The sequence below is a fragment of the Saccostrea cucullata genome, unplaced genomic scaffold, assembly GCF_032062105.1.
Source record: "Saccostrea cucullata isolate Sc308-1 unplaced genomic scaffold, CSIRO_AGI_Scuc_v1 ctg32, whole genome shotgun sequence".
NCBI classification, from domain to species: Eukaryota; Metazoa; Mollusca; class Bivalvia; order Ostreida; family Ostreidae; genus Saccostrea; species Saccostrea cuccullata.
The window spans coordinates 174,022-234,969 of NW_026931074.1; the positions used below are offsets into that span (position 1 = coordinate 174,022).

The window sequence follows — 60,948 nt, forward strand, 5'->3', positions numbered from 1 at the left end:
TATAGGCTGTAAGATTACATCGATGCAGCATAAAACTTTTTATTAGTGTATTAAATTTTAAGCCAAGAATAAGTCGATCAATAAGCCGTTGAACTACATGTACATGTAATATTGTTTGTCTGTGTTGTGACATAGTTATCATAATATCGTGATAACATGATAAATTCCAGTAAATTCCACGTCTCAGCAAGGGTATCTGAGGTTTCGTTCAATATTTTGAAATTTCTTTAATAATTCTGTAATATTTAAACATCTACCATTAGTAATTTTTATTCTACTGACTTTAAAATGTCAAGGATGTTCCAGATATTCGCCATATATATAATTTAGTTATTTAATATCATAATTATTTCTTTTTTTATTACTTTCTCCCACAGGCCTTTAGATCGCTAAGAAAAAAAAAATGAGGTGTTAATTTTTTTTTTACACACAATTTTTTTTTAAAGCGATCCAAAGGCCCAATGAACTGAAAATTCAAGAATATGTCTTAAAGGGACACGGACACAATTTCTACTGTTTATTTTCAAAGACAATTTTAATAGTTCCTGATTGAGGCTTTTCAAATGATCAGCCAAAAAAACTGAACATCATTTGTTGATTTACAAAGGAGATCCAGAAATTAAAAATCTACATAATGTAATGTAAACAAGGATCGTGCCTTGTTTTTGTGTACATATAGAAAATATCATATAACAAAACCATATTCAGCAAATCATTAGTAACTGTCTAATCGTATCTATAATTAATACTTTATTGAAAAAAAAATCAATATGGTCAATATTAACGCACATTGAAAAGAAATTAATACTTCAAAGTGCGTTGATTTGGTCCCAAGTTTTCGAAGTGCGTTGTAACAGTGCCTTGCAATTTTTAAATATACAGTGTACGAACTTGTATACAGAATCAAATTTATTTTATTTTAAAAAGATCATTTTGAATAACCATTTTTTTCTCTCTCTTGGAATATGTTCTAGTTGGAAGCCAAAACGTAATCTTTAATTCAATCATATGCTAGCGAAGTCCATCACTATACGCGGTTTATAACTTAAGTTTCTAATCTTCCAGGAGAATGTTCCCTTACCTCTACATTTCCGTATCCGGCCTGAAGTCGGACGGGATATACGACATTTTACTGGACGTCCTTCCGGCAGACAAACGGAGGTTTAAGTTCTTTAACGACGCCTGGGTCCCGGTGGGCGTGGCGGAACCCCAGCAGGAGAACTCCTCGTATGTACACCCCGACTCCCCCAGTCCGGGGGCGCTGTGGATGACCAGAAAAATATCGTTCGCTAGAGTGAAACTGACCAACAGCTTAGAATCCTCTCCAGAGAACGTAAGTAGACAGTGGTTGTTTGGCGGAATTAGTCAATGAATTGGTGTAAGTAGATAAGGGTTTGTTTGGCGGAATTCGACAGTGGATTGGTGTAAGTAGACACAGTAGCCTGGGTTTAGTCGACAGTGGCTTGCAAGTAGTCTGGATTGGTGTAAGTAGACAGGGTTTGTTTGGCGGAATTAGAAAATTGATTGGTGTAAGTAGACCAGGGTTTGAGGTACGTAGACAACGGCTCGGTGTAAGTAAAGTAGACAATGATTTGAAGTTAGGAAAGTAGACAATGACTTACTTTAAGCAAAGTAGACAATGGCTTTCTCAAAGCAAATTAGACAATGACTTGAACAGTGGCTTGTTCTAAGCAATGCAGGCTAATGGCTTGGTGTAAGCAAAGTAAATATTGACTTGATGTAAGCAAAGTAGACAATGACTTGTACAATGGCTTGTTCTAAGCAATGCAGGCTAATGGCTTGGTGTAAGCAAAGTAAATATTGACTTGATGTAAGCAAAGTAGACAATGACTTGATGAAAGCAATGTAGACAATAGCCTTAGCTCAGTGTAAGTATGGTTAATTGCCTCTCCAGAAAATATAATCAGACAAGGTTTTTTTTCACCCGATAATGTATTTTGACAACGACCTTGTTTCATCTGAGAATGTAATGAATGGACTTGTTTTGCCAAAGGATACAATTATTGGACAGTGGGCTGATTTTTCTACAAGGAAGGATTTATCCTCTACCAGGCAGTATAAAATAAATGTGAACAACGTAAAGAAGTAATTTCGATTCTTGTTATGATTTTGATATTTAAATTTGCATACTCATATACAGTAAAATGTTAAGCCTTTATTCTTTCTGTCTCTCCGAAGACTAACTTGACAAATATGAATTATGTCCTACTTTTATAGATATATTAACATTAGATTGTTGTACTTTAAACATGTGATTGGTTTGTACATTTCTAAACCTTATGATACTTTAGCATAAACACCTGAAACCTAGGTGCTTAATTTATAATAAATAAACTAAAATGACGTTGTTTTGGGACTTGCGGTTTGGAACAAAACTGACATCCATTGCATTCTATAATTTACCTGCATATGCCTTTTGGTAGTTGTTTCTTGTTTCTTTGCTCTGTGTTTGTTTAAGTTTTAATATTACTCCAACATTCTACGTTAAAACTTTACTTGTCAAAGGTCTATGTATTAACCATCTTCCAAGGAACGATTGCAGACGTATATATATCTACTGCTTGGGATGTACTCATAGAACGTGCTAACAGCTAGCATTTAACACCTTACATATAAATAAACCTTAACATGCCGTCAGCATTAAAGCAATACGCAATTATCTGACATGATAATTAGGGTAAAATGTAGGTGTAAAATGGCCAAAGATGATGAAAATGTACGCAGCACTGTTATTGATCCAAAAAGGAGACGGATCCTGGTTTTTAAGGGAAATGCTTGACATTACACAAAAACATAAACGTAGGTGAAATACGGCGTTCACAGTTTATTATTTTCCCATATTTGGGTCTTAGCTCCACGTTTTCATTCAACTGAATTGAGTGATACTTCCTTGTTTTAATAAAAAGTTGTTAATTTTTACGCTACAAAGCGGACACATTTTATAATTGTGTTTTAAAAAATTCTTTAATTCTAAAACGCCTGGAAATCCAACTTTTTTTTTAAATTTCCCTAGCCATACTGGATTTCTAAATTTCTTGAAATTCGTTTTAATAAAAGATATATTGTCGATCCGGTATATATATTATCTACCAAGTCCCCATCAACTGTTCCGTCTACATGACCAATATCAGGGTTCATGGCGGATGTGACCGGTCGGAAGGGGATGTTTTCTTTTCCATAGCATTTGATCCCGTTCCAAAAGCCCGTGTTTTATGCTCTGTGACATATTTATATTGTTTCTGATTTTCTGTAAAGATCAATTTTTGTTCTTTATACCTTTTTTTTCATTGTAGATTTTTCTTCATTCTATGCATAAATATGTCATCAAGATTACGATACTGAAGCGACAAACCACAACGGAGGTGAAGAAATGTGTGTCGTTTTTGCTGCAAGAGACAAATTTCATCGCAGTGACGGCCTATCAAAACAGCAAGATCACTCATCTTAAAATCCTTAACAATCCTTTCGCCAAAGCCTTCCGAGGAGACAAAGCAAGGTCGGTTAATTCTGCGCAGTGGGGATGAAGGCGATTTCAAGGTCTTTGAATTCTGAGCAGTAGGGTGACTTTTCGATGTCGTTTGATTTTTTTCGCAGTGTTATTTTATACCATAGCGATCTTTAGATCAATCGCCCGCGAAACGCAGTGGTTAGAGCGTTTGCCAACGAAGCGCAGTGGTTAGAGCGTTTGCTCTAGAGTAAGAGGTTGATCCTTAATCCTTAACCCGTTTCGGGTTAGAATCCCACTGCCGGTAGTGGAGACCGGTCCGTTTAACCGAGGTCCCATGCTGCAATACTTGCTGGCACGAAAAAGATCACTCACTGCCAAGGCCAAAGGTGTCTAAATCCCTCTACCGGCAAGTGATGGCGTCTCAATATGAGTTAAATATTCTCGAAGGTACTTGAACAACAAAGAAGCATTTCAGGTCTTTTTTAACTCTGCACTCCGGGATAAATTCGCATCATTCTCATTTCAGGGTCATTTATATCTTTGCAATAGGGATAAATTACATCATAATCATTTCAAGGTCGTTGAATTCTGAGTAAAAGGGATGACATTTTTAATGACGATCAATTCTGCCCTGTATTATTTCATACCCATAATCATTTCTTGGTCTGTTAATTTGCTCTCTGGATAAGAATTGCTTTCAGCATATATATACGGAATTCGGAATAAAATTTGGCAGTAATATAGATTACTGAGTATTCACAGAAATATTTTCTCTCTTGAGTGTGTAAATAAACGTGTTGACTTCCGAGTTCATAATAATCTCGGTGGAAATTCGGCTGGGCTAGATATTTGGGCCTCAGATCAAATATCAAGCCCAGCCGAATCTCCACCGAGATTAAGTTCATATATGATTGATTGATTGATTGATTGATTGATTGATTGATTGATTGAATATATTGTTTTACGTTCCATTCGAGATATTTTCAGTGCGACAAACACCAGACATCATTATATACAGCTGAAGGCGAGCTAATCTACTACTATGCAATATGTTACTGTGACAATATGTTTTTGTATAAGAATAAAATTAGCGTACTCTATGCCAGCCCCCCTTTTTTCCCCAACATTACCTTTACTATTGAAAATGTTCATTGAAAGGCTGGTCCCCCCCCCCTCACTTCTTACCACAGTAAAGTGATATCAAGGAAATGTAGTATTGTATGGAAAAAAAATTGGAAGTGACAGAAAGTTGGCATTGAAAAAAGTTGGCCCCCCCCTTTGAAATAGGATTTTCGACTTTGGGCAATCCCCCCCTTTTTTTTTTTGCTTGTCAACTTTTACAGGTAAGTAAAAAAATTCTCTGGTTGCCCCCCCCCCCCCACTTTCAAAAACGATGCTACGTGCCTGGACTTAGGTCTATCACAGTCGTGGTTCGTACACACGATCTTCCTATAACGGAGCAAACGCTCTACTGCATGACTCAGTCACGGTCATTGATTCATATTATCTAAAAATAATGTGCATAACTTTCGTTACGCAAGCTACCCACCGTTATCTACCCACAAACCAACATTTTTGACCTTGACCTTTCCTTTGACTTTGACCTCACTTTTCCTAAATCAGTGTCAAACTTCATATGCTGATATATACATACTGATGTAAGGAATTCAACTGCATCAACATTTTTGACCTTAACCTCACTTTTATCAAATTGTGTTTAAGTCAGTTTTGATTAAAGAAATCATTCTAGATATTTTATCAAACTTCATGTGTTGATACATATTGATTAGAGATATGCAACTGCATCAACATTTTTGACCTTGACCTTTGCTTTGACATTGACCTCACTTTTCCTAAATTAGTGTCAAACTTCATAAGCTGATACATACTGATGTAAGCAATTCAATTGCATCACTATTCAAGATATTCTGATCAAATTTCTTACACTAATACAAATTTTCATGTTGCATTACTAATATACCCTCGGCGGGGCATTCATGTCCTATGGACATATTTCTAGTTTCTTTTTAAATCTGGGGTCGACACACCTCTTTCCCTATTTTGGTAGTCTAATAAGCATTACTTGATATCGACAATGTAACCGAGGCGCACACTTAACTATATATGCACTATTTATATACTACTCGCTCCTATGATTTTTCCCCCGTTTTTGCGCTCGCTCAGATTTGCTCGCTGTCGCTCTTGCAATATAAAACTTAGGGAGCGAATTGCTCTAGATGGAATGTTCTGTCTTTGAAATTATATGTTTCATGGATCTGTGGTGATGACTCTCTTGACATTATCCTAATCAGAGTGCTATCATTACGTTCAAGCAATAAAATTTAGCTAATATACATCTAGTTCCTTGTCATCATTCGACTTTTTTCAGATACAAACGACCCAGAAGAAAGTCTTCGGAGAAAGACGGGAAAGCAGACGACTCGCACGGACAAGGCAAGTGTAAACAGGATTACGAAATGAGTAAACTTTAAATGTTAATCTGTTAAGGTGAAAAGATTTTTTTTTCCTTTTTTATAGAGGGAGATGAGGTCAGTGAAGAGAAATGCAGACGATTGGCGGAATCCCGCGCCATCTTCCCATGGACCAATCAGAACACTGGCTCTGGCAAAGATAGCGGTAAATCTAACACTAACTCCAGCAAAAAATATAAACCTAACTCTAGCAAAGATAGCGGTAAATCTAACACTAACTCCAGTAAAAGTAGCTGTAATCTTAAAATAAATTAAGCAAGGATTGCGGTAAATCTTATGCTAGCTCTAGCAAAAATAGCTCAAGCAAAGATAGCAGTAAATCTAATACTAGCTCTAGCAAAGATAGAGGTAAATCTAACATCAACTCTAGCAAGGATAGCGATAAATTTTGCACAAACTCTATCAAAATAGCGATAAATATAAATGTAATTCTAGCAAAGATAGCGGTAAATCAAACACTAACTCTAGCAAATATAGCTGTAATCTAAAAATAGCTCAAGCAAAGATAGCGGTAAATCTAATACTAGCTCTAGCAAAGATAGAGGTAAATCTAACATCAACTTTAGCAAAGATAGCAGTAAATCTTACTCTAGCATAGACAGAGGTAAATCTAACAATACCTCTAGCAAATCTGACACTCTGGCAAAATAGCTGTAATCTAAAAATAGCTCAAGCAAAGATAGCTGTAAATCTTTTACTAGCTCTAGCAAAATAGCGGTGAATATAACAATAGCTCTAGCAAAGATAGCGGTAAATCTTACTCTAGTATAGACAGGGGTAATCTAATACTACCTCTAGCAAATCTGACACTCTGGCAAAATAGCTGTAATCTAAAAATAGCTCAAGCAAAGATAGCGGTAAATATTTCAATAATATTATTAATTTATCTTTCAGAAGAACTTAGTTGTGACCTGGCTTTCTCGTCGGGATCGACCTCTAAGAACGTCTTGATGTCTCCATACATTCTGAATGCCTACCGTTATAACGTCGGGATCTACGCCAGTATCATGGCCTATCACGCTCGCCTGGCGGAACTTAATGGGGTTTCCAGCGACTAGTGCTCGGACATTTAGTCCCTTCTCACTGACCACAGCATGATGGTGCTCAAACAGCGAAAAATTAAATATGACTTTCAAAAGACAGTTTAAAAGTGATTTTTTGTATTTGTTTAATATACAGACAGTCGATCACACTTGATAATTTTACATTAAATGTCAAACTTGTAAATTTGGTGCCACTCCGTACCTGCTATGGTTTTCTTTAATTCTCTTTCGAATGTTTTGAAAGTGCTTCACATTCAAAGTGAGAACAATTGACTCCCCTATGTCTACCAGACAGTTCAGTGTTACCATTTCACGTTTGTCTTTTGGGGGTTTATATGAGTCTGTTAGTAGAGATCAGGTCCTAAACTAAATTAAAAATATTTAGCTACTGATGTACATTATTATTCTTTATTTATTTATTATTTTTTAATTACATTAAATTATTATTTTTGTGTACTGTAATCAAAGATTCGGGGTACATTGTTTTAACCTTTTAGTTTGTTTGTCCGCCAAAACTTTAATCTTGCCCATTTCTACTGATGGGCTGGAGCTTTGGCTTTCATTTCACAAGTTTATTCAACAAACTTTTGACCTTGACCTCGGAATTAGACTTGCACAAACAGCTGCCATACGGGTATTTTACAAACACAGTTACTAGTATATCACAATAACGAATAAAACTAGAGGCACTGTGAGCAACGAGCTCCCTAAATGATACCCACGCTTCCCATATGATTATAATGGCAAAGTCCATGTTTTGCTCTTGGAGACCCCAAATAAGCGTCCGATCAAAAAATAAAATAGGAGGTGCACAATGACATCATGTAATAAAGAATCTATGAAAGTATCATTAAATTCTATTTTGTGGTATAGGAGGAGTTATGGATAAGAGATGGGTACCCTTCAATATTATGGAAAAAAAGGCAGTGTTTGCTCTGGAAAACCCAAAATATGTGTTCGATCAAAAAAGTAAAATAGGAGGTGCACAATGGCAATATACATGTATAACAAAGATTCTGTGAAAGTCTCATCAAATTTCATTCAGTGGTAAAGGAGGAGTTGCGGATAAGAGATAGGTACCCCAAAGCGTAACAGACAGATGGACAGAAAGATGGAATACGGTGATGGCAATTCTTTCAATTTTATATTGCTTGTTAACTTAAACTGTTAATGTGGACGTACGTAAAGGTGAGAACTTATCACCTGTCCTGTTTTCAATGTTTCTGAGTGACCTTGTCGATTTATTACTAGGACAAGTTATTGTTTAACATGTACATTTGTTTTTTCAATTAGTACAAAAGAGGTAAACAAATATTAATATTTGAAACGATACATATTACTATAATCTATATACCGATGCCATGGTATATACATGTAGTAATTTTGACCATAGGCGCTCCCTATGATTTTGACAGAATCAGCGCCTCAGTTACAAGTTGCTTTATAAAAGGCAATGCTCTTGATGTACACTTGGAATTTATATATAGTTGATGTGTTTAAAGCAAAGGTTGTTGTCTTTATAAAACCTAAAACTGACAATAACAATAGTATGATGATAACTTTAATTATATGTTGTATATGAATTTGTTTACTTATCTTAAAATGTTAGTTAATATGAGCTATATATGTTCAGTTTACTTAAAAAAGTAAATTGTAAAGATTGGCTTATCAGCTGAATTTTGACAATATGATTATACCCATATTACAATATAAGTTTCATTTTATACGCCCCCGAAATCAAGGATTCGGGGATATGTAGTTTTTGCCCTGTCCGTATATCTATCTGTCTATCCATGCCCATAAATTTATATTGATTGGAGCAATGCTTTCATATTTCACATGTAAAAAGGCCTGGGGGTGGGGGATGGGGGTTATGAACTATTTGACCTTAAGAGTTTGACCCACTTGTGCAAAAAAAAATCAAACTTTAATCTTGGCCATAACTTCTGAACAGTTGGTGCTGGGACTTTCATACTTTTCACATTAGTATTTTCTGTAAGAAGACTACATGTAAATGTTTTTGACGTTGACCTTTGAATTTTACCCACTTTAAGAAAATTAACCTTCAATGGCTCTGATTTTTGAACAGTTAATACTATTAGGGCTTTCATATTTACGACCTTCCCCTGGGTACTATTAATTTGACCTTGACATTGGCGTTTGATCCATATTTCAAAAAAAAAATTAATATTGCAAAAAAGTTTGAATCGTTGGTGCTTGGGCTTTTATATTTTCACAGGTATATTTATTAGCTCACCTGAGCTGAAAGCTCAAGTGAGCTTTTCTGATCACATTTTGTCTGTAGTCCGTCTGTCCGTCCGTCTGTCTGTAAACTTTTCACATTTTCGACTTCTTTTCAAGAACCACTGGGCCAATTTTAACCAAACTTGCTACAAATCATCCTTGGGTAAAGGGGATTCAAGTTTGTTCAAATGAAGGGCCAAGCCCTCTTCCAAGGGGAGATAATTATGTATTAATAAAAAATTAATGGTATCTTTTAAAAATCTTCTTCTCCAGAACCACTGGGCCAGGAAAGATGAAACTCATGTGGAAGCATCCTCAGGTAGTGTAGATTCAATTTTGTTCAAATCATGACCCCGGGGGTAGGGCGGGGCCAAAATGGCTGACCAAAGTTTTACATAGAAATATATAGGAAAATTCTTTAAAAATCTTCTTCGCACGATAAAAAGAACCCTCCCTGCTCAACGACCGTAAGTGCCGAGCATAGGCCAAAATTTGCAGCCCTTCACCGGCAATGGTGACGTCTCCATATCAGTGAAATATTCTGGAGAGGGACGTTAAACAGTATACAATCAATCAATCTTCTCAAGAATAGCAAAGCCATAATTGATCATATTTATATGGAAGCATCCTAAGGTAGTGTAGATTCAAATTTTTTCAAATCATGACCCCCCGGGGTAGGGCGGGGCCACAATGGCCGACCAAAGTTTTACATAGAAATATATAGGAAAATTCTTTGAAAATCTTCTTCTCAAGAATAGCAAAGCCATAATTGATTATATTTATATGGAAGCATCCTAAGGTAGTGTAGATTCAAGTTTGTTCATATCATGACCCCCGGGGCAAGAATTGGGCCAAAATGGCCGACCAAAATTTTACATAGAAATATATAGGAAAATTCTTTAAAAATCTTCCTCTCAAGAATGACAAAGCCATAATTGCTGGAACTTATATGGAAGCATCCTTGGGTAGTGTAGATTCAAATTTGTTCAAATCATGACCCCCCCCCCCCCCCGGGGTAGGGCGGGGCCAAAATGGCCGACCAAAGTTTTACATAGAAATATATAGGAAAATTCTTTAAAAATCTTCTTCTCAAGAATAGCAAAGTCATGATTGGTCATGGGACTACTTTTTGATTTAAACTTTTCAATAATAAACCAATTTCTACTTTTTCCTAGCCACAGTGCTCAGGTGAGCGATGTGGCCCATGGGCCTCTTGTTGAGACAAGTCTTTTCTTTGGATAACATTTTTTTTTATTTCCTGACCTTGGAGTTTGACTTTGATTTGAGAAGCTTTAATCTTTGTCAAAAGCTGCCATACGGGGGCGTTAGTTTTTCAGAAACATATGTTGTTGTGCTTTGTGAAGCATTAAAGACATACGCAGTGTACCTTTTCTACTGATAATTTTTCAAGATATTCTAAATTAAAAATTATAATACCATTTCATGTTCATAGACAAAAAATCAACATACATTGCCAGGGGTTTTGAACAGATATCAAATTATGAAAAAATTTGCATTATTCAAAGAAAAATTTACAAAAATTACAAAATATAAATTCCAGATTTCTTTCTATCAGAATTTGTTTTAGAAGAAGTGTACAAAGCCATACATAGACCATAGGCGCTTGGTTTCAGGATGGTGTTTTTTGTGTATGATGTGTTTTTCTAGGTGTGTCTGAATACCCTCATCAAAATAGAAATAAAAATTAGCTGAAATTAGCACGTTTTCAAAATGTCATATTTACTGTATATAAAAAGAGCTTATATATACAGTAAATATGACATTTTTAAAACGTGCTAATTTCAGCTAATTTTTATTTTTATTTTGATGAGGGTATTCAGACACACCTAGAAAAAACACATCATACACAAAATACACCATCCTGAAACCAAGCACCTATGACATAGACATTAAAAGTATTGCACACAGTTCCTTCTTTTAGTGGAACTCGTTGAACAACTACAGGGAAGAGCCCAATAGAGTTCAAATTACGTTGCGTATGACCTTAACAATGACACAGGCACAGAAAGAAGATGGGTGAACTAACATGACTAAAGCAATCGAAAATGCCTTTAGTGCAACAAATAAAGATGAAAAATCAATTTTCGACTATATTAACATTTTCTTTGCTGTTTCATCTAACATTAAATTATACTTTATGTAAAATTTGCAAAAATCTCATAAGATTGAAATTATTTATCTATGTAATAGTTTTCACACACTAAAGAGGGCAAAAAGATCGTTTTCTCATACTAAATTTTTCGACAGGAGTGGGTCTTCGCTCCATTTTTTAAATTTTTTCATTAAACCTTAGTTTGTTTTAAAAATATTCATTTTTAGGGAAACAAAAACATTGAGCAAAGCCCATTTTACCTTAAAATACACTTTTTGACAAAACATTCCCATCCTTCCAAGAAATACGTGAAGTCCATTTAGTCAAGAGTCATATCAAAAGCATGATTTAAAGCCATCATTCATGAGGAGTTGTGTAGCGTAGAGATTTTTTTTTTTAATAAAGAATTTTTACATTTTTTATATTTTTTATTTATTTATTTATTTTTTTTTTTTTTTTTTATTTTTATTTATTTTTTTTTTTTTTGCAGGAAGTTTTGTTTCATTTAATTTCAATAATGAGAACTTTACTCTTAAAAATACTTAATTTACAAATTGAATATAATTCGTACATATCTGAAGCTATAGGCATTTAAGTTCAGAGTTTTGGCATAGACTTCTTTGTGGTGAGCAAGACAATTTATCTTTTGTATTTTTTATTAAAGGTACTTAGACACAGATTTAAGCATGTTTTCTCCAATTTTCTGTATAAAATCACGATTTATACCATTTCACATGAAAATGAAAAATATTACATTTTTGATCCAAAAAATTCAGAGCAGAAATGTGTGAAAGCCACCCTGTACCAAGTTTGGTTGAAATTGGCTCAGTGATGCTCGAGAAGAAGATGAAAATGTGAAAAGTTTACCATTACAATAACAACGACAGACAACGGACGAAATGTGATCAGAAAAGCTCATTTGAGCATTCGGCTCATGTGAGAAAAATTGGCCCAAGTTCGTTATTAATTGAAGTTGTTCCTTTGGTGCTTGAAAAGAAATCTCAAAATATTGAAAAATAAGCAGATGGCAACTTTCAACTTTAAAGACGTCACTCAGGTGAGCCAAAAGGTGAGCCAGAGGTAGAGACTGAGCTAACAATACCTTGGTAAGAGGTAATAGAGGTATTTACACCCTTTGGAGGCTAAAGTAGTAAATTATTGATATTCATGTTCCATTCCAAGAAGTAAAGGGTTTTCACAAGATGTAGGCACAAACCTTAGCTTACATATACATTAAATAAACAACTTGTAAATGTTTTAATATTATTGAAACACTCATAGTTACAAAACTGCAAATGGATATTTCTCCATCTAGCTATTCAGTGAAAGTAAAATTGAAATTTTTAAAAATTCTGTTTTGTAACACCTTGATAATTATAAGGCTCGCCTGTTGACAATTGAACCTTTTATTGAACGTTTCACACCTGTGTTTGTAACAAGTAGGGAAAAATCCAGAAAGATGTGGTATTACAGAAATTACCAGAAGCTGATGTCAATAACTTGTGGTGAACAAACAAGTGTCAATTAAGCAAGCTGTTAATTAGATTCAATAACTCACAGAGGAGTGGGGGCCAAGGTCAGAATAAAAAATCAAAGTACTCAGAAGTACAGAGAGCCGGGCTCATTTACAGAGTAGAATGGATTTCTTACATTAATCACGTTTATATTCTGATGAAAAAGTTATTTTATTAAACTATCAATATATAAAATGATAAGACACTGACAGTGAGTTTTTCAATCCTAATACCACGGTCCGATTTTGTCAGAATCAGATTTAACCTGGTACCGCAGCTGAATGTAAACAAACAGGCCAGTCTGGTTCCCTCTCCTGCTTTAACTCGTATGTGTAGAGAACTACGGTAACATCTGATTATCAAAAATCCTTACGCTAATGAACTATGTTCTTTGACTTATGAACTTTTCAAAGTCATTACTACTATTGTTTATTTTATAAAGATAAAACTTCGTCTTATTTTTGTTGCTTTATTTAGCGTTTGTATTATCTCAAAAGCGGTTGAGAGTAAGAACTATATTTTTGCACGTAACTTTAAAATGGCGACTATGGGGTCAACATCCTGCCTTGAACAGGATCACATAAGCCGGCAATTGCTCTTTGAGCAATAAGCCCGGCTAAAAATGTCAGATTTAGAGTTTAAGGCAAGCTTTTATAAGCTCCTTACCAGATTATGGAATGCCATATACGACAGCCAACTGTTTACTGCCAACTGCTTACTGCTTACTGTCAGCTGCTTACTGCCAACTGCCACACATATTTGAATAAATTTTATATTTGTATTGATATTTATATGAATGTTCACAAAAAAGGAAAAAAAGGCACGGATCCAGGGCATTTTTTCCAAGGGGGTCACACTGGTAAAATTGAATGGAATAAAATGACCAATATGTTTTATCTTATGTAATATTCAATGTATGCGGTTGATAAAGTACATTGTTCATTTTTTTTAATTTGATTTCCTATTTGAAATAGGTAATAAAATGACTATTTTCTGCTTTTAATCTTTAAAGAAGCCCTCCCCCGGAGACAACAAAACCTTTGAAGAGAGAATAATAATAAAAAAGATTTGTCGTTTCGCAGAGAAAGATGTTTTGAAAATAAATTTCCGTTTTCCATTATATTCTATAGTTAAAAATTTTCTCAAAATTAAAGAGGTATATCTCTGTGTGTTATAATTAAATGTTTCACATGCATAGATCGGGGGGGGGGGGGGCATTTAAAATTTGTACAGTCATACATTAAATGAACTAAACGAACTACTGGTATAACTAGCCTTGGACCACCCCTGTCAACGCGCGATCGGCAACGCGGATGCGATCGGCAACGCGGATAGCTAAACTCAACTACATGAGGAAGATGAGGTTAAATAAAACATTATTTTGTCCTATTTCCTCGCAATTATCCTTCAACATTTCTGACTTTTTAAATGCTACTAGATATGTTCAACACCATAAAAGTCCCCTACGCATTAAAAATCACCATATCTTATATTAAAGTTAGGTTTTCCTTGAACATGACTGCCCTAACGTGACACATAAAGCTCGTTTAAGTGGTATTTCTTACCTTATTACGTATACCCGACAGTCCAAAAGGCACATTTGCATTGTAAATAGGTAAATCATAAATTTTAAATCCGATTTGAAGTTCTTCATCAAATAGAAAGCGTTGAAATAACGGTTTGAAGTGAACACATGCCAAACGTTTTGGCGATCGGCAACGACTCTATATGCGATCGTACAACAAAGAAAATATGATAAACATGCGATCGTGCAACTTGAAATTTATAAAATACTTTTAATGAAAAAAAAGTAATAGACAGCCATGTGGTATGGGTGGAAAGTCTGTCGAAATAGAACGATATACCAAACATTTGATTTTCGAGAGAGAAAGAGCGAATTTAACTGACGTTTTTGTATATTAGTTGAATAATGTCCGTATTTTAAGAGAACAAAATTTAAAACTCCATGGAACCCTAAAACTTGATATTATTTGATTATTGTTTAAAACAGATACCTATAGAGTGTTATAGGACCGAATTTTAACAATATAGAAAAAAAGATTTTATTGTCTATGATCACAGGTGCTTGAGGACAGGAACCCCCCCCCCACCTTTCAACATATAAAACTGGGCTTTTTAGATTTTTTTCTCATAAAAAATCTTTCATTGCCACATTTTTGATAAGATCTATACCAGCAATTCGTAAAATTACCTAAAACAAATGTTCTATTAAATTTACCCTACATTCTCTATGTAAAATTTTTTTATATAGAGAGAGGGTAGATATTTTCATAAAATGTAAGTTAAAGCAAATTTTCTGAATTGATAGGATAGATTATATCACAAATGTGTCATTCATATATAATTTATGTGAAAAAATTCTAACAGGCCTGGGGGTCTATATTGGGGGGGGGGGGGGGGGTCCTGTCCTCGAGCACCTGTGTCTATGATATGGCAGTTCAATTACAGGAGGTGGCATACATATCAAAAACTGTATTTTTTTACAGAAAATAAAAAAGATATGTATTAATACTATAAAAATAACGATCAAAGGAATTTGCATACCTACATGTAGCAACTTTACCGAATATTTTCAGTAAATGTTTTCAGTAAAAATGTGTTGTACACGCACGTAATAATATAACAGCATTATGTATTACATGATATATTTTAATTTACTGAAAACTGTTATCTGTATTTTTATTAGTATTATTTTTTCTAATTAATTGCCAGATTTAATATCATGCACGTACATGTACATTGTAGAATCGGGGATGGGGTCGTGGTGAAAACTTTACTTTCATAGGCGTCGGAAGCAAATTAAAGGGGGGGCTAATTTGAAATGGTGGGGGGGGGGGGCTAAACCAATAGACTGGTTAATTGTCCCCCTTTTGCAGTATACTGTCAAATCCGGGTAAGGCAGATGGTATTTTTTGGATAAATTTGGTTGTTCAAGAACTTGAATCATAACACCCCCTCCCTCCATCCCACACAACACATTTCCGAAATTGAATTTTGAGTTTAGAAAATGTTCCTTTACTTACACTTTGCATGATAAACCATCTAAGATATTTAAGGGTTTTTTTTTTTGGGGGGGGGGGGGGAGGGGTGACACTGTTATGAAAATTGAGGTAAAATTTCTACTTTACATTTTTGTTAGCCATCAAACTCTTTTTCAATTGTATCTCTTTAATCTACGTAGTTAATTTCAATTTTCTATATTGATGTAGGACAATTTTAAGAGTTGAAAAGGTACATAACAATGACTGATTGCCTATTTTAAATGTAAAATATCTACTGTATATCAAAATAAACTTTTTGACAACAAAATTCTCTGATTTGTGCTATCCTTATTTCGTTTGTTGTACGATCGCTATTTCTATGTTGTACGATCGCTTCATAAAAAGATAATGTCGTTGACGATCGCCTCGCGGTTGTCAAATTTTCCAGTTAAAATTTGTTTTAAGATAATGTATGTAGTTTTAATTTTAAAATCATTTAGTTCATACTTCCAAGAACCGTTACATAACAAAAGCAACAAATGTTCTTAGGTAATAACAACAATAAACTATTTCAAAGCATGAAAATTTGATATTTTGAACAATGTCGATTTGATCGGTAGCATTTGCACAGAAACTGTGAAACAAATTTACTCTCGGTAAATCCCAAACTGTAGATAATTATCTAAACTAAATGTTTGCTAATTTTATTTTCAGCTGGTTACACTCCAGCACATACAAAACTTTTTAAATTTACCCCCTACAATACTTTCTTCTTCAATGTTTTGATCTGCGTTGCCGATCGCATCCGCGTTGCCGATCGCGCGTTGACAGGGGTGTGGACCCTCCACTTAGAAAACGCCGATCAAACATTTATATCTCTTTGTTTGTACAAATAAAATATGTTTTACATGCATAGATCTAGAGAGAGAGTCCGGAACACCCCTCTGAAATTTGTAAAGTCATTTAATGCACAAACTAAACCAACTAAAAGTTATTTAATGTATGAAATAAATCAACTAAAAGGGACCTTAGAACCCCCCCCCCTCCCCAAAATGTGGATTCATGTTAAGTTGGTATGAAAAGTGTCATACACATGAAGGTATGACGCATAAGAACCCCCTCTCCCCGGCCGAAATAAATTTTCACATTTAGGAAAGGACTTTACTTATTTTTTTCTTGTCAAGAAATTTCTGGGTTGGACTTTTTTTTTTTACCAGAGTGACCCTCTTGGAAAAAAATGTCCTATTGATCCGCGCCTTTTTTTTAAATTTACATAAATATCAATATAAAAATAAAATTTATTCAAATATGTGTGGCAGGTGGCAGTTGGCAGTAAAACCCCAGTCACATTGCTAAAAACGACCAACGGCCGACGGGTTTTGAAGCAAAAATGGAATTCTTCGGGTGACAGTCGTCAGTTCATCGGCCGTTGTCTTGGCCGATTTTGACCTCTTTTTTTGTCGGCCGACCAATTTTGTGTCCATCGGTCCAAGTTATAATTTTTTATGCGTCGGTGGCCGATTTCTTCAATTGAAGTTATCCGTCGACCAACCTTCGATCATCGTCCGACCTTCGGCGGTCAGTTTATTGAATCGGTCGTCCGTCGTTGGACAATAAAGGTGTTTAAAATTTCGGCCGACGGTTAAAATCAAACTGTAGCTCAGAGCTCGATGATCGCGCGACGATTGGCCGACTTGTGAATATTTAACCTATTAAGGATACATACAAACAAAATTTTGATGCATGGATTGATATATATTTTTTGAACGGAAATAACATCCGTAAGACATAAAGAAATCTCAAGTATTCTTTGCTGCTTAGATATGCGCCATTTGTCGTTTTTTATGCAATTCCATACAAAATTTTGCACACATTTTCAATATTGAGTCACAATTTTATAAGATTCTGCGACTTTGTCTTGCAAACATTACTCACGTCACCTATCCGAATATAGATCTATGAAAAAAAATTGCTGATTTCTAAAGAAAAAAGATTTTTTTGTTTTATTTATCCAAGTCATCGGTGTCCCTAGGAATGAATGTGACTGCTCCGTGTCGCCCAATACTGTGTCGCCCGATCATGTTCTTTCAGCCGACAAGACCAGAAAAATTTAGTCGCCCGACCATCGGCTTAAATGTGACCTAGGCATAAGCAGCTGACAGTTGGCAGTAAGCAGTCAGCAGTTGGCAGTCGTATATGGCATTCCATACCAGATTCATTCAGTACTAAATAAAATAAATAAACAGGAAAAAATTAGTGGAATATTTGTCTTTGGAAGTACTGGCCGATCCTTTTGACACAAAAGCAATAATTCAAAAACAATCTTAATCATTGTTTGAGAAACAGCAAGGGACTCAAAACATTTAATCTTAATTAAATTGGTTCAAAACAAACAAAAGAATCTATTGGTCTACTTTTTTTATTCCCATTGACCAATCAATTGTTAGTCTTAACATGATCAAACAATTCTCCAAAACAGTAAATAACATTACAATAACACATTAGTTGTTTTCCTTAATCTGCAGCAGCTCTGGGAAACATTCATCATAAAAATCATAGATATAAAATCAGTATGCATCTCTGCGCATGATAAAAATTAATTTCATGAATGTTCACAAATAAAAATCTGAAGATTAAACAAAAGAATAACAAGAGCAAAGCAAATGAATTGATCACAGCAACAGGTTTGTTGGACGGACAATGACGATAAATGCAGACAAGAGTCAGCAATACTGAGTTAATATGTTTATATCACAGAATAGCTTTCATACATTGATAACACTGGACTACACAATTGGCCGGCTGAGCCCGCCAGTGTTCTCTTTGTGTGTGAGGGTAAGTCGCAACGAAAAACTTTTTCATACGCGTGCAAATACAAGACAGAACCTTCCCATCCTCCTCCCTTACTTCAGCAGACTTAGGTGTACACAGAATTTCAGCTGACTTTTCATTCTATCCCCACTTCTTCCAGGCTGTTACGTGAAGACACAGAAATGCTCTAAATGGTCTTTTTCCATTAGATTTTTTGGTCTTTCTATACACCTCAACCATTATAAATCCTATAATGTCCATACTGGCTCTACATGTTTATGGTCACACTCATAAATAGACTAGCACTATAGAAATATCACAGAGTGTCTCATCATTTGACAAATTTCTTGGTGAAGGATGGCAGAGGTTTGGAGGGGTTCAGTGGGTCGTGGTGCATGGGGGAGTTAGGGAGGGGGTCCAGGCGATGACTACCTAGGTTGGGTTGACTGGAATGTTTGGACACAGCAGGCTTCTCTCCCTTCTTGGGTTTCTGGTAAGAAAAAAATCATTAATTAAACATTGAGTCTAAATAAAATTTCTTTTCTATAGTAAAATCAAGTTTCATAACCTTATTTTTCAATTTCATTTTCTGAATTTTTTTTTAAAGGCTTTTAAAGATTAACTTTAAAGTGAAATGAAGGTCTATTTTAAAAGGTGACATCTGATTGCAAGTTCTTAAGGTGGGTACCTAAGTTAGCCTTCATATAAAAAACGTCTCTCAGAAAACAAGTCGCAGTAACAGTATTGTTAATACTGCTGCAATTGACAAAATAAATCTGCATGAACCACACTAAGATATGCATTATCAAAATATTCCAACAAGAAGAAAAGGTGTCATTGTTCAAGATGAAGTTCTAATACTATTATATTTTTTCCAGGTTTAACCATAGCGTAATGAATTGTATTTTTTATAAATACCAGTGGGCATTTAAAGTAGATACAAGTAATATTTCTAGCTACATTTCCTTCTCCTAATACTTCCATATACATTGATGTTTGATGAATGATATTCAGGAGTGTCCTTATATGTATTACAAGTCTGCCTACAAAATTCTCAGTGAACATCCTGAGCATTATAATAACTTGATTTACATCCTGAGGATTGTAATCACTAATCAGTTACATCCTGAGGATTGTAATGCCGGTAACATCAGTTACATTCTGAGGATAGTAATACCAAAATAAAATGACATTGTGACAGCATTATAACAACAAAAACTGTCGAGTGGTATCAATGTTTCCCTCCCCCGCCCTCTCCTGCCTTGGTGTTAATTGGTTGTGTGAGACATTGTTTGTCTTAACATGTCAATCCAGTTAATTGGTTGTGTGTGACATTGTTTGTCTTAACTTGTCAATCCAGTTCCTCACTAGTAGGTGGGAAGCATGTGTCAATATAAATGACTGTACTGTGTTATACCAATGCTTATTTAATATAGGTGAACATTTTGAAATCTATGGCAGGAAATGGGTCTGAATAAAGAGCAAGACATAATGTAGGTAAAAGACCCCACATACTAGTAAGAAGCAAATTTCTTTTTTGTGATTTTAATATTTAAAAGAAATGAATTTTGAGATTTTAACAACTCATATATACATGAAGATGGGAACAATGTTTAAACCTTCAATTTAACTCCTAAATGAACAGCAAAACTTAATATAAAACAGTAGTAAATAAATTCCAAATTTTGCCACTTTTTGGATTTAAATTCCCCAATGAAAGGTACAGTACCCTGTTCCAAAAAAAAGTGTCAATAAGCTCTGAAGATACTTCATGTTGTCTACCGACATAAAAACTCCAGTGATTTTTTTTATATGCTGTCTATGTGATAAAAAATAAAATAGCTATATAAACTTTCAAATTTTTAAAAATACATTGAAAATCAAAGAGAAAAAAATCTATGCATGAGACATGTGTGAAACCTATTCATCGCAAAAGTTACGTAATGTGCTTTACAGTAAGAGATGGATAACACATTGTTACCTGCTTACAACTGTGCTCACACAAGTCAAAGACCATATACGACCTTAGAATAAGTCAGACATACCTTAGCCAGCGGGTTAATGACTCCAACGTTGGTCGTGTTGTTAAACACCTTGTTAAAGTTAGTTTCCCTGTTTACCAGCTCCAGTTGATAATATCTCTTCTCATCCTATCAGAGTAAATATAGAAACTGACTACATACTTCATCTGCCGAATCTGATAAATGTTCCATATATAGTTTTTAATACACAATTTTAGAGAGAGTCATTTCCTGTTGGTTGGTATACTGGAAGTTAACAAACCCAAATTCTTTCATTATTCAACCAATTTAAACTTGTCATACTGGGCATTATTGGGTGAAACTAACATACAAAAATATGATACCTCAACTTCCTTATATTCACAATATTGATATTTTAAAGACTAGTGTCCTTATTTTTTTTTGTCATACAAGTTTGAAATTGATTCCTCCGAGCAAAATTTGCTAGTTTGACCTCCAAGATGGAGGTTAAGAGAAATAACATCTTGGAGTTTAAGAGAAATAACATGCAGGGAAAATATGTCATACAAAGACGATCTATTATTGAATTGGACTATTTCTCTAACATTATTTACAGACAAACAGTACTCCACAGAAGACTTACGATGAGTTGTTTCATTCGTCCCTCTCTCTCGGAGATCGCGTCCCTCAGCTGCTGTATTAGTTCCAGGTCCTCGGGCCGCGAGTCACGATTATTATACTTCTCCTCAGCCTCCTCCAACCTATCAGACAAAAGGTTAAAGGTCATAAAGCAAAAATAACAATCTATACTTCTCCTCAGCCTCCTCTAACCTATCAGACAAAAGGTTAAAGGTCATAAAGCAACAATAACAATCTTTATTTCTCCTCAGCCTCCTCTAACCTATCAGACAAAAGGTTTAAGGTCATAAAGCAACAATAACAATTTTACATTATGCTTGGTGAATCTTGTCCAAGACATTGGAAAATTATATCAACTTTACATGCTAGAGCATGTATACAATCTCACTTAAACAAAAAAAGTTAAATAATTAAAGAACTCTTGAACTGGGACTGAAACATTTTATAACAGCACTTTTGAAACATGGTATTTTTTAATTAATGAATTGACAAAAGAATCCAAAGGTATGCCTCAACATGAAGTGTGGCGCTTACATCTTTATGCAACATTACTATACTTAACAGCAAACACTGGAGAAAAAATGTACCGGTTGATCAGATACTGCATACGTATCATGCATTACACATAGTGTCTTTACAAGCACAAAGCCTGCTATTTTGTTTTGGATACCTCCTGAGATTTAGGAAGTGACCTTAATATTGTATCTGTATCATGATACACAGTGGACAGACACAGACAGGTGGATGGACTTAGGAATTTGAGTACTGTAGATCACTTAATTTTCACGACACCTTACTTTTGCGAGATAGTCTTTGACTCTTTATTAGCGAAACAAATTTTTTACGAATTGTGGTGATTGCTCTATATAAACTTAAGGAATTCTATTATACACAAGAATGAATTTTACAATTAGTGATGTTGATCTTGTTATTTCAAAATTAATTGGGAAAGGACACAGATGTGGCTCTTGTCATAAAATTCCTGTGATACATACATGATCTGTAGCTCGGATATCTTGTCCTTCAGTATGTCCTGAGCCTCTGTAAATTCCGCCATCATGGACTCTGACTCCCGAGAAAAGTCCTGTTTAACATTCTCCAACTGTTGTAGGTGGCGCTTGTTCAGCACTTCCTCTTTTTTCCTGAAAAATCAAAACATTTGTTATCCAGGACCAAATGTGAGTCATGTCACTTTCTTGAGTTTATAATAGTGACTTAATGTGTGATTATTCATTGGAAAGAGTTTTTCCTTGAACAGAGAATGAATTTGAATAAATTTGGCAATGCCTTTTTATCTCTTTATTGGAGATAAATAAATTCTACAGTCAATTTGGAACCATCGCCATTTGATTCTGTTGCAATTCTTGCAATTTCAGATCTCCTTCAAAAAAGTGTTCATGCAATTTAATATTCTCTTTATGAGCCTTTCAAGAGCTGTAATTTTGTGTTCTATGAGCTGTTATTATGTAAGGCCTTACTTGAGCTGTACGTTTGTGTGACATGAACTTTTATTTTGTGGGCCATACTTGAGTTGTAACGCTGTGTGACATGAGCTATAATTATGTGGACCCTACTTGAGCTGTAGGTTTGTGTGACATGAGCTGTAATTATTTGAGGCCTTACTTGATCTGTAGATTTGTGTGACATGAGCTATAATTATTCGGGCCTTACTTGAGCTGTAGATTTGTGTGACATGAGCTGTTATTATGTGGGGCCTACTTGACCTGTAACTTTGTGTGATGTGAGCTATAATTATGCGGGCCTTACTTGAGCTGTAGGTTTGCGTCGTTGCGGATTTTGACGATATCCTTCCCCTTTTGTTCCAGCTCTCTCATCAGCTGGTCAATGTTGTCCTTGAGTTTCTGAATCTCCTCCTGTAAGTTTTTGATGTGCCTCTCCCTCTGTGTTATCTCTGCCTTCAGTTCCTCTATCTGCATACCGTGATCTCGGTCCTGTATCAAATACACACAAAACAATCTATTGATGTTTCTCACTATGTCTATCTAATATGGTAGTTGCATACATGTATTAAAACAATGTTTCATATGAGTGTTAACTGTAAATTAATGAGTACTGTATACAGGGAAATTTACGCCCCCGTTTTATTTTTTGCCCCTTTCAACCTACCCTCGGTTGGGCGAATTTAAAACAGGGCGTATTCAAAGAATACAGTACAATTTTTTAAACAGAACTGTGACTGGGCAAATTTTAAACGGAGCATAATTGTTTGCAAGTGTTAAAGGACCAAAATAACACGGGGCAAAAATAACCCTGTATATAGTAGTTATATTCAATTACTATGGAATCATTTTTATTTGTGGGGGTCAATGTCCGTGGGTAGCCAAAAATTTTCTGGATCATGGGGACGTAATTTCGTTGATAACAAGTTATATTTCGTAATTTAACTTTTAATGAATAATAAAACAAACGTTTGTATATAGGTTCGTGGGGATGTAAATTCTTGGGTCAGGGTTACCCACGAAAGCCACGAACATTGGTCCCCCAAAAACAATAATGATTCCACAGTATGTGGACATTGCTTTCTTTTACCCTCTGGTGAGAGATTTCCACGGCTCTCTCTAGCTCCAGTCTAGCAGCCTCCAGCTGCTGCTCATGTGACGACGTGACCTCTGACATGTGGGTCATGTGACGCTCATGTAGCTGCTCCTTAGTTGTCTCTATAAAACCAAAACAATAAAGTACTGTAAAATCACATTTCACGAAAATTAACCCCCCACAAAAATTAGTAATTTCACAGTAAATGGCAATTTAAAGAAATTTTATGTTACAGAATATTTTTTTAAACATAAATTTTACATACAGATCATTAAGTAGGAAAACTTCAATTAAATTTCACATATTTTATAAGCCTTGCCTATCCTTTTCCTACAGTAGATTTGTCTTTAACCTCCCAATTTTATGTTGGCCCAGTGAGTGACCTTACTACAGATTATCAGAGAACAAATGTATTTTCACTATAATGGTCCCCTTCTTTCTTTGGATATAGTCTCACTTACCTAACACTTTGTTGTGGGCATTTTTCTGTTCCTCTAGGGCCTGCTGCTTCAGTCTCTCAGCCTCCAATTTCTGGCCCTCCAGGGCCGCTTTATGAGCTGTGATGGAGGTCTGCATCTCATCTATGTGTCTGGACTTCAGACTGGTCTCAAGCTCCTATATAAAATCATTTATAAATTGAACAATGCATACGCACTGCATAATTGATAGTTTAATCCACAGAGAGATTAAGGATTTTAGGTTTGCTTACTGTAAATCACTTTTATTCGCCAGAACTTTATTTTCGCGTAATTTCGCGAGACGGTATGCTCGCGAAAATTTCATTCTCGCTTATAATAGAATTCCTTTAAATTATATAGAGCAATGACCACAATTCGTGAAAATTTTGTTTCACTAAAAAAGAGTCAAAGACTATCTCGCGAAAATAAGGTGTCGCAAAAATTAAGTGATCTACAGTATATGCTAAACAAAAATATATTCAAAATTTGTCATCTCTTTCGATTAATTTTCATAACCCGTAATGCGAGACAGGCCAAAAAAATCATAGTCAAAGGAAAAATTCAAGAGAAATGCATTTTTTACTTACACGGTACTCATGGATTAGTACCTGTATTTGAATGCCTTTCTTTGTTTCTAACCTGAATTTCCTCTTCCTTTTGTTTGATGAGAGCCTGTATTTCTGCTGCATGCTTAGCTTCAATGGCAGCAACTTCCTGAGCGAATTCCTCCGCAGCTTGAGCCATTCTCTCCTCTAGACGGCGCTTTTCCTCCGCAGCCTCTCTCTGGAGTCTCTCAAGTTCACCAGCGCTGATTGTCTGAGCATTGTTTAGTTTGCTCTTCAACTCATTCACCTAATTAAAACAAATCTAAGCACTTATTTATTTTGATAATATTTAAATTTGACAAGTGAGCACTAAAATGAATTGAAATATATAAGTATTTTGATAACACATCTTTCTTATACTTATTGAAAGATTACATGTACACGAAATAAATATTATCAAACTGTACTTATTAAAGACGTATTTCATTCTTTATGAAGAACAGATTGATTCAATGATTTTATATTAATCCATTTTCACTAAGAGTTAATTTCTGACCTGTTTCTGTAGCTCGTTAATAATGTTCTCCCAGCCCCGTTTAGAGGCGGCGATTTCCTCGTCTTTCAGTCGTGATAGCTGATTTAGGGCTGCCTTCTTCTCCTCTTCTTTTTGCTGTGTCAGTTCCCGTCGCAGGTCTGTTGTTTCTTTCCTGTAAGTAATAATGCATATAAACTTTATGTATGTACCAAAAACTGTTCTCGTCTCATGAACCATCTTGATTACAAAATTTATCCACTTTTTTCAATGAAAAAACATGTATTGTAGAAGCAGGATATTGTCCACTTACTTGAGTGTATCAGACCATTTTCCTTCTAAGTCTGCTGATAATTTCTCGAGTTTGGTTTTTAGTTCTGCCTGTGCTTCTATCATTTTTGCATCGTACAAATTCTGAAGCTTGTCTAGTTGTACCTAAAATCATAGCATCAACAATTCTATATTTGTAAATACTATACAATGACAAAACAAGAAAGAAATTTGGGTTTAAAAGCAAAATTTTTAATCTCTAAAGTATTTTTGAAAAATTTAGAGTGAATGTATTTCATAAACAAATGTTTTTTATAATTATTATCTTTTTTACCATAAGAGGATTTTTTCTGACCTTGAAATTAGCAGCATTAGTTTTAGACATTCGGAGCTCCTCTCTGGTTTTCTCTAGTTCTGACTGTAATCTGTGGGAGGCGTCCTTAAGACTGGTGATCTGGCTGGAGGCTGTGCCCAGGCCACTCTCACTCTCCCGGACAATCTTCTCTAGTCTCTGGACCTACAAGAAATCATACTTAACACTGAATCATACTTCTTCATGACATGCATATATATCTCCAATTTATAATGACCCCCCCCCCCCCTCCTTCGTATGGTATTATAAATGTTGACAATACCTCTGATTCTGCAGCTGCCAGTTTGTTTATCAAGTCCTGCTTGGTTCGTTCAAACTCATCCAGTAACGAAGATTTATCCTTGTTCAATCTCTCCACATCTTCATGGTACTTCTTCAACATTTCCTTGAAGTAAATTAAACTGTTATTCATGTGTTATTGTCACAAATACGCTAGCTAGTAATTTCACTTTGTTTGCCCTTCATGTCATTAGCATAAGCTTGAGAAAGTATTTTTGCAACATATTTTGTATCACATTGGCTATTATGTTTGTATTCAGCAACTCATTTAACAAGGAGAAATGTCAATCCATCCCTTCTTACATACCTCTTTGGTTTGAGTCAGTTGAGTCTCTGCCTTTTGTTTGGTCATCTCCAGACTCTCTGAGTGAGCTTTGTTGAGTTGCTGTACATCGTGTGTGTGTTTGTCTGTCAGCTCTTTTTCTTTGGCTGCTGATTTTTCCTTCAGACTCTGAATTTCCCTCTCCAGCCTTGTCATCATTGTCTGTTTCTCAATAGACAGGTCCTCTAAGGACTGAAAAAGGAAGTGGGTTAAGTTTCTGTTACTTATTTTTATAAACAGGATTCGGATCAGCTGTTGACCATGCTCTAGATCACTGACTTAGCTGTACCAATGTTCTGTACAGTGATTTCTGATTTGATGATATAATGTCTTACCTGTTCTAGTGACTTGAGCTGTGATTTCTGATTCTCTGTGAGGGAATCTTTCTGATTCTCCAGTGATTTGCGTTCTGACTCGAGCCAGCTAAGTCTGTCTTTAAGTTTTCTTATCTCATCTTCCAATTCTTTAATCTTTGAAGTCTTTTGAACATTTGTTCCTTCCAACTGGCCAATATGAACTACAAAAACAAGATATGTTCAAAGGTTTTCAATGGCTAAGTGAAAGTCTTGTCCGTCATTCAGATACCCATGTCATTTACTCTATGACAAATGACATAAATGCCAGCTGTAGAGTTAGATACCCACCTGACTTTTTCTGGAGGTCCTCGGCCTGCTGACTACACCTCTCTTTGGTGGCCACCAGCTCAGACTGCAGCTCCTTCAGCCTCTTACTGACATCTGTTGCCTCCACTTTGGCTTCCTGCAACTGTTGAAAAAAAAAATATTGAACACATGAACCAAAGAAAAAACACACAACAATAATAAAGTTTGTGATACATACTTAGGCCTAGAAAAAAAATATATTTGTTTCCGCTTTCCCGACCGACCCTAATTTATAGTGCCGACCCTAAAAATTTTTTTAATGCTTTTGTCCCATGTACACACATAATTAAGAAATTTTTGAGACAGAAATAAAATCTTTTGTAAGTTTTTTAAGTAAGAAAACACCATTTCTTTTGTCATTAATGTTACTTCTATACACGTTCTGATTAAAGAAGTAAAAATAATTTTCAAAAAAAAAAGTTGCCTACCGACCTACCCTATATTTTTTCAGCCTGAAAGCGGAAACAAACATACTTTTTTTCTAGGCCTTATGTACAAAATCTTTGTTTTGGTTTTTTTTTTAGGATTCCATATCATGAGAAACCAACCTGTTTGAACAGTCCAGATGATGTGGAGTCTTTATCTTTCATTGTCTCTCTCAGACCCTTCAGTTCTTTTTGTAATTTGTCCACATTTTCCTCGCTGACTGACAAATCATTTACAAGGCGTTCAATCTGAAGTTTAAGCTCCTTTTGCTGTGACAAGAAATCCTTTTTCAGTTTTTCTTGTTCTTCTTTATAGCGATTCACTACATCTTCCACAGAACTGTCTTTTGCATTTTGTAACACTTCCAACTCCTTCTCATAAAAAGCTTTGGCCTTGGCAAGTTTGGACTCATAGTCCTCTGTGAGTTTCTGTTTTTCAGTGTTCAGTGAGTCACATTGTGTTTTCAGTCCCTCTAACTCAGCCTTATACTTATCCTCTATTTTAGCACACTCATTTAACCAGTCATTGTTCTGGGATCGGAAGAAATCACGGAGTTCATCCATTTCCTTGGTGTGGATTTTTTTCTGCTCCTCCAAACTTTTCTCTTTCTCTGAATCCACTTCTTTCCTCCATAATTCAAACTTAGACAACTGGTCCTCAAAATGACGTTTCGCTGCCAAGACTTCCTGGGACAGTTCCAGATATTTCTGTGAATGTTCTGTTTTAAGTTTGGTCTCACGTTCCTCAGCTTGTCTCTTAAAGTTCTCAAACTTGCTGAGAGCTTCTTTTTTGTGCTTTTCATGCTCTGCCACACAGTTCTGTAGGTTGGATATGGTGTGTTTGTGGTCACTTTCACTATCAATTTTTTGTTTGAACTTGATGATTTTCTCTCTCGTTTCGGACAACAACTGCTGTATTTGTTCTTCATGCTGCTCCTTCAGTGTTTGTACGACTGCTTCATGTTCATCATTTTTGGTGTTTAGTGCATATATAACCTTGCAAAATTTAAAAAAAAATATATAAATAAAAAATCTGCTTTTATTATACTGGAACGTACCAATATAGTATCCACAATACATGCCTACCACTCCACAGACTTGCATGCATTGTAGTATTATTGATTTTGTTCTATTTTAACTCAGTTGCTTTTGATTTTGTATTTTGGTTTCAGTTTTATTAAATTAAAATCATAAAGTTTATCATAACAAATGAGAAAACAATATCAGATAATGATATCCTGACATTCTTTTACTAGCACAGCCAGATATCTTGAAAACTGTAGAGGAAATTCGAGTACCTTTCAATCCTTCATTTCAAATCAATTCAAATTCTTGACATATAGATTGAAAATATGATAAACATATAAATGGAATGAAATGTTAAATAAAGTATATGATGACATTTATCGAAAACACTTTGATTTATCAAGATTTATCTTTGATATTGATACGCAGCGTACGCTTGGTGGCGAACACAAAAGCAAAATGAAGACCTAATACTTACTTTTGTGAGCTGTGCGATTTTCTTTGACATCTTAAGATGCATATCTTGTGTAACCTCCGAATTATTATTCGGATTCCCCGGTAAAGTGCCATATTTTCCATTTTGATAATGGTTAAACGAATTTTTGGCACTTGTCGCCATTTTGACGAACCCTCTCTCTACTTCTTGCGCATTAAAATAGTTCTACATCAAGTTACATGCAAAAGTACATTATCATCTTTTATGTTACTTGATGATATCAGCATGTTATAATTACATTTATATTTAATTTCTTCTTTCTCTGGCAGTAATTTGGGAATTCATATAACTTTTTATATTACACTTAAATTAGTACGCGATGTGATTCGTCTGTTATGGTTTACACGTTGCTAAGAACAGCAGGTGGTTGGAGTTATCGCCCTTATGCTTTCAAAGCGGAAAATTCAAAAATTATAGGAAGAATGTAAGGCCAAGCTTAAAAAATTCTTTGTTTGCAGCTGCCGACCTATAATACATCTTGTCTTTGCCTGTTACTCTTCACATATAAAAATACACAAGAATCGAAAGTGCACACGATTTTTTAAAAAACAAAAAACAACTTACTTGAGAAAATCACAAATCCAGCCACAAACATCTACTAAAATATTCAGATATATCACCTAAATAGCTTTTATCCTAAAACCCCAGCTTTCTGCACAAAATCCCCTTCACCCGGATGACATAAGAAAAGTTCCAATGGCACTCGGAAGGCCCTTTTTGTCATCTGGCAGGACTGTGCATCTGCAACTTCAGAAAGCTGGGGTTTTAGTTGGATAAAAGCTATTTAGTGGATATATCTGGAATATTTTAGAAAAATGTATGTACGTAGTTGGACATTATTTGCGCTAATTCCTTTCAGGATTTGTGTAACTTTTCTCAAGTAAGTTGTTTTTTGAAATTTTTTTAAAAACGTGTGTAATCTTCCCTTGTGTATTTTTTATATGTGAAGTAGAGAACATTCTCTTTAGTCCCTGTGGTAGGTAGGTATAATTTTTTTTTGATACATTTTGTAGCATCAAGTTGTTGTTGGTTTAAAAATCTGAGATTTTTATAGGGTTATTTTATGTAAATAAATCTCTACCCTTTTTATGCCACTTATCGACAGAAATAACATCCTTAACATCTGAAACTTCAAAAAAAATTTTTTTCAAGTGATGGCTGAAAAAAACTTTAAGTCGGGTACATTTTCAGTGGGTCGGTAGGCGACTGCAAACAAACCATTTTTTATTTTAGGCCTAATGGTTTGATATATTGGCCTGGGTTGCTCTGAGTCAGTAGAGCACCTGATTCGCAGGGTCCCAGGCCAATATCCACAATTCTTGTCACCTACTGCAATCCTCCCTTCTAAAATTGCCTTCACCCTGAAAGAAATGTTGCAACCATGCAGATATCCCTTTTTGCCTCTGGCAGGACTACGTCACCTGCAACTCCAGGGATGGTCATATGCAGTGTCACTGTACATGACAAGAAAAGGATCGAAGAAAAATGTGGTTGGTATTGAAATCTAACCTACACCTTAATCATGTTAATTGCATTAATATTCAGGTGCTCTAACAATTAAGTTTCACGGGTAATATCCCCAGGCAATAAAGACCAATTAATCACTTCATTTGGAAATCCATGGTACACAGTAATCTCAGCGAGATGTCGTAGGGACTATGACATATTCTCTTTAGTCCTATGTATGACATCTTGCTGAGATTAATAAATATTCATGCATTTGCCTCTTTTAATTAACTCATAATTTTAAATTATTTTAAGTATTTTCCCCATATATTTCTGATATGCATCCATACATAAAGTGAAAAGAGGTTTAAATTCACGTACTACTGAATGACCTACAAGATTGTAGTCAAGGGGAATAACAATTAAGTTTAAAATAGATATCAAAGATTATGAAGCTCACCTCGACAAATATGTTATTTAAGTATTTATAGTGATCAACTCAAATCTCACATCATATCTTTTTATTATGTGCATCCTGAGTTCATATTCATAAAGTTTGGCTTTAAGTAGGACACATAGTTTCTTTGGAATATAAACCTGCTCCAAAAACCTGGTCACAAATCAGGAAAATGTTTCTTTCAGTTCCAACATCTGAAGAAATTAGATGCATCATGCAAGTTTATTCATATAAACGGCCATAAAATTACAGAGCTAATCCAAATTATGCCCTGGTCTCTCATCTGTAAAATAAATGTCAGATCAAGCATCCAAAGCAAGTCTGGTAGTGCCCATCTCTATAGATGCATGCAAATCATCTATGTTAGAAGTTTGGTCCAGGTAGGGTTTATAGTTACTTGGGAATGGACTTGCTCCTAAAATTGATGCCAACACTAATGCTGGGGGTGTAGCATAAGCTCATCTGGACTATGTCGAGGTGAGCTAAAAATGCATCATAGGAAAACTCTCTATATATGCATTCTCAGAGAAACATTATAAAATCAAAATTTTGATTTTTACAAATGATTGTTTATTAACAAAATTCCTATGAACAAAAGAAGTATTTATTTAGAAATTGTTCTCTGTGGTAAAACTCATAACATGTAAAAATACTTTTTAGCATCATTAATGCAATATGTATCTGAATTGCTAACAAAACAGTTCAAATGTAAGCAAAGAATATTTACAACTGTTACAGTGATAAATAATGTACATGTAATATCCTTAATCTGGACTTGAAAAATATAAAAAGAGGAACAAAAAAAAAAATACTGATTCAGAATATTTTACAAGTCTTATAACCAATTATATACATGTATTTGAAAATATCTTATTACAGGAAAGATAATACTTGTTCATGGAGAGCTTTTTGAAATAATAGTGTTTTAGTTGTTCACTTTATTGCATTTTGGATTTCAGTGTCAAAAAGAAACCTTTAAGCAGTTTTCCTTTTCATCTTAATTTTCTCTAACACACCTGTGTATGACATTTATTATTATTACTCGGTACAGACACTTACAAGCTCTAGTAGCTTATTAAAGATCTAAAATGTAGAATGTGACCGATCAGTTACATATACACAGATTTCACAGTTATGCCCACTTACTCTGTCCATCTTATATGTATCTACCGGTACTATGACCACCTTGTGCTACTTGGAGACCAGTCAGTCTTATTTCACAGTTATGTCCCTTTACCCTGTCCCTCCTATACTTAGTGGTGACCAGTCAGTCTTATTTCACAGTTATCTCCCTTTACTCTGTCCCTCCTATACTTAGTGGTGACCAGTCAGTCTTATTTCACAGTTTTGTCCCTTTACTGTCAGCCTGTGCTGTATGATCTATGTCCCTTTATTATTAGCCTGTGCTGTATGATCTGTGCCCCTCCGTTGCTGGTGAATGTTACCAGTGTTGTAGTTTTCCATGGATTTGGAGTAGGAGGACATAGATTCCAGAGAGGGGGGTGTATATGGCAACATGTTTGGATCCATACCGGGTGGGAATGGTGAAATTTTTGGATCCCTGCCTGGTGGGTATGGTGACAGGTTTGGATCCCTGCTAGCCATCTGCTGCATCATGTGCATTTGCTGCATGTATGCTGCCATCATGTACGGATTCTGCATCAGGTTCATGCTGTGACCTCCCTGCTGCACCATATGCTGCATCATGGCCATTTGCTGCATGTACATGTGTTGTAGAACATCTGGAGGAAGATTGGGGTACCTGTCCTCAGGAGGTGGTTCCAGTGTTGTCCGGTGCATACTGGTTGAGCTGGCTGAACTGTTCCTGGACCGGTTCTGTCCTGAACTAGTCTTCTGCTGACTCTGTGGTGTGGCTGTATTTGAACTGATTACACTAGGTGGGGTGGATCTATCAGATTTATGGGGTGTGGCTCCATCAAGTGAGGCTTCCTCTTGATTCGGGCCTGGACTAAAGAGCTGACCACCACTAGAAGTAGTTGGAAGGGCTCCTTTTGATGGGGTTTCTCTCATATGAATTTTCTCATGCCTAAAAGTAAAAACACGAAAAGTCATTATAAACATCTTTTTTTATAGGTGAACAGTCAAAGTTTATCTTTCAGTTCAGTAATTATATTTGACTCAAGATTTGCCAGATGGATTTATCAACTAATTTCAGTTAAATTTATATTTTCCTAGGCAACAATAAACACTAACCTATTAAGACTATTCTTCTGACTGAATTTCCTATCACACCATGCACAGGTGTATGGCTTTTCACCTGTATGTGTCCTCATATGCTTTGTCAGATTGAAATTGTGAACAAACGTGCGGTCGCAAACATTACACTTGAATGGTCTCTCGGTGAGGTGCGTTCTGCAGTGGGACCCTAGGTAGGACTTGACAGGAAACCTTCTTTGACACACTCCACACTGGAAAGGTTTCTCCTGGGGGTGAGCCTGAGACTGATGAGCCCCGAGACTGATTCTGTCCGGGTAGTGGGTGTGACAGACGTTACACATGTATGGATTATGGGGAGGGTGGACGGGGGTGTGAGCTCTATAACTGTCCTCCTCTGTAAACATGGTATTACAGTAGTTACAGTAGAACGCCCACTCCTTGTAGTGAGAGGACAGGTGCCTGTTCATGGCCACTGGGTCAGTGAAGACTTTGGAGCAATACTCACAGGTCAAGGTCATTGATGGAGAACCAGCTCTACTGCTGAGGTCAGAGGCATGGTCAGGGAAGTCACTTTTGTCAGTCAAGCTCGAGTTCTCATCGGGAAAGTCCTCTTGGCTTGTTTCCATGGCAACATTTGAATCCAGGTTTGGTGACTTTAGAGGTGTAACCCCTTCTTCACATCCTAGTTCCTCTTTCTTTTCTTTCTTTGTAAAGTCTTCTTTTGTTGATTTGTTCAGTTCTAACATCTCTTGATTTTTTGATAGGGCTTGGTCTGTAGCAACAGTTCCCTGTGGTTTCTCTGATGGTTTTGATCTACAGGATAAATCCAGTCCCATGCTCTCTGGATTTGTTTGAGGTCGCAGATTTTGATGGATTGGCAGAGCACTGAAAACAACTGACATGGTGTTGACAAAAGGTACTGCAGATAGAACCTTCTCTTGGTGGACTCCTAGAACCTTGGTCTTGACCCTGGGGGTGCACTTCTTCTTGGAAAGATTGAGGGGCTCATTTTCCTTGTCACTGTCATAGTACTCCTGTGGCTCTGCAGTCTGAATGGCTTCCAGCTTCAGTCGTTTCCTTGGAGGTGGCTGTGTGGCATCTTTCCTCGATTTGGATAGATCTAAGACATTTTCTGAACTGCTCTGAGAAGAGGAATGCTCCATCATGTGTAAGTCCAGCATCATTGGGTTGTAGAATTTTTCACCACAAATTGAACAAAAAAGTGATCCAGCTCCCTCTGGTTTTGGAATCTTGGTCTCAGACATGGTGGTCCCTGATTTCTTCATGTTTTGCAAATGCCCTGACATGTGCTCTGTGAGTAATGTGAGATCAGGGAAACTTTGTCCGCAGACTCTACAAATGTATCCTTTGGTGTCTGAAGTCTGGGAGTGGACCTGTCGAGTGTGCTTTAGAAGATCATAAACATCATGGAACTGATGACCACACAAATCACAGGTCTGGATTGGCATTCCCTCTTTTGACTGTAAGTGGCGGTAGTAGTTTCCTGGATTCTTAAAACATTTACGACAGACTTCACACTGAGTCTCCATGGATCTCCTAGTCCGTTTAGCTCGGGATTTCTGATCAGGATTTGGTTTGATAGCCATGTCCACCTCTACATTTCCTGTTTGAGCAGAGTCTGTATGGGTAAGCTGTTCATTAGATTGACTGTTAGGAACATCTGGAGCTGAGTTCTCTTTCGGTTCTTCTATGTGAGTTTTCTGATGTTTTTGGAGCTGTTTGCTGTTGGTGAAGGACTGGTCACATTGGTTGCAGCTGAGGAGCTGGTGAGATGCCAGGTGCTTCTGGAGGGTCCATCTATCAGAACACACCTTGTTACAGACAGCGCACTCCAACTCTGCATCGTTAGTGTGCAGGCTCATGTGACGATTCAGGCTGTTCTTATGAGTGAATTTTAGTTCACACAAAACACAGGTGTAAGGCTTCTCACCTGTGTGAGTTCTCAGGTGTTTCTTCAGGTTAAATGAGTAGTGGAACTCCTTACCACAGAACTGGCAGGAAAATTCTTTCTTGTCTTGGTGAATTTTTGCATGACGCTGAAGCTCAGATTTCTCCTCAAAAGATTTGAAGCAAACTCGACATTTGTAAACCTTGGGCATTTCTAAATGTGCTTGAATGTGGGCCTTGAATTCCATCTCATATAAGTACATTTTCTCACAGATTTTACATTTAAGTCCCAGCAGTGGTGAAGTCATTTGAGCATGTTTTGCCATGTGCATTGTATAAGAGTTCATGTTCATAAACCAGTTGTTACACATAGCACAATGAACATCTGTTGTCATCGGAAGTTTAACTGGTTCTCCTTCCTGAACTTGACTGGTATCCATCTCATCCTCCATTTTGCTGAGGTCACTTTGGTCACATGTCTCATTCATGTCCTCATTTTCTTCATCATCACCTTCAGGGCAAACGTTCCATTCAACTTGGGGAGTGTTGTCTCTTTGCTGCATGTTACAATTCAGTCTGGACATTGCTTGTGAATAACTGTCTGCAGGCATGTGCTTCATCTGTCCATGGTCAGCTACTTTAAATGACTGTTCCTCAACCTTCAAGAAAGGATTCTGTGAACTCTGAGCATCTTTGTCCTGTACACATCTGTTTTCTGACAAAGATGGGACTTTTTCCTCAGTAGTTTTCAGCAAAGTTGAGTCCACATTGTAGATGGAACTTGGTTGAAGAGTTTTAGAGTTTTCTTTGGAAAATGCAGTGCCTTTAACAGGAAAGTCTACATGTTTCTGTGGAGAATTGTCATCACTTTTTATTTTGGCACTAGGAACTGTGAGGTCTTTAGCATTCTCCTTCTTCAAGTCATTCCCTCTACAGGAAGGGGACACATAGGCATTAACAGCCAGTTGGGCCAGTCTGTGGTCCACTTTTTGGGGGGTGTATTTACTTTTATTTATATCTTCCTTCTCACCTAGTGACACAGGCCCAATGTTTTTCTTTGGAGTGAACTTGTTGTCTGTTTGACCTGGTTGGAGTGAAAACTTGGACATGTCCACATCTCCCCTTCTTATGCCTCTCTCACACATTTCATTGACCTCTTCTCCTCCAGCCTGCCTTCCAGCCATTTCACTCTGATCAGAATCTTTTACATTCACTATCCCTTCAGAGTTACTTTTGACACACACAGAAATCCCAGACTGTTGAGATTCTTCTCTATTCAAGGGATCCTGAGTTGATTCAGAGGTGACTTGGGGTGGCGCACTTGGTTTGGAATCTTCAATCTTTTCTTCCAGTGTGTCCAGAAGCCTTGAGTCGTCGGCTCGGCATCTCGAGATATCAGAGAGCTGAGATTCATCTGTACAGTGAGATAGATCCACCACCAACGCTCCCTCTGATGTGTCCAGGATGGAACTGTTTCCTGTGTCATCCATCTCTACAAGAAGAAAATCTGTGATTATAGAATATCCTTTTTGCCAATATTTTTTAGATGAATACCTTACACCATTTAAGGTTACTTGGGGATGGGGGGGGGGGGTGTTGAGGTGGTTGCATGTACAGTAAAACTCAGTTATGAGGAAGTGTCACTGCAGCCATCTTTAAAAAAATGTTTGCTTGCTCTCTTCTGAATCAGGATAAAGTAGAGGTACTGTGAGCATTGGGCTCACTAAATGATACCCCCGCCTCCCACATGATTGTAATGACAAAGTCCCTGTTTTGCTCTGGAAGACCTGAAATAAGTGTCTGATCAAAAAGTAAAATAGAAGGTGCACAATGTTGTTATGTAACAAGAATCTGTGAAAGTATGATTAAATTTTAATCAGTGGTATAGGAGGAGCTGAGGATAAGAGATGGGTACCCTAAAGCATAACAGATGGATGTACAGACAGACAGACATCCCTGCCACTATATACCCTCTCACTTTTCAGGGTATGAAAAGGTAGGTAGGGGACCTTATTTTTACTCCAAAAAAGAGCAAGAGCCACTTTTGGCCTTATTTGGCCCTGAGAATTTCTGAAAAATCAAAACCGCTCAGTTTAGGTTGCAAATGCAGTATTTATCACTCAAAATATATGGTGACCAAAAGTATTAATCGTGATGTAATTTCCCATATAGTCAATGCATTATGTGAAAAATCTCATTTGATTTCATATCATGTCAATTCCTTTGAAAATGACCTAAAGTTGAAGTATTTTTTCAATATTTTATATATAGCACAACCTCTGATCCAAAATATGCAAATACAAAATGAAAGCTTTGTTTCTGAAGATCAAAAAACATGTTTTATTTTTAGCTTCTGGGCTGTGTGAGCTTTTTAATTCTTTGCTGAAGGTAAAATTTCATGTTTTCTGCAAATTAAAAGAAAGTCAATTTCTGGACAAATCCTGTTTAATATTGCATCTTGCTGAAATTTTATTATGGAAAATGATAGCACCAAGTGTCTACTTTATTTTGACATATGAAATGGGAAAGAGGGTGATACTTAATTAATTGATATAAGTACAGGGCCATTTTATGCATAAGATGGCTCTTGCTCTTTGTAAATGAAGTTAAAATAATTTATAATGGGATGAAATAAATAAAAAGAATTGTTTCCTGAAGCTTTTTTTTTAATTTTGAGTCAGCCATTTTATGTTGGTCATAAAGTTGGCCCAGGACCTTGAATTCATATCTGAGATTCTTGACCTACGGTACTTTATTCCTAATAAAAAAAACATTGTGAAAAGTCTTCTATGGGATTTTTTAAAAAAAGTTCCCTTTCTCCAAGATTTCTTTTTTAATTGAGTTCTTACTATAACCTAGGTTACTGTATTAGATTTTAAAAAAAAATGTAAAGTACCGTATAAGTAGAAATTTTAGCGAGAGGCAAATTTTGCGATTTGTCTTTAAAAACTGGTATTTTATTTTTAGCGAGTTGTAATTTTAGCAATTTTAAAATGCTCTCTAAAGAACCTATTACAAATGAAACGCAATCAATTTTTAGCGATATTCAATTTGACATTTGACAATAATAATGCCAAAATTAAATCCTCGCTAAAAATTCTACTTATACGGTATTCAGGTATACATTGTATATATGCAAGGCAATGTGAAATCAAACCTTTTATCTCAAATTCTATGGTGCTTAGAAAAAAATCAAAAAAATCCAATATTCAAGATACTAAGGTTGTAATACAGAAAGAAAAAGTATCTTGTTGCGTTTGAGATATCAATGTTTCAGATACTGAATGTAACCTTGGAAGGACATATTTTATGTACTAGGATTTTACAAAGACTACTGGTAAATATGGTTCTATGTTTATGCCTATGATCTCCATAGCTGAAGTTCTTAACTGCCTTACTATATAATATATTACTGGCTAGAGAGGTTTTATGTAATTACAAAGCAAAGTCCTTCATGGCCACTATGGTTGTATCAATAAGGCTTTTTAACTCATAGTGTAATAATTTATTATACTATGTGTTAAAGGTTCTATTTGTGAAGTCTCCCTATGGGTGACTGTGTTTAAAACGTTATATTTATCAAGCATGTAGCAATTTTTTTGGAACTAATTTAATCTTTATAGCCAGAGTATGTATTTGAACCAGTTGGGGGAAATTTATATCTCACTATATAGCCAGAGTTCCATTGGAACTATGGGAGAAATCTCACTATACAGTATAGCCAGAGTTCCGGGGGAAAATCTCACTATAGATGAAGTCTCACTATATAGCCAGATTTTGAAAGTCTACATGGGGGAAATCTCACAAACATGTGTGCAAACTTCAAAAAAGGTGCACTGATTTTTATATAAGCCAGAGTTCAATGGGGGAAATCTCACTACATGTATAAGTGAGGTCTCACTATATAGCTAGAGTTCAGGGGGGAAATCTCACTATTTGGGAAATTTCACTATACAGTATAGCCAGAGTTCCGTGGGGAAAATCTCACTATATAGCCAGAGTTCCATGGGGAAATCTCACTATAGGTGAAGTCTCACTTGACATTATAGCCAGAGTCCTGGGGGATGGGGGTGGGGTCTCAGTCTTTAAGAAAAGTTTTGAGTCATGACAGGACATTTTTAGCCAGTCAGTCAGGAGAGGGCAAACACTTTTTTTTAAGATAGCCTCATTGTTTAATGTTTTTGAAAATGTTTCCAATAAAAATTCAAAGTCTTACTGCAAGCAAGGTAATAAAGCCAGTATTAATGCATCGCAGCTTTAATGCTGCTTTATGCATCTAAATAAATGCTTGCAGTGCATGTGTTCTGAGTTTGTTCAAAGAATTGAAGACCCAGCCGGTTAATCATTCTTCATTAAAGTGACATTTGACAATAATATTACAGTAAAACTCGTTTAGTACGAACACAGATTTAGCGAATTCACGGATATAGCAAAGTTTTTCGGGGTCCCCGGCAAAACTCTTAACAATTCTTTGTAAAATTTTACGGTTATAACGAACTCTGATATAACGAATTTACGGATATAGCGAACTGATTTTGAGTATCGTAGAGTTAAAAATAATGAAATTTACATCTTTTATAACAAATTTTCAAAAGTTTCAAAATTTGATATATTGAACTGAGTTTATTTTCTATAAGAATTCATAAGAAATAAAACTATATTCATAATGAAAACCTTAAAGATAGCCGAGATATGTTTTGTAATTATTGCTTCCTAGGCACCATATTCTGTTGTAATATTTAATGGAAAACGCGCATATTGCAAATTCGCTATATACACTTATACGAATTCGTTATACGGATATATCAAATTACGGATATAGCGAATTAAATTCACAGGTCCCCAGGACTTCGCTATAACCGAGTTTTACTGTATACAAGTTTTTATTGCCTAGATGACAACTGATTTGAAGTTTACGCAAATGTGCAAAAAAATACCTGGTCCATCCTCCTTTGATTAAGTTATATGCTTTAATTAGCAAAAAATTACTAAATTAAATTGAAACCTTGTCCCAATACAAAAACATCTTGTGGAAGAATGCTTTTCAAAAGGTGTAATGAAAAATATTGTTAAATAAAAGAAGTTGTTAATTTCTTCATTTAATCAATTATTCAATCTTTAAAAAATGTCACAAAGGGCAATAACTCCTTCTTATATAACTTTATATTTAGGCATTTTATTTAATTAATGTACTTTAAATGAAAAATTCACAATTTAAAACCACAGGCACTTGTTTCAGAAATAAATTTTTAATCCATAGTGTAATAATTTATTATACTATGTGTTAAAGATTTATTTCCGAAACAAGTGCATGTGTTTAAAACATATTTATCATGTAGCAATTTTTTTTTAATTTTTATTCTTTCTATCATAGATATGTATTTGAACCAGTTTTAACATTATATTTAGTGAAAATAGATACAGTTCAAATTTGAAGCATTGATCAGTGAGGATAGAAATACCATCCAAAAGAAATACATGCTTTACCATATTTTGGTTACATAATACAAACGATGTGTGCAATCAAAAAATGGTTCACTGATTTTTACACATGCATATTGTTTGATTTGAACATTGGCAGCTCAAGTGTTTGTTGTCTTTTTTTTCTCAAGAAGCGGGAAAAGGGGGGTGTTATGATTTAAAAACTGTGACAAGGTACTTACCACACTGCTATGACAGTATGAGAGGCCTGGAATTTCTAATCTCAATCACTCTGCTGGCGTTCTCTAAACAAAGAAGAAAAACCCTGTATCTGCAATATCGTTCTGCATTCTATAATAAGCTATGATAACAAAATTCCAGGTGCATATTCATGAACGCCCCCCCCCTTTTTTCAGTTTTTGTGACATTCATTGCCAAAATGTTCAAAAACAGTGAAATAACTTCTTAAAATGATTTTGTTATTAATAACAATTTTTAGTATGCTAATATTTAAAAAAATAAGTCATAAATGCCTTTATAAACAAGTGCATTGAAATTTCGAAATGAAAGTCAAATTAAAAAAAAAAGTTCAAATAAAATTCCTCACCTTGTCCATATGTCCGTGTTCAGTGAAGGTCGATGTGTATGTGGATTGAAATTGTAAAAACTGAGTGACAACTCAAACTGGCTTGACAGGTGTAGCAGGTATTATACAGGTATTCTACAGGTAATCTACAGGTATATAGAGGCGGTTATGTAATTCACACTGGATTATGGTCCCAGCCTCAAGTCAAACCATGTTTATTATCCACACAGTCAATTGTTTATTGGTCTATTGAGGTAAACAATTATCACCATTATAATGGCACCGAGAACCTATAGCTACAGGAATAGGTCCCACAGATTGTTGTGAAATGAACAGCGCGACGCCCCGTGGCTACCCATTTCTATGAAAATCTTCACAATTTGATGAACTGTAAATAATGTCCAAAACAGACCTCTGAAATACAGATTATTAATTACGCCAATTAAGGCTTCCAATTTAAATTGCATAAGAATTTGTGTGAAAAGGAAAAATGAGAGGAAAATATAGGCAGTCAAAACACACATAAGTAACATCTCTTATGATTATTATATAATTAAAAAGGACCCAACAAATTCTTAATGTTGAACTTGATTTTTTGTGGAACAATTTTTATTTCACACACAATAATCATAATGATTATTGATATAATGATAATGACACGTCTTAATATGATTCAACATTCTTCGATGTTAGATATGGAATTGTACAAATTTTTCTGTAACCCAGAAATTACATAATAATAAAAACAATTTTAGAGGAATTAGATTTGCTTTCATACAGCCTAATTCAAAAATTTTAAAAATATGCAATTTTCTTAAACTTACCAAATACTCATGGATTTTTAATCATAGCATATAGCATGCATAGGACTTGTTGATTTTCTTGAAAATAAAAATGAGATTTGATACTTTTTTTCTTTATAAATACCGTGGTTAATGACTTTGTGGATTCAGGAACATCTTTGAGCATTTTCAATTACTTGTTTTCTGGTGATATATTTTTTTTTTCACAACGAGATGATGGTAATCCGGAACTCGTTCTCCGGCTTTGGAAGTTACACTCGCCTTGATATTGTTTGGGTTCGCGGACTTGTTGTCAGGGTAAGAAAAGCCTTCAAATCTTTCACACAAACCTATCAAAGCTTTGAAAACCTATATTTGTATCATCAGACAATTGTGTGATTGAAATATATGTCTTAAAATTCCTATTAAAATAAAGATATCAAAACACAGTTCGAATTACCTCTGTGTGTTCACAGTTTCTGTTCTAGCATTCTGTACGTAAGATCTTTGAGATAGATAGGTATTACTTCATGTGATACATGTTTTTTTTCCTGTAATGGGCATGAATTATATCACTAATAAGGGTTTGTTGTAATTACTAAGGTTTCTCTGACACAAGATGGAATTGTCAAAGGATATTCCACAAGACAATGTCTCCTTTGCGAAGGAGAAGAGCATCCTTAATGATATTGCCCAGGAGACTCGGGAAATGCCCGGCTATGGCTCCCTCACAGAGGAGGAGCTGATGGAGAAAGTGGAGAACATCCTGTTAGAAAGAATTAAGAATGGGGACAAGCATGCTTACTTTCAGCTGGGGTTATTTTATTATGAGCAGGTATAAACACAAATTGATATGATATGTATATCACATTAAGTGTGCATTCAAGTCATGTTTTACTTACCATTACGTAAACTTTAGTGCATTTGTTTTCAGCAAGTCTTTGACTAATTTGATTTATACTGAAAACACAATTTGCATTATGCATGTACTTTAATTGTTTAGTTATTTAGTTAAGGTTTGGTTTGACTCATAATGTTATCCTTCTCTAACTTTTTATATTGTTATAGTTATTTACAACCAACCAGACTCTTATTTTTCTAACCCAATTTGGGTACGTGTGGTAACTGTGGTTACAAGAAACAAATATATTTTTGATGGCCTTATAAGGTCTTGAAGAGTTTATTGGATCCCTTGGAATCATTTTATTCAATGCATAAAATTCCTATCCATGTGTTCATTTTCCAGAATCTGTTTGACAAAGCTAGAATCTACTTTGAGCGGTCCAAGGACTTTGATTTCCAGTCGCTGTATATGCTGGCCTGTATGTTGTATGATGGAGAGGGAGGCAAGCCTGACGAGGTAGGGGTCTCTGGAGAATTCACCTCCTTAACGAATTTCACAAGGAAAATATTTCTCAGATATGCATGCCATGGCAATTTCTTAAGTGCTGCATGAATACTATAATTTAAAATTTTGCAGAAAGCTGCCGTAGAATATCTAAAGAAAATAGCACACTCAGATTCCAAGCATGCGAAACATCTCAAGTATTCAGCATTGTTCAACATTGGGCGAGCGTATTTCCAGGGATACGGTGTCAAACAGTCTGATGATGAGGCACTGAGGTAGAGTCTAAACTATCAGTTTATTTGAGTGTTTCTTGTTGGTGTTTGTTACTTTAGGTCTACTTTTGTGTTTCTAATAGGATATGAAAGACAAATATTCCTGAATTTTTATTGTTCCTATGTTGTGAATGAAATGACTAAGTTCTGTTACATGTATCTATAGGCTATTGCTAAGGGTACATATTTCTGCATTCCTTGTTTTGATGTGAGCATGCGTTTCTACAGGTACTGGTTATTAGCTGCTGATGACGGCAATCCCTCAGCTAGCGTCCCCGCTCAGACGACACTCGGCATGTTTTACTCTCGACCTGACAGTCTTGATCTCAAGAAAGCTTTCTTCTGGCACAATGAAGCTTGTGGAAATGGAAGCTTGGAATCTCAAGGTTTGTGGTTCATGGTCCATGTTGTGAAATCGTAGAAGCAGGTGAACTTAAGTTCCTTACACCTTCAGTGACCTAGGAGCAAAGATTAAAAATATTCAAATCATTAGATAATACCCTGCAAAATAGAATAAAGAAGTTAAATAAAGTTGACCAACTTGAAAGCAATGTGTCAAATTTATTTCATTTTCAAAGAACATTTATTTCAAACCATTGCCTGCTATTAGTTTTATATCATCAATTTCCTTCCCAATAAATTCCTGTTTTCTTTTGAACAGGTGCATTAGGTGTGATGTATGAGTATGGTATAGGAGTGAAGCAGGACGCAGACAGTGCGTACGTCTGTCTGAAGGAAGCGTCGGACCGGGGGAATGTGTATGCCATGGGGAATCTTGTGGCTAATTATTACAGAAGGAAACTGTACACTAAGGCAGCTGATCTGGCAGCCAGGTGAGATATAATACTGGTCCACAGGTAACATAAAAACAGTCAAACCGTAACATAAAAACAGTCAAACCTTGTTATCTCAAGTATAAGGGTCCAAGAAAAAACTTCAGGATAACCAAGGATTTATGATATCCAGGATGTTGAAATAGTACATATCCAACTAGCTCACTTCAACGTATACAGGGTATTTGAGATATGAAAATTCAACTGTATATCAATACATGTATCATAATTCTGAAATCTTTTTAAAAATTTTGAAGTGACTTCCACTTAATGTTAAATATTGCATATGGAATGTCGAAGAAATTCGTGTGAATTAATATTTCATAGTTCCTGTTTATCTTTCAGTGTGCATCTGTCCATAACTGAACTTGCTTATATGAACACCATAGTGTATACTCATATTAGAGCGGGGGTATTGCTAGTGAGCATTGGCTCACAGACTTCTTGTTTATCAAATGGTGTTAAAGCTGCAGGAATGTTAACACCTAAGTTTTTCTTCCACAGGGTTTCACAATTTTCAGATGTCAAGCGATTATCAGAAGAAACAGGCTGTCTGCCCAGCTACCTAGCAAAGGGGATCGCGATGGGGTGCTTCTACTATGCCAGGTGTCTCCACGAGGGGCACGGGGTGAAGAAGGACGAGGAAGAGGCCAAGAAATATTATTCAAAGGTAATCAGGGGAAAAACTAAAGGTGGAAAAGGTCAAATGTACAATATACTCAGAGGTAGACAAAAGAGGCAAAGAGTGGAGAACTGGGACAAAAAAATTACTATACCTCAACTGGAGTGATAAATAATTAACTCTCTCAAACATACACTAATCCTTTATATACATGGATATGGTAGGGGTAGACAACTAGCTAAAAAATGCATATGCCCCATAAAATGAGTAAGGCTTTGAAATAATTTCTTAAAATACTCCTCCAAGGTAAACAGTCTAGAAACAACCCTTACAATGCCTATAACCACAAAAATACCATATTGTGTTACTCTGCTGTGAAAGAAAAAAAACATTCGTGTTGGAAAATATTCAGTTTTATAAGTTACTATAGAATCCACTGGAAAGCTGCTTCAGTTATGTCCCTTTTACATGTATTTGAATATTTACTGCAATAAAAAAGAATTAAGCTAGAAATAATATAAAAGGTGTGTTTAATTAAGTTGTAACTTGTTTCTCAGCATTATAGAATTAACCTGTTTTTGTGTAAATGGATAGCGCTGATATTTACTTCATTGCCTAGACCATCCCCCACATTTTTTTTAATGCTACATATTGGAATATATATTTTATTATTCTACAGGAGTTACAGTTCTTAGGTTGATCTGTAAAAGCATATATACAATAATTCAACAGGAAGGGAAAATAATTGTAATCTGCATACAATCTGCAACTGAGAATCTAAACACAAATTTGAAGCTTTTTTTATAATTGATGTAAGTTGGTTATTTTTGTGAAATGACATTCTCTTACACATTAAAATTAAATTTGTACAGTGAGACAAATGACATATTTGGTTCATCTGGCATTCCTAATTTTTTAATTCATACATAATGAAGTTTATAAGTATGACAGACTATATAATGAATTTTTGAGGAACTAAATAGTGGTGTAAAGGAGTATGTTATTGATGTTATAAAGTAGATATGATGGCCAGAGTGTGGATTTGAGAGGGCACATGAACAGGTGCTAAATGTACAAGACTGCTTTATGATAGGAATTATAATATAGCTATAGTTTATCTTTAGGTTTGAATTAATGCCTGTAGAACATAGACAGACTGCCTTACCACTGACAAAGATTTCCTTTTCACAGTTTAAAAAATGGGACTTCTTTGCTCTATACTGTCAAAGTGTTTTTAGCTCATTTTGACTTCTTTACAAGAACCACTGGTGTGGTTTTAACCAAAGTTATCACAAAGCATCCTTGGATGAAAGGGATTCTTAATTGTTCAAATGAAGGACTAAGTCCTATTCCAAAGGGAGATTATATATATAAAAAAAGGCAAACTAGAGTGGAGGACATTAAAAAACCTGTTTCAAATCCTATTGGCCCAGGGACAGGGTGGGGCCACAATATGGCATCAAAGTTTTAATTGAAACATATACCAGGTGATTACATTCTTCAACAGTCTTCTGAAAAAAAAGTCTGAAAATTTGAAACAATGTGAAAATTTTCTGACGTTAATACATCACTGTGTTAATCCTAATAATACAATAATCTACAATCAAACCTTGTTACCTTAATCTTTGGGGAAGTGAAAAAACTGAGGTATTCAAGGATTTTAGATGTTGAGGGTAAAATACATAAAGAATATTAATGTTCAAGTACCCAATGACTCCAGATTTGAAATGTATTCTAAATAGATAAAGTAAAAAACAAACCAAAAAATACATCAATATGTTTTTAATTTAAATCAATTAGACATCTTTAAATCTAAATTCAAAATCTTATTTCACAATGAAATGGAAATACAAGGAATCACTGTCTAGTTTGTTTGGTATGCCAGGGATATCAATGATAGTTGGAACTGGGGAACAATTTATGTATAATATGTTGTCCATTATGCAAAATTATGCAAATTATTCCACGTTTTCAACTATCGCTGATGTCCCAACAAACTAAAATTCCTTAAGCATCCCCTTGTAGTGTGGATTCAGAGACCCTTAGAGTGGGCTATGATATGGGGTTGTAATTTTTTTTGAGAAAACAAAAATATTAGAAATCTTCAGAAGAACAGTAGAGCTAATGTTACTCAGCTGAGCAGTATGGCCTATAGGTCTCTTGTTATTTCAAGGATTATTTTCTCAATCCCCGCAAAACCAAAAATTTATATTATATCACAAAATGATAGAGCAGGTAAAATTTCAATTAAAAAATAAACTAAAATTTAAACTTTTAATAAATATTTGTTTTTTATCAGCAAATATTTCTCATAATTATCTTAACCTGATAGCATTGTGTTTCATAACAGATGTCATATAGAGTCATTCCTATCAAGGTATTGTCCACAGTCCTATATTGTAAACTTTAGTGTTTGTCTGTACTTTTACATTGTTTATTATGATAATTGATGACAGAGAGCTACTATAATGTTAATATCTTTAATTTTATGTCAGATAATGCACTTGATGGCCATTTTACTGTTTCATGAAATGTCAGTTTTAACATTTAAGTTAATGTCAGATGCCCCCACTTACAAACAAAATGTCTGACTTTGCAATTTAAAGTAATACCATTCTGATGACTATAACTTTTTATGAATAATAAATTATTTGTACCTCCCAGTATCTGGCTACAAAATTCCATATACAATGTATGTAGTGGATTTAATAGATAAAACTCCTGTTCTTTCACTGCTACCCAAAATGTATAATATTAGTTATCAATGTCCAATCAAGGGTTTACAGAGATTTAGTCAGGGTTGTATTTCATATTGTAAGGCCAAAGAGGGTGTGGAATACAACACAAGATAAATTCCTGTACACCCATGTATGAATCAGGAGTAAAATTTATTTCCTATGTAATCATGCAAATAATTTAGAAATGAAATGTACATGTATTATTGTTATTTCATTTACTCTTACAAACATTTAAACAGCAACAGAGTGAGTTAAGAGAGAGAGAAATCTTAGAATCAGAAGTAGGGGGGAGGGTTAGGTATATATATTGAAAATACACTAAATATTCTCATAGACATCCAGGAAAATAACATGATTATAAAAAGAACTTAGGTCTGCATACTGCAGTTTATGGTTTCAAGGTGATGTTTCAAGCTTTAGGGGGGCATTTTCTTCAAGGTCAGAGGCATGTCATCCACCAGAAAAACAAGATTAAAAATTCTAATAATGCACATAAAATCCTGGTTAAATTGTAAAGTTCTTGACACAGATTTTGAGTTTCAGATTTAGGTGGTGCAAAGTTGATCATTTCAAGAAAAAACAGGATCATGAAGGCCCATAGGTCTCTTGTTATGAAATATAATTCTTCTTGTTACCTAAATTCTTCTGAGTGTATCACTGTAGATGTGAATTCAGATATAATAATATAAATGGAAAAGGTGAAGAAACAGTGATTGATTCTAAGAAAGTTATAAATGATACACCTATGTAAAGAGGGCTTAAAACAAGGACCCTGGATATTACTTAGGTGGGGTCAGGGGCCTAGGAGGAGTAAGCATCCCATTGTTGACTGGAAACACTTTAATTTAGGGTGTGAACCCTTTGTAATTGGTAGGAGAAGCCAGAATAATTTTGGAAACATAAACATCATAAGTAGGTGATAGTTGAATAATACTATTACTACAATGGAAAAGTTAGTTGTCTCGTTTGTCACACAATTTAAGGTCAGCGTTTTTTGTTTTAATGCAACTTTTTTTGCTTATTTATTAAAATTAAACAAAAATAAGAAATTATAGGGAAATTTGATATAACTTATTTTTAAACCGATTTTGCTTTAATTTAGTGTGTGTTGAAATCCCTTAAAGAAAGGGGTAATAAAATATTATTAAGGAAAAAGTTATAAACATCTTTTGAAATTTAAAACTTACCAGTGAGTAACATGATAAACTTGAAAAATTGATCATACTTAGGAGAAGCCCCTTTGAGTAGCAAATAAGTTTGGAGACATAAACATCATAAGTAGGTGATAGTGGAATATTACTATTACTACAATGGAAAAGTTAGTTGTCTCATTTGTCACACAATTTAATTGTTAAATATCCTTTATCATCTATAGTCTATAAAACATCCTAATATGAAACAGATGTGGTGTTGTCTATCATCTCAAGTTCACTGGCCAGGGATATATCGAGTCAACAAATGAATGAAAATAACTACTGTAATCAATAAAACATTGTCAACATACATGTATCTGAATGTTAAAATGAAGGCCACAGCAAGTGTTTTCTTTTTCTCACATAAAAGTTTTTAAATCTGTTTCATAATAAGAATAAAAAAATAGGCCAGCTTATAAAGGAGCACAATTAGTGCCCATGTGGAATTTGAAGAGATCGTAAAAAGACTTGGTCTCCAGAGACTATATAAATGTTATCAATGAGGAATTCCAGCATATCCTTTTAAATAAACATGGAGACAATCAATCTTACAGAAATAGATAGAGAATATTATACATATACTAAGATCCATATCATATACCATGTTTTTGTTCTTTCTGCTTGCCTGACATTTTTGCTGGTATATATTGATATTTTATGTTGATTTTTGCTGAATATACATTTTGCACTAATTTGCTGAGTATATAATTTTTTGTTTTTCAGTCTTATCAATTTGACCCTGATGTTTGTGCCAGATTACAGAATATTACTCAGCATGGTGTTATATGATTGTTTGTTACTGTGATGTCAGAACATTATGATGTCATCATTTTGATACTATTCAGCATTATGAGGGCCTCAGTGGGAATCTGCTGCTGTTTCTACAGTTTTTGATTGTTATACAGTAATGCCTTATGTGTTATATTGTTTTTGTTTACATTCTCTTTTCTGTGATATGTATTTTTTACATACAATTCTACTGCATTTAAACTGTCCTTTTAAATTATTTTTTTATATCATGTTTACCCTTGAAAATTTTGTGCCAAGATTAGATTATACAGTTTTCAATGTCAGGTCCAGAAATCATTGCCTAAAAGTATAAAAGCATTACTTACAAAAGCCAAATGTACTTGGTCAAATTACCAGTAACTTTATTCTGATATAGTGTTGTCAAAATGACATATTGCCTTGAACCTGTAGAGAATTGCAAACCCTGGAGGCAGACATTGTGTATTACTGCATGTCCTAGTCAACCTGTCTAAATGTTAATGCGTATATATCAGTCATTTACTTACAGCACTCCCTAAAGTTTTCCTGTTTTAAGATACCTAATAAATTAAAATTCACAGACAAAAAAGAATTTATTGCTCTATATTTCTTATGCAAGCAGAGCTCTGGAAAATTGATTTATTTGAACTGGCATGAAGTGTAAATTGAGTTAAATAGGTTAACTGTGTTGATTGTTCGTCCATATGTATTGATTTTTATAGTACTTCTTGGGCTTGATAGATTTACATTCAACATCAGAGGCAATCATTGTCCATTTTATAGAAATATTACAAATTTTTTACATGCATGAGTTTTGTCAATCCATATATATAGCATAATTGTAAGTGCACACCTAGTTTTTCGATAAACCACAAAATTATAACTGGTTTATTGATATATAATTACAATTACCAAACTTGTACTATTATTGTATTTGGCTGAGTAAAAGATACCAAAATGTATTATGCTACAAGCAATTTAAATTAAAGATCAGTATATCATTATTAAGTTTTTTTAAAAAAAATTACGTAACAGTAAGCTATATACCTTGACCTATTTATTTACTGAGTGTACATAGTATTTTCTGTTTTGCACCTGTGTTGTATTTTAGATCCTACATGCTTTTTTTTGTTAGAACCACTTCGTACCTATGTTACAGTCATGTTTTAAAAACCTCCAGCCAAAAAGAATGTGACATCATGATTCAAAGTTTTTAGTCCTATTCACTGGGGGTATGTCTTAAATAAAATGCATTGTACATTAGTCATTTTATAATATTTATTTTGAGTTTAAAAGTCCGGATAATTTTTTTTAAATTCAATTATTGAGCTTTGGAATTATAGGGTTGTCACTGTGTACATATTTTGAATATTTCACAAACACATCTTATATAACAAAGGACAGAAAGTTTTTGTACATACATAACAAGTTAAGGATTCATGAATTATTCTGCTAGATTGTTTTTGAGATAATTTCTGTGTGCAATGTATGTTATTACAATGTATGTTATTACCGAATATATCTGAGCCCTTGAATCAGAATCAAACTGTGATCTTAGGCACTTTGTATCATTTGATATATATATATATATTTACTTTTAGTTTGTTTTACTGCACCTTATACATGTATTGTAGCCATTCAGTGGTGTTTGTTATAGATATGTGATACTGTTATTTATATGTTTGTAATTTTTCCCTGTTTTTGTATAAAGCATGTCTTTTATAAATCTGTGAAAATTGTTATTTCACTACCCCTACAAATTATCCTCCCTATATTTAAGGGGGCTGACTGTGGTTTCCATTATTTCACGCATCATAGTAAAACGTAGCATATTTTACTGTTTAAAGCAAATTTTTTTTTACTTAATAAATAAAACAAAACAAAATTAGGAAATTACAGGTTGAACATTTTTATTACAATTTTAAATAACTGATTTTTAAAATGATTTTTTAACTGATAGGTAGATTTACATGGTAATGGTGTGTTTTTGATGTTAGATAACGTGACGCTCTCAAAGAAGAGGTAATAAAAAATGTTATAAAAGAAAAAGTAATAAATATATGCTTTTGAAATTTAAATCATAGAAATTTGATAATCTCTCCACCATATTTATCATTTTTTGGATAAATCCTTTGCATGCGTCATATTTTGTAGTACTCTATAAAAACAAGGAAATTTGTTATTTTTTGGCATTTTGAGATGCCCCCTCTGGAAACAAGGTGATAGAATTTTGTGGTTCTTACATATAATGTACAATATAGTATTACTCATCATATATTATAGTTTGAGCTAAAAGTCTATTGTAGTATTTGTATAATTTGCTTTAAAGTGCGAAAATTTGGCACTTTCCCATATAATCCTATAGTAAATGTACCTGTATTTTGAGACGGCCCCTTAAAAATACCTGTGCGGTAGATTTCCCCCAAACTTGGCATGTACACTGATATCAATGTCAGTTATACATGGTATAAATTAAAATAAAGAGTTTCTCTTTTGTAGTTTTCACACAATAAATCCCAAGTCGGCCCCCTTAATTTATGCTTGGACACTTGCAGCAAGCAGGAAACAAATTTCCTTGATTTTTTTTATTAATCAATTCACCCATGTAATGAATTGTTCTGCAAAGCCATGGATATGATGAAGTGGGTATGTTGTTTGTTTATTGTTTTTATATTTACAGATTTCTAAACCTCAGTATCTTGAAAGCTTGGAAGTTCTTGAAAGTTCTTTCAAAGTACATACTGTGAGTTCAAGATACTAGTAACATTAGTGTTGACTGAATATTTCTCTAGTTTATATAAGGAATGAATTTAAAGCTGTGAGACCCCTGTTAGATTATTTTATGCTCTATCTGTCTGATGAATATGAGTTATAGTTATAACAACTATATAATTAGAGTTGAGGGCCCCCCCAAAAAGTTTTTCCAAACATCTAATTGTAAAAATGAAGGGTACCATCACTGGTGATGGAATTGGCCAAAAACACATCATGATAAAGAGAGATTTACAGAAAATGATAGAAGTGGCTGAACAGGTGATATTTCTGATGGAGACATTTGACATTGTTGCTTTTAGGTCAAACAGTATTTATATATACCTTCTATGCAGGTACTAAGATTACCATTAAGTAACAGTTTAATTAATGATCTTAGCTGTTAAAGTGACTAAAAGGCAGTCATTAGCAATCAGTCATACCACCAGTTTATTTTCCTCTATTTATAATCCTCAGTTGTCACTTTCATTGTGATTGGTCAAACCAGCAGGAAATCTTGGTTTTTGGGGCATTTTTCTTAATGGCAACCAAGAACAAATTCCACATATCTACAGAGCAATTTCCAGGACATAGTACTTAACATAATAAGGTCTTGTCACTGTTGACAGAACCTTAAACAAGCAAGACTGATTAGAATATAAAATGAACTTTAAAGTAGATACTTTTACCTAGTTTGGCCTGGATGTAACTGTCAACCATAAGTACTAAAGTACCAAAGCATGGAGAAAAACTACAATCTAGTACTGGATGTTCCAAGAGTATTGATTCCTGTTTAATCTATAGGTTAACTGGTAACTAGTGATCAGTTACAAGACAAGCAATAAAACAGGCCAAAATATTGAATTAGGATATAGGGCAATATATATTGTAAAAATGTATAAATCAATACAAAACTCGTAGTTGAACTTTAAGTCATCAAATGGACAAACCAAAGATCATTATGTACAGGAACAGTAGGGATGGGTATCGCTTTTCGTAGAGATACCCATGTCTCCCACAATATCACGATAATATCATGATATTTTTAAAAGGAGTTTTTACAATGATTTTATAAGAAAAGTCACTATTTTTCTAAAAAAATATGCTAGAAAAACAAAATTTTACTTTCTTGAAATTTTTATGTATATAAAATCAATTATGTTTGGACAGTAAGATGCCATTCTTTTCACTTTTTACAACATTTTTTATACTTTCTGTAATTGTAATTTGAAAGGTTTGTCATGTTATAAATTTTCAATTTACCCGATATATTCAAAATTTACAACATGACAGGTTGAACAACTAAATGAATAATTTCTGGACTTTATAATTTGTACCTAAATACCAGTATTTAGGTCTCCGTATCACGATACCTATCACGCAACAAAAAATCGCGATATATCGGTATACCGATCAAATCACACATCCCTAAGGAACAGACAAGCTTATTCAGAGAACCCATGTCTCCCGCATAAGGGGACGAACATTTGATTCTGAGGGGGGGGCCTGGCAGATTTTGGAAATAAATAATCTGTCCCTGAAAATGTTGAAAATAAATAATCCGTCCTCCTCTGCAAAGAAAATAAATAATCTGACCTTGACTTATGATATTTAAATATTGTGAAAATACCTTTTTATTTCTGTGTACTTTAACCTCAGAATCTTCAATTCAGCATTTTTTTTTTCTTTCATCGCCATTTTAGAACCAAATAATATTTAAAATCAGATTACCAGACTGGATACTTGTAGTCAGTTGATCAACATGACAATGTGCACTAAGTAGATGTGATGAATCACTTTAAATACAAGCAAATTCTTAAACACCACAAAAGATAAATTTTCTTGTCAAAGAATTATACTACCCGATAAATTAATTACAAAGTAAACAGTGGCGGATTTAAGGAAGGCATACATGTGTATGACCCCTCCCCTAAAATTTCAAAGTATGATATGAATTATATTAATATTGCCATAGTATAGTACAGTACCAATATTTTTGTGCCTAGTTTTACTCTTAAAATGCACACAAACCCAAGAGCTTCAGGGGGCTTCGCCCCCTGGGCCCCCTTCATCCAAAGTATGATATGACTTAAGTATTAATTATGTCATACTTTTGAACATAACTAACCAATTCCTAGATAATTGTGCCTGGTTTTACTCTTAAAATACACAAAAACCCACGAGCTTCAGGGGGCTTCGCCCCCTGGACCCCCTTCATTCAAAGTATGATATGACCAATATTAATAATGACATACTTTGCTACATAATAACCAATACCACTATAATTGTCCTGGTTTTACTCTTAAAATACTTGAAAACCCAAGAGCTTCTGGGGAATTTCCCTCCCTTGGCCTCCACCATGTGCTTCGCCCAGGACCCACTGGGGGCCTTAAGGCGGCCCAAGACCTCTTGCCTGAACGAAGTTATACACGCCCCCCATCCTGAATCCGCCTATGGTATATAAATGATTAGTCTTTTATCAAATTCAATCGATCAAGGTACCGTAAGACAAAGAAGAAAATATAATCTGTCCTCGATAATCTTGAAAATAAATAATCTGTCCTTGACAGGCATGAAAATAAATAATCCATCTCAAAAAAATTTGCCAGGCCCCCCCCTCAGAATCAAATGGTCGTCTCCTAAGGAGATAAAGAACAGCATGCGTGGATCTAAGTGGGGGGGGGGGGGGGTGTTGAAAGGGGTGCACTCTATGAGGGGTGGGGTGAGGGGTGCATAGGGAGTTATGTTATAAATTTTTTTTTGCAAAAGCTTAAAAGCTTCTTGAGGTATCGCCCATAATCGAAAGTTTCACACAAAAAGAGAATGTATGGTTTTTGACCTTTGACTTTTTGACCTCAAAATCAATAGGGGTCTTCCATAGTCATTAGCAAGTTGGTATATAAGATTTCACTGCAAATGCTCAAAGGCTTCTCAATATTTCACATGAATGAAAGTGTTAAAACAGACAGTATTTATAGATTTATGAATTTGAGCTTTTGACCTCAAACTCAGTAGGAATCTTCTTTAGCTATAGGAAGCTTTTATGTAAAATTTCATTGCAAAAACTCAAAGGCTTCTTTAGATATCGCATGGAAGCAAATGTGTTACAGACAGAAATACAGACAGATGGGTGGATGGACAGACAGACCCAAATTAATGTCCCCCATTTTCTGTGAAAGCAAGGGGACAAAAAATAGAGGGAAGGTAGATTTAATATTAGAAATTAAACTTGATCTGTAAATCATCAATATCAAGACATACCAAATATTAGTTCATTATCATAACAAAAAGAATCTCCAAAAGTGAATTCATCATAAGAATTTCAAAGTCTGAGGGCCTTAACTTTTGTTAAATTGGATCCATCCAATCAAACACTCAGACTGGATCAGTAAGTCATCAAAAGAAAGACCCCGCCCCTACCCCAAGTGAAATAGGATTTTTGAGTTTCAACAATTTCCTTTTATACATACTGTATTTTCTCTTGAGTCCCCTTATCAAAAAGGATGCTACATCCCTGGTCTTGGCTGACCATCATACAGAAGGGGTATAAATTTCATTTTATTGAATTAACAATGTGAAAAATTCTAGATTATGGTCAACAAAGTAAAAAATGATATACTTTTCTGAAAGTTAAACTGGTATGTATAATGTACATGGATAAAAAGAAAGCTCTGTTTTTTGTCTACATTCAAAAGATATTACCAATGTGAAAATAATTGAAAAGAAAGATTTGCAGTTTAAATTTCAAACCCAGTTCAAAATCACAGTGTCCAAAAAAGCATGTTCAGAAATGTCTTGACACAGGTAATGCACATGACAAATTGAATCTTCTCTCAATTGTTAAATTTGTTTTATCAAACTTCAAGATGAGGGGATCAAAATTCATGATACCTGGTACATTTGGAAAGGTCTTGTTAAGGTAATTATTCTCATCTTTCTCATTCAAAAGTTATGACCAAGGTTAAAGGACTTGTGGCAGACTGACAAACAAATGCATTTTAATGTCCCCTCGATTTTGTAAAGGTGGGGGACAATTATAATGAAATTAATTATGGTGCACAGTTCTTGTATCTCCATCTCCCTTTCTGCTGTTTACATGTATATGTGTGTGGTTCATTCTTTATGAGACTAATTGTCCACTATTTTTCCAAGGATATTTCTCTATTTATACCAGAAGAAGCATGTTATTACTTATATCCAGAGAATCAGTGCATGCATCCCCTACAGTCTCCCTGTCTGTTTTTTATGGCCTCCCACTTGCTCCCTTTTATAAACTCTTCATTGAAGTTTCTGCTGATACATGAATTGTCATATCATGAAGAATGGTGCATAGACAGTTGACTTGTTAGAATCAACTTTAAATATACTTCAAAAGTGATGTGTTTTGTACATGCCGATATAAATTTACGAAACAATCTGAGACCCTATGCAAAGACAAAAAAGGTTCATTAGAGAAGACCTAATTCTCAATAAATTCCTCATCAGTGAGCCTAGCAAGGCACCCACTCTGTCGAGGTCTTGATTGATACCACTTCCCATTTATGGTCTTTTGATGTATGACCATCTTCTGCGATCAAAGTTTGCTACAGTGAGCAGTTTCGTAATTATGGGCATTAAATATTTCATGACAACTATGACCTTGTCTTCACTGTGCATGTTAGAATTTCTTATTTGCATTCTGTTTGGGAACATGATTTGACACTTTAAAGCTTTGATTCACATTTCTAAATAAGAACCATTATAGTTCCATTTTCACCTAGATGTAAATCAAATCAAAATCAATAGAATATCTCTCAGGAAAGGAATTCCAGAAATCATGTCTCTATAATACGTTACAATAAAACTTGCAAGGCCATGTAAGATAAAGCAATAAATACGGTACTTAATTAGATACAATTTTTATTGAATTATCGTTTTATCCCAGCATCAATAAAATAACTTTAAATGATATCACTTCTGTGTTCTAGTAGATATTGATAAATATTTGACAAGAGATTTGGTTGACACATTTTACTTCATGCTTTATTTACCCTCCAATAATAAATACACTTAAAGGAGATGTACATTCTATGCAAACAAATGACACAAAAACAAGTGATAAAAATCACAGAAAAAAAGTTATTTGTCAAGCACTACAAAAATAGACTGTTGATATCACTCAGTATAAGACACTGTGTCTGATACATCACTCAGGATAAAACACTGTGTCTGTGATACATCACTCAGGATAAGACACTGAGTCAATGTGTCTGATACATCACTCAGGATAAGACACTGAGTCTGTAATACAACACTCAGGATAAGACACTGTGTCTGATACATCACTCAGGATAAGACACTGAGTCTGTGATACATCACTCAGGATAAGACACTGAGTCTGTGATACATCACTCAGGATAAGACACTGAGTCTGATACATCACTCAGGATAAGACACTGAGTCTGATACATCACTCAGGATAAGACACTGTGTCTGTGATACATCACTCAGGATAAGACACTGAGTCTGTGATACATCACTCAGGATAAGACACTGAGTCTGTGATACATCACTCAGGATAAGACACTGAGTTGATACATCTCTCAGGATAAGACACTGAGTCTGTGATACATCACTCAGGATAAGACCCTGAGTCTGTGATACATCACTCAGGATAAGACACTGAGTCTGTGATACATCACTCAAGATAAGACACTGAGTTTGATACATCACTCAGGATAAGACAATGAGTCTGTGATACATCACTCAGGATAAGACACTGTGTCTGATACATCACTCAGGAGTCTGTGATACATCACTCAGGATAAGACACTGTGTCTGATACAGCACTCAGGATAAGACACTGAGTCTGTGATACATCACTCAGGATAAGACACCGAGACTGATACATCACTCGGGATAAGACACTGAGTCTGTGATACATCACTCAGGACAAGACACTGAGTCTCTGATACAGCACTCAGGATAAGACACTGAGTCTGTGATACATCACTAAGGATAAGACACTGAGTCTGTGATACATCACTCAGGATAAGACAATGTGTCTGATACATCACTCAGGATAATACACTGAGTCTGTGATACACTACTCAGGACAAGACACTGAGTCTGTGATACATCACTCAGGATAAGACACTGAGTCTGTGATACATCACTCAGGATAAGAGAATGAGTCTGATATCACTCAGGATAAGACACTGAGTCCGTAATACAACACTCAGGATAAGACACTGTGTCTGTGATACATCACTCAGGATAAGACACTGAGTCTGTGATACATCACTCAGGATAAGACACTGTGTCTGATACATCACTCAGGATAAGACACTGAGTCTGTATTACATCACTCAGGATAAGACACTGAGTCTGTATTACATCACTCAGGATAAGACACTGAGTCTGATACATCACTCAGGATAAGACACTGTGTCTGATACATCACTCAGGATAAGACACTGTGTCTGTGATACATCACTCAGGATAAGACACTGAGTCTGTGATACATCACTCAGGATAAGACAATGAGTCTGATATCACTCAGGATAAGACACTGAGTCTGTAATGCAACACTCAGGATAAGACACTGTGTCTGATTCATCACTCAGGATAAGACATTGAGTCTCTAATACAACACTCTGGATAAGACACTGAGTCTGTGATACATCACTCAGGATAAGACACTGAGTCTGTGATACATCACTCAAGATAAGACACTGAGTCTGATACATCACTCAGGACAAGACACTGAGTCTCTAATACAACACTCTGGATAAGACACTGAGTCTGTGATACATCACTCAGGATAAGACACTGAGTCTGTGATACATCACTCAGGATAAGACACTGAGTCTGTGATACATCACTCAGGATAAGACACTGAGTCTGTGATACATCACTCAGGATAAGACACTGAGTCTCTGATACATCACTCAGGATAAGACACTGAGTCTGTGATACATCACTCAGGATAAGACACTGAGTCTGTGATACATCACTCATGATAAGACACTGTGTCTGATACATCACTCAAGATAAGACACTGAGTCTGTGATACATCACTCAGGATACAACACTGAGTCTGTGATACATCACTCAGGATAAGACACTGAGTCTGTGATACATCACTAAGGATAAGACACTGAGTCTGATACATCACTCAGTATAAGACACTGTGTCTGTGATACATCACTCAGGATAAGACACACTGTGTCTGATACATCACTCAGGATAAGACACTGTGTCTGTGATACATCACTCAGGATAAGACACTGAGTCTGATACATCACTCAGGATAAGACACTGTGTCTGTGATACATCACTCAGGATAAGACACTGTGTCTGTGATACATCACTCAGGATAAGACACTGTGTCTGATACATCACTCAGGATAAGACACTGAGTCTGTGATACATCACTCAGGATAAGACACTGAGTCTGTAATACATCACTCAGGATAAGACACTGTGTCTGTGATACATCACTCAGGATAAGACACTGTGTCTGAAACATCACTCAGGATAAGACACTAAGTCTGTATTACATCACTCAGGATAAGACACTGTGTCTGATACATCACTCAGGATAAGACATTGTGTCTGATACAACACTCAGGATAAGACACTGAGTCTGTGATACATCACTCAGGATAAGACACTGAGTCTGTGATACATCACTCAGGATAAGATACTGAGTCTGTAATACATCACTCAGGATAAGACACTGAGTCTGTGATACATCACTCAGGATAAGACACTGAGTCTGTAATACATCACTCAGGATAAGACACTGAGTCTGTGATACATCACTCAGGATAAGACACTGAGTCTGTGATACATCACTCAGGATAAGACACTGAGTCTGTGATACATCACTCAGGATAAGACACTGTGTCTGATACATCACTCAGGATAAGACACTGAGTCTGTGATACATCACTCAGGATAAGATACTGAGTCTGTAATATATCACTCATGATAAGACAATGAATCTGATATCACTCAGGATAAGACAAGTCTGACACTGAGTCTGTGTCTGTGATACATCACTCAGGATAAGTCTGTGACACTGATAAATACTGAGTCTCTGATACATCACTCAGGATAAGACACTGTGTCTGATACATCACTCAGGATAAGACATTGAGTCTCTAATACATCACTCAGGATAAGACACTGAGTCTAATACATCACTCAGGATAAGACACTGAGTCTGTGATACATCACTCAGGATAAGACACTGAGTCTAATACATCACTCAAGATAAGACACAGTGTCTAATACATCACTCAGGATAAGACACTGAGTCTGTGATACAACACTCAGGATAAGACACTGTGTCTGATACATCACTCAGGATAAGACAGTGTCTGTGATACATCACTCAGGATAAGAC

General features: G+C 35.2%; 4 protein-coding genes across 4 annotated transcripts in view; 2 read left to right on the top strand and 2 right to left on the bottom strand.

Annotated features, from left to right (window-relative positions):
* The window catches only part of LOC134231313 (T-box transcription factor TBX5-A-like), a 10,558-nt gene extending 3,286 nt beyond the window's left edge, over nucleotides 1-7,272 (top strand). The window contains exons 3-7 of the mRNA XM_062713250.1: nucleotides 1,066-1,333; nucleotides 3,315-3,517; nucleotides 5,859-5,923; nucleotides 6,008-6,106; nucleotides 6,856-7,272. Coding sequence (XP_062569234.1) covers nucleotides 1,066-1,333; nucleotides 3,315-3,517; nucleotides 5,859-5,923; nucleotides 6,008-6,106; nucleotides 6,856-7,019 — 799 coding nt within the window. The 3' untranslated portion in view covers nucleotides 7,020-7,272. The remainder of the gene's footprint in view (nucleotides 1-1,065; nucleotides 1,334-3,314; nucleotides 3,518-5,858; nucleotides 5,924-6,007; nucleotides 6,107-6,855) is intronic.
* Nucleotides 7,273-18,282: 11,010 nt separating this feature from the next.
* On the bottom strand, nucleotides 18,283-29,413 carry LOC134231317 (protein FAM184A-like). The gene is made up of 17 exons (XM_062713254.1): nucleotides 29,236-29,413; nucleotides 27,855-28,727; nucleotides 27,289-27,409; nucleotides 26,980-27,161; nucleotides 26,630-26,836; nucleotides 26,306-26,428; nucleotides 26,026-26,187; nucleotides 25,714-25,835; nucleotides 25,425-25,575; nucleotides 24,963-25,175; nucleotides 24,327-24,480; nucleotides 23,860-23,987; nucleotides 23,077-23,261; nucleotides 22,305-22,451; nucleotides 21,314-21,431; nucleotides 20,734-20,838; nucleotides 18,283-19,178 (listed from the first exon to the last, which is right to left on the bottom strand). Exons 1-17 carry the CDS (start codon nucleotides 29,374-29,376, stop codon nucleotides 19,020-19,022), a joined length of 3,291 nt encoding a protein of 1,096 aa, XP_062569238.1. The 5' UTR covers nucleotides 29,377-29,413; the 3' UTR covers nucleotides 18,283-19,019.
* A 2,342-nt stretch (nucleotides 29,414-31,755) lies between these two features.
* On the bottom strand, nucleotides 31,756-36,399 carry LOC134231319 (oocyte zinc finger protein XlCOF7.1-like). Its single transcript, XM_062713255.1, has 2 exons — nucleotides 33,371-36,399; nucleotides 31,756-33,203 (listed from the first exon to the last, which is right to left on the bottom strand). The coding sequence occupies exons 1-2, from the start codon at nucleotides 36,385-36,387 to the stop codon at nucleotides 32,537-32,539; spliced, it is 3,684 nt and encodes a 1,227-aa protein (XP_062569239.1). The 5' UTR covers nucleotides 36,388-36,399; the 3' UTR covers nucleotides 31,756-32,536.
* Nucleotides 36,400-42,291: 5,892 nt separating this feature from the next.
* On the top strand, nucleotides 42,292-51,541 carry LOC134231320 (LRP2-binding protein-like). Its single transcript, XM_062713256.1, has 8 exons — nucleotides 42,292-42,349; nucleotides 42,635-42,866; nucleotides 43,278-43,391; nucleotides 43,512-43,654; nucleotides 43,880-44,037; nucleotides 44,313-44,484; nucleotides 44,989-45,154; nucleotides 49,761-51,541. Exons 2-8 carry the CDS (start codon nucleotides 42,651-42,653, stop codon nucleotides 49,824-49,826), a joined length of 1,035 nt encoding a protein of 344 aa, XP_062569240.1. The 5' UTR covers nucleotides 42,292-42,349; nucleotides 42,635-42,650; the 3' UTR covers nucleotides 49,827-51,541.
* Nucleotides 51,542-60,948: the final 9,407 nt, after the last annotated feature.

Bases quoted from the DNA above. Each gene is read 5' to 3' on its own strand.
- LOC134231317 (XM_062713254.1), bottom strand. From the start codon at position 29,376: ATGGCGACAAGTGCCAAAAATTCGTTTAACCATTATCAAAATGGAAAA. The intron at 25,176-25,424 runs GTCAGAAATTAA...TGTTTTAATTAG, and splicing joins TTAACGAGCTACAGAAACAG to GTGAATGAGTTGAAGAGCAA. The intron at 22,452-23,076 runs GTAAGGCCCGCA...TTGATTTTTCAG, and splicing joins GACGCAAACCTACAGCTCAA to GAAAAAAGAGGAAGTGCTGA.
- LOC134231319 (XM_062713255.1), bottom strand. From the start codon at position 36,387: ATGTGTGAGAGAGGCATAAGAAGGGGAGATGTGGACATGTCCAAGTTT. The intron at 33,204-33,370 runs GTTAGTGTTTAT...TTTTACTTTTAG, and splicing joins CAGAAGAATAGTCTTAATAG to GCATGAGAAAATTCATATGA.
- LOC134231320 (XM_062713256.1), top strand. From the start codon at position 42,651: ATGGAATTGTCAAAGGATATTCCACAAGACAATGTCTCCTTTGCGAAG. The intron at 43,392-43,511 runs GTAGGGGTCTCT...AAAATTTTGCAG, and splicing joins AGGGAGGCAAGCCTGACGAG to AAAGCTGCCGTAGAATATCT. The intron at 45,155-49,760 runs GTAATCAGGGGA...TTTGTTTTTCAG, and splicing joins CCAAGAAATATTATTCAAAG to TCTTATCAATTTGACCCTGA.